The 72,089-nt window shown below is 39.8% G+C and overlaps 1 protein-coding gene across 1 annotated transcript; it reads right to left on the bottom strand.

Annotated features, from left to right (window-relative positions):
* Window positions 1-16,563: 16,563 nt before the first annotated feature.
* Window positions 16,564-60,502, bottom strand: LOC142532834 (putative aarF domain-containing protein kinase At1g71810, chloroplastic). The gene is made up of 21 exons (XM_075639340.1): window positions 60,101-60,502; window positions 59,298-59,342; window positions 45,474-45,512; window positions 38,950-39,120; window positions 38,662-38,814; window positions 36,847-36,882; window positions 36,367-36,410; window positions 31,844-31,934; window positions 31,700-31,741; window positions 31,508-31,616; window positions 30,420-30,534; window positions 30,289-30,338; window positions 30,082-30,160; window positions 28,706-28,756; window positions 28,434-28,575; window positions 28,257-28,301; window positions 27,645-27,749; window positions 27,510-27,551; window positions 26,485-26,646; window positions 17,150-17,269; window positions 16,564-16,730 (listed from the first exon to the last, which is right to left on the bottom strand). Exons 1-21 carry the CDS (start codon window positions 60,440-60,442, stop codon window positions 16,626-16,628), a joined length of 2,088 nt encoding a protein of 695 aa, XP_075495455.1. The 5' UTR covers window positions 60,443-60,502; the 3' UTR covers window positions 16,564-16,625.
* Window positions 60,503-72,089: the final 11,587 nt, after the last annotated feature.

The raw sequence follows: 72,089 nt of genomic DNA, 5'->3' as shown, positions 1-72,089 counted from the left end.
AAAACCCTAAACCCTAAACCCTAAACCCTAAACCGAACCCCATTTTGCCCCAAAATTTTTTCTCTCTTTTGTGAATAGTGTCAAAAAAGCCCCAATTTCGCCCTAAAAATCGCCCCCATGTCGGCGCCGGTTTCCGGCCGGCCACTGGTACGATCAGGTGCGCCTCGGCGAGACGAGGCTGCTGTCAGAATTTAAGGTCCAACGGAGGTCGTTTCTCCGGCCAAATCGACGGTCAAAGCTCCGAAAATTGCGCAGATTCCGTCGCCCGGAATCACACCTGTCTTCGATCATCGTCCGGCGACGATTGTTACACCATTCGAATCGTCTCCTCCAGTCGATCCTCTGGTCCAAAAATCAGCCCAAACGGAGTTCATTTGCATCCCGCAATCGTCCGGCAATGTTCCGTCAGTACTGTTCACCGCGACGCCGAATGTTTCGGCTCCGATTACGGCCAGCTCCGGTCTTGGTTCTCCGATCAAGACCCCGATCCGGAATGCCCAGGACCAGGCGCGTCCATTGGTATCTTCAATTGCTTCATCGGAGTCCGGTGGCGGCGGGAATTTCAAATCTACGAATTTCAGCCACCAAGTTATATATGCGTTGGCTTCAAAACTCAATTACTCCGGATCGGTTGCTGATTTTTGCAATTCCTCTCTACTACAAACTCATCAAGTCATGGGTAAGATATCTATGCCTTCAATTTCGGAAAATACATCGTCGATCGGAAACGCCCAAAATCAAGTGTTTGATTCGTTTCCGGCGAACGTTTCCGGTCAATTGCCTCCGTTTCAGCCCGGTTCTTCACCTTTGGTCACCGGTTCTGTGACCCCCTCGTCGTCGCCGGTGGTTGGTGGTGCTCCGGTGGTTGTCTCGCCGTCGCCGGTTTTTGCCGGTCAACCGATGGTCAACTCTTCGGTTTCTTTTGCAAATGCAATTCCGGCTTCTGTTTCCGCTTCCTCAGCAACTCCCTTGGCTTCTTTTAGGGATGTTACTGCTCCTTCTCCAGCCAGACAGAGTTTTGCCGGGTTTGGTGGTTTGGTGGGCGAGATTCCTGAACCGGCCATTGTTGATGGTATACCGGGTATTCTATTCCCGGATCAGGTTATTTCTTCTCTGTCAGTGCCTTTTAAATTTGCGTTGATTGGCCGTGTTACAGGGAACCGGGGTGTTACACCCAATAGTGATATCTTGGCTGCTTTTTCTCGTTTTGGCTTTTTGGCCTCATTTACATTGAAATTTCTTCCCCGAGGATTTCTGGTTCTTATTTTCTCTAGCGAGGAAGATTATTTGAAGTTCTGGCCTCAGGACTTAGTTTCTATTAGGTCAGTGTCGATACGCTTTTTCAAATGGACACCGGAGTTTAAATTTGAGGCTGAGTCTTCGATTGCTCCGGTTTGGGTTTGTATTCCTGATCTACCGTTGCATTTATATGACAAGAAGTGTCTTTATCAGATTGGTAAGCTCTTAGGGAACCCTGTTATGGTGGATGAGATCACCGCTAATGGTTCTCGGGGATCTTTTGCCCGTATTTGTGTTGAGATTGATGTGTTGCTTCCTCGTCTGGATGAGATCTGGGTCGGGTGGGGCAGCCACCGGCAGACTTTGGGGGTGGTTTATGAAAAAGTCCCCTATTTTTGCACGAATTGTAAGATGCTAGGTCATTCAGTGCAGCGTTGTTCTCGTTCTGGTTATAAAGCTCTTTGTGGCCGTTCTTTTGCTCAGGGGCAGCGGCCTCCTTCTTCGGGTCAGCCTCAAGGTTTTCCGCCTGGCTCGGTTCCTTCTAGTGGTCCTGGTTCTGGGAGTACTGAGCCAGGATGGGTTCAGCAGAGACGTAGGCGCCGCCAGGCTTCTAGTCAGGTTACTCCACAGTCTCCTATTTCGAGTAATCAGTTTGCGGTTCTTCACTCCATTTCAGGAGATTCCTTTCCAGGTGGTAATTCTGGTGTTGGTTCATCTTCATGCCCATCGTCTTCTTCTCACGTTTTAGAGGCTATTGTTGAGGATGTTCCATTGGTGCCTCAGGTTGTTGTGGCTCCGATGCATTCTCCTCCTGCTATACCTATGGTTGTTACATCAGTTATTGCAGGTGATGCTCAGAGGTCTGGTTCTGGGGCGAGCTCTTCTCTGGTGGATGTTGTTCCAGTGGTAACAGACCCGATGATTGTCTCCACTGTTCCGGCACAGATGGTTGTTCCTACAGCTTCTGGTCCCATTACTTCGTTACATCGACCTTGGGAATGGTTCTCGAGTGGCTGATTTGGATCTTCCTCCTACTACTTCCTGTCAGTCCTTGCCATTACCAGGTCGCACGCGCTCACAGCAGCGTCGGTTTTACAGATCTCAGAAGAGTCAGGCGGGGTTACCCTATGGGCGACCGCCTGATTCAGGTTGATATGATTTTCTGATGGGCGTTCACTGCAGAGTTCTCCTTGCCCATCAGTGTTATTAGTTTGTCTGATGTATTCCGGGGCGCCCGATGTTTTTATTTCTGTGTTTTGCTTTATTCTGGGTTGGCCTGTTGTAGTATGTCGTTACTTTTGTTATGATGTTATGCTTGTTTAGCCTTTTTCTGCGTAGGTCTTGGCCTAGTCCCCCTCCCATCATGCTTTCTTTGTACTGCTCTTTTGTTGTATATAAATAAAATTTTTTTTTAAAAAAAAAAAAAAATAACCCTAAACCCTAAACCCTAAACCGAAAAAAACACACACTAAAAGCGTGAGAAAAAACACACTACTTTGTCACTATTCACGTTCACCTGCCGCCATGTCACCGCCGCTGGATCCTGACCGGCGACATCTACCACCAGAACCGCCTCCTCATGGAGATCATCATACTCAAAAATCAACTTCATCGGAGTCCGGCAACCCTTCCATTTTTCATTTCGAAAAACAGGCATTTCCGTCCACTACTTCGCCGGCGCTGTTTACTGCTCCTCCCGGCGTCGGACTGCCATCAGTCGACTCGCCTCAGGCTGATGCTTCGATTGGTACAAGCCCCACACCATATAACCACGTATTTCAGTCGCAATCGATGTGCAAAGTTCCGACTGCACTGTGTATAAATTCGCCGGAGTTGCCGCCTTCGATTCCGGTGGATTCTTGCAATCTCGTTTCAATCCAAGCCCCGATCTGTGATACCCACTCTCAGACGATCCCAATCGTACCGGTTTCGTGCCCAACGCCGTTCACTGTCGCCGGCAATTTCAAATCTAATATTTCAGCGGCGGACGGTACTTTTCCGTCATCTTCTTCGTTAGATTCCGGCGCCGTTCCGGGGTATTTCTTCAATTCCTCTTCACACTATGATCGTCCAGTCATGGGTAGAGTTTTGCCTCCATCGATTTCTGGTTTCCGGCCACCGGTCGGAAACCCCCAATTTTTAGGGCAAACTCGATTTTTTTCTCAATCTTTGGTGCAATCGGCCCCTCTTTTTCCCGGTTCTAGTGGATTGAAGACCGGTTCTGTGATCTCCTCGCCGTCGCCGATCGTGGGTAACTCTCCGGTGGTCAACTCGGCGGTCAACTCGGCCGGGTCAACTCAGCGAGTTGACCGTGTTCACCCGGCAGTCAACAACTCTGGTTCGGCTTCTAAATCTGATCCTCGGGCGACTAAGACGTTTCCGGTGTCATTTAGGGATGCTCTGGCTCCTACTTCCCCTCGCTCGGGTAAGAATGGCTTTGGAGATGTAGTGAATGCTATGGATGAAATGCCCCTGCCGACTCTTAAGAATGGGAAACCGGGTATTTTATTCCCGGATGAGGTAATGTCCTCTCTGACCGAGCCTTTTAAGTTTTCTTTAGTTGGGAAGATTTCTGGTAATAGATCCTTAGTCCCAAACTCGGGAATTTCTACGGCTTTTGCTCGTTTGGGATTGAAGCGATCTTTTGATTTGAGGTTCTTGCCTCGGGGTTTTCTGATCCTTTCACTTCATTGTGAGGAGGATTATGCGTTCTTTTGGACGCGTGGGCAGATGATGGTGGGCCCTCTCGGGATCCGTTTCTCCAAATGGACCTCGGAATTCAATCTTCAGGAAGAATCTCCCATCGCCCCTGTTTGGGTGCGTTTCCCGAGTTTGCCCATTCACCTGTTTAACAAGAAAAGTCTTTTTGCCCTTGCCAAGATTTTGGGCAACCCGGTGAAGATGGATGACTTTACTGCTGACTCCTCTCGGAGCGCTTTTGCTCGGGTCTGTGTGGAGTTGAATGTGTTGGAACCACCCGTTAAGCAAATTTGGGTGGGCTGGGGTGATCATACCCAGGAGATTGATGTTGTTTATGAAAAAATCCCTGGGTATTGCTTGGATTGCAAGATGTTGGGTCATTCGACCAGTGTTTGCTATTCCCATGGGAAAAATCCAAAACCTGTTCGATCCAAGCCTGCTGATCGAGGGTCGCCTCAGCCGGAGGCACCTCCTGCTCAGGCACCATCTGAGGGTGCAGCCCCTGTCATTGTCCCGGGACCACAGCCCCAGCTTCATGTCAATGGCCATGGTCCCCGGCGTAGACAGAGACGGAGGCCTGTTCGTCAGACTCTCCCGAGGGATGATCCTCTTGCTTCGAACTCTTTTGGAGTTCTTTCTCATTTGCAGGAGACAGAGGTAGGCTCTGAGGAGCTTGGATTAGGTGTTCCTGATCCCTCTGTCGGTTTGAGTTCTCATCAGGAGGCCCCTATTTCTGGCCGCCCTGTGGTCACGGTGGCTGAGGACGATGAGAGTGTCCATTATGTGGATTGCGTGGATGACCTTGGATCTCCACGCCCGGATGTGGTGATTGTGTTTGCCACCCAGGAGGTTTGTATTGAAAATCATAGCAGTCATTCGGTCCCATCCTTTCCTGCATCCCCTGCTGATGCCTCCTCTATGCTGCACGAGTTGATTGCTCAACAGGGACCCCCCATTCTTGAGATGATTCCTAGTCACATGTCGACTGATGATCCTGATCAGGATTTTGATCGACATTCTGTGTCTGGGGTTAGCTGTGGGTCTGAGTGTAGTATTCTGGACACTGACATGTCCAATCCCAGGAAACGATCTCAGGATGATGGTCGGCGATCGCGTAAAAAGCGATCGGATCCTTCTTCCACCCGTTCCCCATGAATTGCTTAATCTGGAATATCCGGGGACTTCGAGGTTCGGAGTCCCAGCAGAGGCTTCATGCCTTTGTGAAGGAGAAACAGATTAAGGTTTTGGCTGTTTTGGAGCCCATGATTGATCTGGATCCGAGATTCATGACTCGCCGTTTGGGGTTTTCTGGAGTCATCTCTAATCTCTCCGGTCATATCTGGGTTTTTTTTGCTGCTGATGTGAGGGCGGAGTGTGTTTTTGATCATGCTCAGTTCCTTCACATCAAAGTCTCTGCCTCTTTCTTGCCGACAGAGATATTTTGTTCTTTTGTCTATGCTAGATGTGATTATGTTCAGCGTAGGGAGCTTTGGGCTTCTTTGCTTTTGGTTAAGCCTGTTTTGGGTCCCTGGCTGGTTGGGGGCGATTTTAATGTCGTCAGGGATGCGTCTGAGTGCTTGGGCTCCCGTGGTGGTAGGTTGCTGCCCATGGAGGAGTTCAACACTTTTATTCTTGATTCTGGCCTGATCGATGCTAGTTTTGAGGGGTCTTCGTTCACTTGGACGAATAGGACCATTTGGAAGCGGTTGGACAGGGTCTTGGTTTCTGTTGATTGGGGAGATCATTTCAGCTCGATTCGGGTTGAACATCTCGCTCGTACTGTCTCAGATCACTGTCCGCTTTTGGTTACCGCTCCTGTTTTTGCCCGTGGGCCGAGCTCGTTTCGCTTCCAGCGTATGTGGGTTAGGAACCATGGTTTTTTGCAGACTGTGAGGCTTAATTGGAATCTGCCTTGCAGTCTGAGCGGCATGCCTCGGCTTTTTGCCTAGATGAAGCGTCTCAAGCATCACCTCCGGTGGTGGAATCGGGATGTTTTTGGTAACATCTTTGATAGACTCACTGAGGCTGAGAGTGCTGTTCGTTTAGCTGAGGATGTCTGTGAGGCCGACCCTTCTGATGCGAATTGGACTTCACTGTCCGATCGCAATGAGGATCTGGCCCGTATCACCGCCATGGAGGCGGATTTTTGGAAACAGAAAGCGGCTTGCCATTGGCTTGAGGATGGTGAGCGGAACACCAGACTCTTCCATAATATGGTTAGGAAAAAGCGCGTGGCCAATAAAATTTTCCGCATTTGGGAGAATGGGGTCTGCCTGACGTCTCAGGATTTGATTCAGCAGTCGGGAGCCTTGTTTTTCCAGGATCTTCTTACCGGGGAGCCCTCTGCGCTTGATTGCCCTGATTTTTTGGGTTTTCCCTCGGTTATATCTGCTGTGGAGAATGATGGTATTGCTGCGATTCCCTCTTTTGAGGAGGTCCGCGCGACCGTCTTCTCCATTCATCCTGATAGCGTTGCTGGCCCTGATGGCTTCTCTTCGGCGTTCTTTCAGCATTGCTGGGAGATTGTCCATCAGGATGTTTTTTGTGCTGTTCTTGATTTTTTCCAGGGTTCTCCCTTGCCTCAGGGTTTTACCGCCACCACGATCACCCTGATTCCCAAAGTCGAGGGTGCTCGCGCCTGGTCGGACTTCCGTCCGATCAGTCTGTGCAATGTCACGAATAAAATCATCTCGAAGCTGTTGTACTCTCGGTTGAGGGATGTGGTGGAGAGACTTGTTTCCCCAAATCAGAGTGGCTTCGTTCCGGGGCGGATGATATCTGATAATATTCTCCTTGCCCAAGAGCTCACTCACAGCATTACTCTCCCCACTCGTGGTGGTAATGTCATCTTGAAGTTGGATATGGCCAAGGCCTATGATAGGGTCCAGTGGCCTTTCCTTTTTGATGTTTTGAGACATTTTGGTTTTTCCGAGCGTGTTGTGGCTTTGGTCTCGGCCTGTATTTCCCATTGTCATTTCTCCGTGAACATCAATGGTTCTCTATCGGGGTTTTTTGGTTCCACCAGAGGCCTCCGGCAGGGCGATCCATTGTCTCCCCTTCTATTCATTTTGGGGGCGGAGTATCTTTCTCGTGGCCTTGACCGCCTCTACCTGCAGCATCCTGCGCTGAGGTATCGTTCTGATTGTGATATTTTGATTTCCCACCTGGCTTACGCTGATGATGTCATTATTTTCGCCAGTGGTGGGTCTCGTGGTATGCAGCGCCTTGTCGATTTTCTGCATCACTACGAGAACTGTTCGGGGCAGCGTGTGAATGCTGCCAAGAGTTCTTTGATTTTGCCTCCGAGGTGCTCTGGGCGCCTCCGCTCCCAGCTTTTGCGCATCACTGGGTTCGCCGAGGGTCATCTGCCCCTCAAGTACCTCGGAGTTCCCCTTTATCGGGGTAACCGCACATGCTCCCTTTTTGAGCCCCTCCTACAGTCTGTTCGTAGGAAGTTAGAGGGTTGGGAGATTCGGACCCTCTCCCCGGGTAGCCGCATGACCCTGATACGTAGCGTGCTCCTCTCCATGCCGATTTATCTGTTTCAGGTGGTTCAGCCACCCCTTGCTGTCATGGAGAAGCTGGAGCGGGCCTTTAATGCCTTCCTCTGGGGGTCGAGACCCTTGGAAAGGAAGTGGCACTGGGCCCGGTGGTCCCGAGCTTGCCTCCCCGTGCTTGAGGGGGGCCTTGGATTCCGCAGATTGAAAGATCTCGTGGAATGTTTTTCTATAAAATTATGGTTCCGATTTCGACAGGGCTCCTCTCTTTGGGCGAGATTCCTTTTCCGGAAGTATTGTCGGCTGGATGCTCCTGCCTGTGTCCCCGCTCGTGGTTCTATATCCCCCATTTGGCGTCGTCTCCTTAGGATCCGCCCTCGTGCGAAGCCTGGCATTCGCTGGCGCGTTGGTCTTGGAGATGTATCCTTTTGGGATGACACTTGGCTCGGGGATGCTCCCTTGTCCTCCCGGTGTGTGGTCCGCGGGGGCCGTGATGTCCGGTTATCTCAGTTTTTGTCTGAGGGGTCCTGGGATTTTGATCGCCTGTGTGCGGTAGTTGCTCTTTCGGTAGCCGAGGAGATCGTTTTGATTCCTGTTCTTTCGGGAGAGCCCGATCTGGCACGCTGGATCCATAGCTCTGATGGTGCTTTTTCTGCGAGATCTGCTTGGGAGCTGATCCGTCAGCGTGCTCCGTCTTCTGATATCTTCCGCCCGTGTTGGGGGAGCTGGTTGAGGCCTACCATGTCGTTATTTCTCTGGAGATTCTGGCATCAGTGGCTCCCAGTTGATGAGGTAATCCAGCGCCGGGGTTTTGCGTTAGCTTCGAGATGTCAGTGTTGTGATATGTACGAGACATTCACACACATATTCCTTCGCAGCCCGGTAGCTCGGTCTGTTTGGCGTTTCTTTGGCGCTGTTTTTCGGGTCCGTATTCCCGACACTGAGGATTTCAGTTTGTTCCTCAGTGCGTGGAAAAGAGACTTGGTCTGGTCCCAGGGGGGCCATGTGCGGGAGTTTCTCCCCTGCATCGTTCTGTGGTTCCTCTGGACTGCGCGGAACGATGCTAAGCACCGTCATCTTCCCATCTCTGGGGAGACGGTGAAGTACCAGATTTTGTCTTACCTTCGCCTCGCCCACTCTGCGCGTATTGTCAAGCCCAGACATTGGCTGGGTGTGTTTCATGTGGCGAGATCGATGGGTATTTCGGTTGCTCTCCACAGATTACATAGGACGGCGATTGTTCGCTGGCTGCGACCGCCGTCCGGGTGCTTCAAGCTTAATGTGGATGGGAGCTCGCGTGGTTTATCAGGGGACTCTGCTGCTGGTGGCGTTGTTCGGGATGATTCCGGGAGGGCTGTGCTCTCATTCAGCGAGTTCATTGGAGCTGGGTCTTCTCTCCGGGCTGAGCTTTGGGCGGTTTGGAGGGGTCTTCTCCTTTGTTCCGATCATTCTTTTTTCCCTCTTTGGATTGAGCTTGATTCTCTGACTTCTATTCAGCTCATTCGTTCCCGTCGATGTTGCTGGGATCTTGATCACATTGTATCCAGGATTCTAGTCCTTTTGAGGGGGCGGTCTGTTCATATTTCGCATATATTCCGGGAGGGTAATTCGGTGGCAGATGCGTTGGCGGCGAGGGCCCATACCCTTAGGCACTTTACCTTAGAGTTAGGTCCTTCCCTCCCTAGGCACATTTCCACACTTGCTCGCTCGGATACATCCGGGCTTCCCTACCTGAGATATAGATCTTCTTAGCTGTTTGCAGCCCTTCCCTTCACTTGGATCCATTTCTTATGTCTTTCTATATGTATATGTATATTTTTTCTTTGCAGGTACTGTTATTTCGGGGGTTTCTTTATTTCCCCGTTTTGCTAGTCTTGTGTGAGTGGGCCCAGACACTTGCACCCTCCTTGTTTTGCTCCATTGGGTTGGGGTGGGTCCCAGCACTTGCCTCGTTGGTGCTTTTCTATGGACTACCCCTGTTATCTGGCGGGCGTTCTCTGCAGGCTTCTCCTTGTCCGCCGACTTCTATTCTTATGTTTTTGCCGAGTGATATGGAGTTTCTGGATATTTTCTCTCAGTGGTTTATCTGGCCTAGAGTTCCATTCATTCACGTGACTCATGATGTGACTTTCCAGCTGTTTATTTTTTTGATTGCGGGATCCTATGCAGCTGCCCGTTCTTGGATTAGGATGTACTTTTCAGATTGGCATTACATCGACAGACGGCTCAGAGATGGGTACCATAGATGGTCTTTTGCACCTACTTCTGAGCTGGATCACTACTGTTTAGATATGTTTCGATTTGTTTTCATGTATTTAGCGCTGATCACTTGTGTTTATTTGTATTATGCATTTTACTTAGGGATTAGTTTTTGGCTTGTGTATTTGCCACCCTAGGTTTCTGTTTTTTCTATTTGAATGACTAGCCTTTTGAGAGGTGTTGATTTTATCCTCCTCTCTTTAGGTTTTATCTTGTATTTTATGTTTGATGATATATACAGGTAGGGGTCTGCCTAACCCCCCCGCTTCCGGCGGTGTTTATTTCAAAAAAAAAAAAAAACCCTAAACCCTAAACCCTAAACCCTAAACCTAAACCATTCGCCCCTAAAAAATTTTCCCTAAAGTGAATAGTGTCCAAAAAAAAGTCAAAAATCGCCTAACATTCGCCCCTATGTCGGCGCCGGTTTCCGGCCGGCCAATAGTACCATCGGATGCGCCTCGGCAAGACGAGGTTACTATGAAAATTTCAAGTCAATCGGAGCACGTTTGCTCGGCCAATTGCACGATCAAATGTCCGAAATTTGCGCAATTTCCGGCGAAATCTGTCGCGCCGGTAACCGTGCATCGTCCGGTATCGAGTGATATACCGTTGGAACCGTCTTCACCATTCGGTCCTCGTGTCCAACTTTCAAGTCAATCGGAGTCTGTTTGCTTCCCCAAATCGACCGGCAAAGTCCCGACGGCACTGTTCACCGCGTCGCCGTCCACTTCTTCATCGATTACGGCCGTTTCTAATGATGGTTTTCCGATCAAGACCCAGATCCGGAATCCCCATGATAAGGCGCTTCCAATGAGTCAAGGCCCGTTACCAACAACGTCCGGTGGTGAACGGAATTTCAGATCTACGTTTGGCACCATTCAAACCCTAGGTGCGCCGGTTTCGTCTTCCAATTACTCCGGCGTCGGTGCTCCGATTATCAATTCCTCTTTACCGTATACTTTACAAGTCATGGGTAACTCCATGGTGCAATCAATTTCAGCAAATGTTGGTGCAATCAAAAACGCCCAAATTCATGGGTTTCAAGCGAGTTCGTCGCCGAGTTCTGCCCGGTTCCACACGTTTTCGGCCGTTTCAGTTGGTTTAGTGGCCGGTTCCTGTCCCTCCTCATCGTCACCGGCCTTCGGCTTTGCTCCGGTTGGAAACTCTCCGGTGAAAGCGGTCGAGTCACCGAGTCAACTCAACCGTGTTGACTCGGCAGTAGCGCCTTTGTGTACTGCTGCTCCGGTAAGTGCCGTGCGTTCTACAGTTCGTTTGCCTTCTCGGCTAAAACTGCCCGCTCATGCGGAACTGTTAGGTACTATCATGCATAATGGTGTCGAAATACCTTTTGGGTTCTCTAAGTCGAGTGGATCACCTCTGTCGCCGGTCGGTTCCTCTCTTTTGGGTACCAGTTCTGTGCTCCCATCGTCGTCTCTGGTCGGTAGTGGTGTTCAGGTGGTCACCTCGCCATATTTGGCCGGGGGTCAACCGGAGGTCAAACCTACATGTTCTTCTTCTCCTGATGTTTCGGCCACTGTTCCGCATTCACCAGTCCCTCCTTTGGCTTCATTTCGAGATATCACTGCTCTTCCTCAAGCCAAACAGAGCTTTGCAGGGTTTGGTGACATGCTGGGTGGGCCTGCGGAGCCGACTCTTGTGGATGGTATTCCGGGTATTCTCTTCCCGGATCAGGTTATTTCTTCCCTTTCAGTGCCTTTTAAATTTTCGTTGATTGGCCGTGTTACAGGGAACCGGGGTGTTACTCCCAATAGTGCTATCATGACTGCTTTTTCCCATTTTGGCTTCATGGGCTCGTTTACCGTGAAATTTCTTCCGCGAGGCTTTTTGGTTATTATTTTTTTTGTTGAGGAAGATTTTCTTAAATTATGGTCTCAAAAGTTTGTTTCTATCGGGACAGTTTCGATTCGTTTTTCTAAATGGACACCAGAGTTTAAATTTGAGGCCGAGTCTTCGATTACTCCGGTTTGGGTTCGGATTCTTGATTTACCTCTGCATTTATATGACAAGCAGTGTCTTTATCAGATTGGTAAGATTTTAGGGAACCCTCTTATGGTGGATGAGATTACAGCTGATGGTTCTCGAGGCTCTTTTGCCCGCATTTGCATTGAGATTGATGTGTTGCAACCTCGTCCGGATCAAATCTGGGTGGGGTGGGGCAGTCACAGACAGACTTTGGGGGTGGTCTATGAGAAAGTCCCCTATTTTTGTACGGAGTGCCATATGTTAGGCCATTCTGTGCAGCGCTGTTCTAGTTCTGGTTTTAGGTCTTTTGGCAGCCGTTCCAAAGATCAGGGAAAGCGTCCTCATACTTCTTCGGCTGATCCAGGGTCTTCGGGTCAGCCTCACAGTGTTCCGCATGACTCGGTTCCTTCTAGTGGTCCTGGTTCTGGGAGTACTGAGCCAGGATGGATTCAGCAGCGACGTAGGCATCGCCAGGCTTCTAGTCAGGTTACTCCTCTGGCTTCTCCTTCGAGTAACCAGTTCGAGGTTCTTCACTCTATTACAGGAGATTCCTTCCCAGGTGTTGATTCTGGTGTTGGTTCATCTTCATGCCCATCGTCCTCTTCTCATTCTTTAGAGGCTATTGTTGAGGATATTCCATTGGTGCCTCAGGTTGTGGTGGCTACCATGCCTACTCCTCAGGATATTTCAGTGGTTGTTACTTCCGTTATTGCAGGTGGTGCTCAGGGGTCTAGTTCTGGGTCGAGCTCTTCTCCGGTTGATGTTGTTCCAGTGGTGATAGACCCGATGATTGTTTCCACTGCTCCGTCACAGATGGTTGTTACTACAGCTTCTGGTCCCATTACTCCGTTACAGATTGACCTTGGGAGTGGTTCTCGAGAGGCTGATTTGGCTCTTCCTCCTACTACTGCATGTCAGTCCTTGCCACTACCCGGTCGCACGCGCTCACAGCAGTGCCGGTTTTACAGGACTCAGAAGAGTCAGGTGGGGTTACCTTATGGGCGACCGCCTGATTCAGGTTGATATGCTTTGAGGTGGGCGTTCACTGCAGAGTTCTCCTTGCCCACCCTTTGTTTTATTTTGATTGATGTATTCTGGGGCAACCTCTTGTTTGTTTGCTTTTTGTTCTGTTGTATTTCGGGTTGCCCTGTTGTAGTATGTCGTTATTTTTGTTTTGATGTTGTGCTTGTATAGCCTTTTGCGGAGGTCTTGACACAGTCTCCCTCCCATTAGGTTTTATTTGTACTGCTCTTTGTTGTATAAAAATAAACTTTGATTTAAAAAAAAAAAAAAAAACCCTAAACCCCAAACCCCAAACCCCAAACCCAAAACCCTCAACCCAAAACCCTGACCCCTAAACCCCTAAACCTTAAATCCCAAACCCCAAACCCTAAACCCTAAATTTTGATCTTCTTTGCTCTATGGTGGCCCCCTCAATTGCTGAGGCGATTACTCTGATCTCGATCGCCTTGGGCGAGCCTGACCTGGCTCTTTGGATTCATAGTTCTGACGGTGCTTTCTCCCTAAGGTCTGCTTGGGAGCTTGTCCGATTGAGAAACCCTGTTTCAGATATCTTGACTCCTTGCTGGGGCCGTTGGTTGAGGCCGACGATGTCTTTCTTCCTTTGAAGGTTTTGGCATCAATGGTTGTGACACCATGACCCGTTTTAAAATAATAAACTCTATAATGCGTAAGCTTTTAAAAAAATAGACTTGGAGGAAAGTATGTACTTTTAAAAATAAATTTGACAGAGTTTCCTCGTAAAAAGGAACTCACCACATGTCTCAAGCAATAAAACCAATACATCATAAAAATTCCCACAAATAATACATAAAGATATACAAAGTCAAAATTATTGCATTTGATTACCAAAATAATTTAGTCAAGTTTAAACTCTCAAAATATCAGGTGGGTTACAACAAAATATATTCACCACTTCAACCATTTCAAAACAAAATAAATTCTTAACCATCCATAGACAAAATAATCATTTCATCCTTCCTCCAAGCTTGGCACATTTCCTTCTTCCGTCTCAACACCACGCCGTATCAGTCTCGGTTACCTGCATCTGCATCTCATGAACATAACTGAAATGAGTTATAAAAACTCAGCATGTAGACCTTTAAATAACAAGTACATATACCATAGTGTAAAGAAGGAATCGATACTATTTCTTAACCGTAATATGCCATCAGTCAATAAAATATGTATATAAAAATTATAAGATGACATCTATAGAACAATTCATTTTTTTTCATTTGTATGGCATTGATAGGTCACCAGTCAATAGTACACATGTACGTCTCAGTCAAAATCAGTCACAGTACATGTCATTATGTTGATCAACTTCAGTCAAGTGGGTTTAGAATTACCATAAGTAACACCACAATATCATATAACCATCAAGCCATAAAAACATTCATTGAAACATTTTATCAGACATGTGGTGTGCGTGCTAAAGTATTAGCTCCTTTACTTTGCTCTTGTCAACAATCTCATTTATTTTCAATATATAATTACATACAATATACATAATCAATGATTTAAAGGAGCTAAAATCAATATAAACTTCATTTATCATATACATAGCTCATGAGATGCATTCAAAGGAAAAGTCTATTGACAACCCAATATACAAGTAGTTGTTTAGCTCTTGAGGGATTCCTACAACACAATGATAATAATAATATCATCAATCATTATATTAACAACCTTATCTCAACATTTAAACCTAGCGCACGGAGCTCTGCCCGGAGCGATTCTTATCACTTCGCGCTTGGGCGGTGATGATGTTGCGTCCTAGCGCGTCATGCTCCGTCCAAAATGTGCTTCAATGCTGAGCTGGGGCGGAAATGAAGTGGCGTCCTAGCACGTCGGGTTCTGTCCACAATCTTTTATAATACCGCGCTGGGGCGAACAAGAAGTAGCGCCCTAGCGCGCCATGTTCTGTCTGGAACGCTAGGTTTCAAATTAGCAAAAGTGATCAACATGAAAGTTGTACATCTATGTGTTGGCTTTTATTTGCCACTGATCTCACTCAATTTGCATATCGGACTCGCAAGTTTTGCTTGTTCTCCCAAAATATGTCAGTTCAGAACTTCAATGCACATGATACACTTCAGGAGGATTTTGCCCCTATTTCCAAATGGATTTAGACAAAACTCAAAACATGAAAATTGCATTACTATGTATTAGCTTTTTAATGAAATTGATTTTATTTCATTTGAACTAATACTCAAATCATTATACTATAAACTGTAACATGTGTCACTTATATACGTCATGCACTTAATAATATACAATGTCAGAAATTATCGATAATCAACATATGATTTACGATCATACGATACACAATCCTTACAATGTCCCTCTTGTTCTCATCTCACATAGTGTTTCGTTACAGGGTACTACCTTTGATCCGACCCCGTCCAGTGGTGTTGATTTTGAGCATCCAGAGCAAGCTCCAAAGCGTCCCCGACGTCGGCCTGTTTTGAGGAAAGATCCGGCTCGACCTATTTCTTCGAAGAATTATTTTGAGATACTGCAGAATTTACCTACTTATTCTGGTCCTAGTGAGTCTTCGGATGCTGTGAAACCCCGTCCCCACAGGTTTAAGACTCTTCTCAGTAAGCTTGTAGCGGAACAAAATGCTGGGGTGAGTTGTCTGTCTCCGGCAGCTTTAGCTCCAGTTCTTTCGTCTCAGGCCACGGATTTGGTTGTGGTAGAGGCTACTTCTGTTGCAGTTGTTCCTGCACATGTGGTTGTTCTAGTTTCGATTGTTGAAATTGCTCCTTTTGATCAAGATTTTGTGGAGGATCCTCTTGTTTCTCTTACATTGCCTTCATTTGAGTTTGGTTCGGAGAGTATGGGCAGTGAGGAGAGTGTGGTGTCTTCTTCTACCACTGCCTATTTATCATTAGCTCTCCCTGGCCGTACGCGCTCTCAGCAACGACGATATTACCGGCTTAAGGCGATACAGTCAAGTTCGCCCTATGGGCGACCTCTTGATCCTGTTGATCTTGTTTTTCCGCCTTTTTGGACGTTGGCTGCAGAGTTCTCCTTGCCCACCTTTTTGTCTTCTTTTGTTTGATGTATTCTGGGTTGCCCTGTTGTAGTATGTCGTTATTTACGTTATGATATTACGATTGTATAGCCTTTTCTGCGGAGGTCTTGGCCTGGTCCCTCTCCTACTAGGTTTTCTTTGTACTGCTCATTTGTTGTATATACTTGTAGGGATCCACCTAGCCTCCGTTTCTGACGGTGTCTTTTTTTAAAAAAAAAACCCAAAACCCCGATGGTGTTTTTCCATTGAAAAAAACCCTAAACCCTAACCCTTAAAAAACCCTAAACCCTAAAATCGAAAACCTTGAAACCCTAAACCACTCAAGCCTCATGTTTTGAGGTGATCAGATAGTATCTCTCATCGTAATTGTCTCTTCAGAGAACTTTTTTGGCTAATTTTTTGTTAAAATTGATTTTTGGCTCAAAACAATATGATGTGAGAAAAAAAAACATTTTGGTTATCGAGGGGGTGCAAAGATGTGCACGGGAATAAGTTATTCCAATTACATAACTATCTATGTTTATATAAGAATATTTCTCACGTCCAACACACGTCTTTTTTTTCTAGTTATGATTAAATATTACAACTGAAAGCATATCATAACCGTTAGGAACCATCCTTTAAAAAATTTAATATGCTTGCGTATGAAATTAAATATAATATAATTCAAACAATTGTAAACGTTATTTTTTTTCCAACAATCAGATATTTCACATTCTCAACCATCTCACCTGCTATAATGAAAAGGTAAAAAACTGAACATATCAAACAACAAATATTTTTGAAACTGTCAATGCATGCCAATTTTTTAATGGCACATGAAGGGCAAAGGCAAATCATGGCAATCAGTTGATCATGCTGAAAAGATACACATGTGGATGTACTCAAGAAAAAGCTTGTCTTATTGTCCTCGCAGCTGCCCTAGAAACTAACTTTCCGACAAGATCTGCTGGCAATTGTAACAACTGCTGTTGTGATTCTTGTGGGAGCTGAAAATTTTCGCATATTGAACTGCTTCATCAGTTGGGGAAAGTAATCAAAGAAACAGTTTTCAGGTATGTTTAAAGCAATTATATTCTCTGTTCCTTTATAAACAAAGCAAGCTCTGAAGGGTTAACTGATGGAGAATAGTCCAATTCATAACCCCGGCAATTAATTTAGTTATTCAATCTACATCAGCGAACAGTCTCACTAGTTAGGATTAACCTAGATTTAGTTGTAAAATTCTATATTTAAAATCCTACTAATCAAACAGTCTGTATAGGATGGTTCACATGCTACAACAATGAACTAAGTCAGCTGAGAACTGGTAAACAGATCGTAAACTAGTCAAATGGCACCATCATTCCTCTAAAGATACGCAAGTTCACTTCTCCATGAATTCAAACGCCTAACGTTTAGTCCTTACCTCTACTATTACTGATAGGAGGGGTAACAGTTCTTGACCAGATTCCAAAAGGTAAGGGAGCAATGAATCTTCATTTGAAGATCGTTTCTGAACCTCATATGAATTGACTTTTTTGATATCCTGCAATAAAGGATTGACACTTTGTTAAACCTTTGTTATGGATCACTACCTATTTCCTGTAGCTTGAGCACTGTTGTTATCCGTAAACTAAGCATGGAATAGAATGTCAATGCCATGTATAATGTTTTCCTTTCAAATGACTTGCGAGGCATGTTTACAAAAAACATTAATACAACATAAAGAGTATCCAATTTCAACTTTGCTATGAAAATCAAACCTGAAAATCTAATCGTGGACCGGTAGTGAATAACATGTCAATTTCCATTAATCCATAATTAATGTCGATATTGAGCATACAAGATAGTTGAAATTAGGCTCGGTACAGTTAGTTACTGCTCAATAACGAGAAAGGATAGTGATTAATTGTTCTTTAACTCAAATTTGATCTCTTTCCATGCCTCAGAAGTATTAGTTTATAACTCAGTTACCCGATTATTATAAATTCAGGAAAGGAAAGACCCTAAAATCTTTCCTCCTATTTCTCTCTCACATGCTTGTACATGCTGTCACAGCATGGTTCACCCATCATCGAGTTCATTTATCAAAACAGAAGTTTCACTGGACATAGATCCCCGTATACTGATGCCCGTTATTTTCAAATAGGCTGACCAATTAAACATCTAGAAACACAATTGTAAGAACAATGTATGTAGAGAGAGAAAAATTTGAAAATGCTCTCTCCCCCCTCAAACCACCCTCAAACCACCGACCAATTGGATTTCTTCACCGTTCATTCACTGACTTCAAAAATCTCTGAGCCTCATCGATCGTTTTCAACCTCTGTCTCCGGCGCCGGAAAACGGCCGGCGGGGACAAACATCCTCTTCTTATAAAAAAAAAATTCAAACCTATCGTTTGTCGTCCTTTTTTCCATTTCTTTCTGAACCTTCTTCATTATTATTCCCGATCTCCCTTGTTTTGTTTTTATCGACCCTTTAGCATTTCACTTATCCTTCGATCATTAACCTAGCCATTTGCTTTCAATCACCGAGTTTTATAACGTTCTAAACCCTCACCGATATAGATCTTTTCTTCTGGTATCCCGTAAACCTGAAAATAGTCGAGATGTATAAGGGTTTGCTCAGAAACCATTACAAATCAAGTTGTGAGATCAAAGTTGAACAAAAACTGTTCTTAATCAGCAGGGGCAGGAGGGGTAACACGGTCATGGTGACCGAAAGAACCAGAAATGCAAGCTATGTACTGGAAATGAATCTGGAAAGTTTAGACTGGATCATATCAAAATTGTGGGAATACATTAATAAACCACAATCCTGCCCTAGTTTCAATAGATTCAGAGGCAGAGAAGCAGTGGTTTCTATGCAGAAATTTGTGAACGGTCGAGGAAGTTACTTAGAAATATCTAAGCTAGTTTGGAGGGGCAAGATACAGCGCATCATCATACCAAGTGGACGATTCAATGGGGGATGGAAATGGATGGCAAACAATTTGTCCAAATTTAGGATAAACAGAAGGGATAATGTATTGAATTTCAGAGTTAATAAAAAGCCAACGGAACAACCACAGAAGCGGCAAAATGTTCGGTTGAATGTTGGCGAAAAGGGATTTTCAGAAGTGGCAGAGTCGGAACAATTACCAGATATGATGTCTAAGGATTGGAGTAAGGCTATTATCATTACAAGGGATTGTGTCAACACATCGTGGGAGTTGGTGAGTAAAACACTTGGAAAGGCAGTCCAAAGAAAGATTGAAGTGTTTCCATTCCAGGCCAACAAAGCAGTTTGGTGGCCACATAACGAAGAGGATGCATTATTCTATTTGCGATTGAAGAACTGCTTTCTGGAAAATAAAGTCACATTATCTTTTCAGAGATGGAGTCTTAATAGCAATAGCGAAGAGGAAGTGTTCGTGTTGTAACAGTTGGATCCGTTTATTAGGGATACCTTGGGATTTATGGTCCAAAGATCTTTTCAAAAATATTGGTGATCAATGCGGACGATTGTTAGGCATCAGCCAAGATACTGTTCTATTAAGAGACTTATCAGCAGCAAAAATAAAAGTAGTGGGATTCGAAGGAAGTTCCATCAACAGAAACCTTCAGATCAAAACTAAAAGAGGACCTTTGATCATTCGCATTATTGTGGATTCAGTCAAAATATCAGAGTACGACAAGTATGAAAAAAGATCTTACGCACAAGTGGTGATGAATGGAGCTAGAGGCGGGACAGGCTGGGGTAACAAGAAATGATTCAAAGAAACCGTTTCAAATGCAGAAAACATGAATGACATCCAAAGAAAGCAGGAGGACAACATCACAATTCATCCAGTTGAAAAACAAGAAGGACTGGTCACGTATAATCAGAATTGTGAGTCGGCGAACATGTACAAATTTAAAGAAACCAATGGTCTTAAGATCGTCGAGAAGGATGATAATTCTGGAGAACGGAGCTGTGTATCAGAACCATGGTACCGCTGGAAGCATATCAAGATTCTCAAAAAGTTAAAGCCGAAAGATGAGAATGAATTTCAGAAGGGGAAGATTGAATCTACAAACATTCTTGAAACACAAAAGAATGGACATCAAAACTTAGAAAAGGAATATTGCCCTGTTGAAAGAAAATTTGAGCATGTATATCGCAGGAAACAAGTAAAGTCACATCAAGAATCATTTCACTTGCGAAATAAAGAAACTTCAAAGATATCAATCATAGAGATCGACAAATATACAATTCACGGGGAAGATGGAATTTGGGAGGATCAACTATATCATGGAGCGAGGGATGATACTTCAGATGATGGCGGAGCTTTCAGCGATGCCGACAGTCATATCTCTGATCACTCGGATAAGTCAACAAGAAAATCACTGGAATTCGATGATTTGGGCGAATTTTTTGAAGAATCTCCGAGCAAGGTATGCAATTTACCCAACAATTCCAATTCTCATCACTCTCCTTTCCATTCTCTTTCTGTCTCAGATTCCTTTATCGGGTCGAGGGGAGGGGTAGAGGTTATGGGTGAGCGGGGAATTATTTCAGTGGTTGAAAAAGTGGGTTTATCCGGAAATAACTTCACAGGGCATCACGAGGGGATGGATGAAGATGCGAATATTGATGGTATGGGAAAGCAGGAATTCAACTATGCAGATAAGAATGAGTGCTTAAGATTGATGGGTGTAGAGAAGGCGGAATTTAACGACTTAGACGAGTGTGGAACGATGTTGGAGAGTGAAGAAGCCAGCTGTAGTAAGAATAAGAGGGATGCGGAAGTGAATCAATGAAAGACTTTTCATGGAATATCAGGGGGAGTGGATCAGCCACAAGAAGGGGATTGATACGAGCCATAATCGCCAAAGAAAAACCAGACTTAATAATTCTGCAGGAAACAAAAAAAGAAGTGGTCGACAGGAGATTAATTTCAAGTCTATGGAAGTCGAGATTTGTGGAATTGGTAACTTTACCTGCATTGGGTAGGTCGGGGGGATTATCATTATGTGGGATACAAGAGTTATAATGGTCAAGGATAATTTGATTGGGGATTTCTCTGTTTCAATTCACATTCAAAATGATGCACAACACGACTGGTGGTTCACAGCTGTTTACGGGCCATGCCGTCCAAGTTTACGAAATAATTTCTAGGACGAGCTTGCAGGGTTGAGGGTAATATGCGGAGATAGATGGTGCTTGGGGGGAGATTTCAATGTAGTAAGGTCAATTCGAGAGAAAATTTGTAATGCCCGAGAATCTTAGGTTGGTAAAACAAAATTATGAAGTGTGACATGGAAGAGAGGTCGCACCCGCGCCGGCATTTCTACCGCGCCCGCGGTTGTAGGGCAGTAGGGTATATTATAGAGAACAGACCCCACACCGCAACCGCGCCAGAAGTGCTACCGCACCCGCGGTGTTGGGACGTAAGGACAGCGCACCCGCGGCCCAAGACATAGTGCACCCGCGGTCGTTCCTTCTGAATTGTTGGATGTGATCCAGAACGCTCAGCGCACCCGCGGTCCGATGAATAGCGCACCTGCGGTGCAACGTGCAGAATGGAAAATGAACCATGTGTTACTCCCCATGCAAGAGATATATAGAGACTTGGCTTCATTCTCTTCACTCTTTCAGCAGATTCCACCGAGAGAACCTCCATGAAAAGTCCCTCAAGTTTCTTAATAGCTTAGATTGTTTGTTGTGAAGAATCTAACCACCCGATTTTCAATCTGAGACTAGATTCGTGTTCCTCTCATCACCAGCTTCGAAAGGAGGTAAGTATTATTACATTTCAGCATGTTATGAAGTTGAGATGTTGGGGAAATCAGATATTGGTTTCTATTACGTGTTCTTGTGATTATTATGAACGTATATTCGCAACCGGATCGAAGAACGAACATCGTATGCTATTATTATTATGTTCAGCATGTCTTGAGTTGGGTATATGCAGATTTCAGCATGGTAGATGTGTTTATGATGAGGAGTATGAGTTCTTGTATTGATTATTGATGTTTGAGTTGACCGGTATCGCGAGATTACGCCGTTATGTTGTCGAATCAGTAGATTGATATTAATCCGATGCAGGATTGATTAAGATTTGATATTAGATTTGTATTATCATTGATTATGAGATGTTGGGATTGATATCTGATAGATATGATATTTCAGGGTATATCGTTCTTGTGCAGTTATGCCGTTGAAATAGAATTTGATTTCGTTCTGATTATATCCAGTATTGATTCGAGAATGTTTATTGATATTATGGCTATTCGGTATTGTCATTGCCAGATTGGGTATGGACAGATTTGAATTTGAGACTGAGACTACGACTTCGTCAGATCGAGAAGAGAAATGTGTAAATCGATGTTAACTGGGAGATCGACTTGAGTTAGATTTAACTCGAGTTTCCCTAAACCACATACTTGTATTGTTCTGTTTTCATACCTTTGTGTTATGTGAATGAGTATGTTCCTGTTAGTGATTGATAGGAAAGCAGAGGATAGCAGATAGCTATTGAGTGAGAGTCACTGACAGAGGGGCTAGATTATGACAGAGTAGTCACTGGCCCATTGCACATTGTCAGAGTAGGATTAACTAGTCTTTGGCAGATATGCTAAGACACTGGACGTTTGGTGTATCGATATGCTTATGAGACAGAGCTGTCCTTGTTGCAGATAATTCGATATAGAGTAGACCAAAGTCCAGAAATAAGAACGTACCACCACCGCGAACGGTAGTAGTAGGTGGGAGACTTGTTACATTCTTATTCACTGGGATCCCTAGATTAGAATAGAGATAAGTCGAGTCTGAGATGCCGAGCCAAGAATTGAATTACAGATTGTATAGAATATGTTTCGTAGATTACGATCCATGTTTTAGTTACTGTTTGATATTGAATCAAATTTCAGATTATGATACATGCAGTGATATATGTTCCATGCTTTTATGTTAGTTCAGTTAATTGTATGTATACATTGTTTATACTGGGATTTATTCTCACAGGAGTTATCCGGCTGTTGTCTTGTTTGTATGTGTGCATGACAACAGGTGGGGCAGGATCAGGGTCGAGACAAAGATGAGAGATCGAGATAGCGTGGTGATCACGGGCGTAGCAGATAAACTAGTAGTGTTTACATTTGATATGTAATGTGTTTCAAATACTAGTTTATTTAAGTATGAAATGGAACAAGACACGTACTTATGTTTGTTGAAATCAAATAGAGGTATCATTTGTGTATGATTTTTATACAATTGTTTTTTATATTAAAAGCAAAAAATTTTGACCTACATTTTCTAGCAAAGATTCAATTAATCCCAAAGATAATTGAGCTAGAGCCCGGGTCCCCACAAAATTTATAGTTGCTCAATGACATCGAGTATACATTGTTTTGATAGCTTGATACAGGAACTTCAGTTATGTGATCCACCTCTATTGAATGGTAAATTCACTTGGTCGAATCTCAGGACTTCACCCATTTGTTGCCGATTAGATAGATTCATGTTCACGGTGGGATGGACTGAAATTTACCTATTCTACAGACAATCAATCTTACCGAGAATCACTTCAGATCATTTCCCTCTGGTTCTTGATTTGGAAAAAACTAAGTGGGGCCCAACACCTTTCAGATTCGAGAACGTGTGGTTAAGGGATTCAAGCTTTAAAAACTTGACACAATTGTGGTGGAACAACTCGAACTCACAAGGATGGGCGGGATATAGACTAATGATGAAACTAAAGACAATTAAGGGTGACATCAAAAAATGGAATGAAGAGGTATATGGAATGATGGAAATGAGAGCAACAGATTTATCAAACAAAATCAGCATAATTGACAAATTGGAGGGCGAGGGGAAGGCTTCGGAAGGATTAGTGAACGAGAGAAAAGAAGCGAAATTGATGTTAGAGGAGTTGATAAGACGAAAGAATCAAATAAACTTTCAAAAAAGCAAGGTCAAATGGATCAAAGAAGGGGATCAAAACACAAAATTCTTCCACTCCATACTTAACCATCGTAAGAGTAAGTCAACCATTGACAGACTCGAAAGAGATGATGGTTCCATTACAACTTGTGAGGATGAGATTGTTTCAATAATTTCAGAATTCTTCAAGGGACAGTACAGTAAGCCGGATGCAAGATGTTGGGGTATTGAAGACGTGGAATGGTGTCCAATTGAAGTGGAGATGAGTCGACAGCTAGAAAAAAAATTTACCGAGGACGAGGTGAAGGAAGCAGTCTTTAAATGCGATGGAGGAAAGAGCCCGGGAGCTGATGGATTTACTTTGGGTTTTTTCCAAGAATGTTGGGAAATAGTCAAAACAGATCTTATGTTGGTTTTTGATGAGTTTTTTCAAAGTGGCATCATAAACGGAATCACCAACGAGACTTATATATGCTTGATTAGAAAGAAAGTTGACTCGTACAAAGTGAAGGACTTCAGACCGATCAGTCTAATAACAAGCTTATATAAGATAATATCGAAAGTTCTAACAGAGAGGATGAAAAGTGTGATGGAATCGACAATTTCAGAATCACAAAATGCTTTTGTCGAAGGAAGACAAATTCTCGATTGTGGTCTTATAGCGAACGAGTTGATCGAAGAGGCTAGGATTAAGAAAAAACAAGGATGGGTTTTGAAAGTGGATTTTGAGAACGCTTACGATAACGTGAGTTGGGAATTTTTGGACTTTGTTTTAATGAAGAAGGGGTTTGGAATAAAATGGAGATCATGGATGAGAGGATGTGTATCGAATGTATCATTTTCAGTTATGATCAATGGGAGGCCAAGAGGAAAATTTAGGGCTTTCAAAGGTCTTCGTCAAGGAGATCCATTGTCTCCTTTTCTATTCAATTTGGTCGTCGATGTGTTGGGAAGATTGATAGACAAAGCTAAGGAATCGAACCTAATAAAGGGGATAGAGGTCGGCAGAGAAAAGATTGAGATATCTCATATCCAGTTTGCGGACGATACACTTTTTTTCGCACAGACTGATGATCACATAATATTCATGGTACAAGTGGTGAGTTCTTTTTGTGATATGTCGGGTTTAAAAATCAATTGGGAAAAGAGTGCGTTGTTGGAAATTAACCGTGAACATATAGAAGTTTAAAGGTTAGCAAGACGATTGGGATGTGGTAAAGAGTCATGGCCGATTACATATTTGGGTGTACCTCTGGGAGGTAATCCATTGCAAGCATCATTCTGGCAGCCGGTGGTTGCTAAAATGTCCAGAAAATTGGCTATATGGAAGAAAGCATTTTTGTCTAAAGGGGGTAGATTAACATTGATACTTTCGGTTTTGAATTCCATCCCGATATATTACATGTCATTATTCAAGGTCCCAAAAAGTGTTGAGGAATCGATGGATAAGATATCAAGGAATTTTTTATGGGATGGAGCGGATGGAGATAGCCACCTACATTTGGCCTCATGGGATCAAGTTTGTAAACCAAAGGAAAGAGGTGGATTGGGCATTGCTAAAATCAAATTAAAAAATACAGCCTTACTTGGGAAGTGGTGGTGGAGATTTTTCCAAGAAGAGGGGACATTATGGAAAAAGATTATTGTTAGTAAATATGAGTTACAAGAAAATGGGTGGGATGCGGGGTTGGCAAGAAATGTAACGTTTAGATGCCCTTGGAAGTTTATTTCCCGGATATACCCAACTTTTAAGCATAAGATTTTAGTTAAGGTGAGAGGAGGGAATAAGGTCAAATTCTGGTAGGATAATTGGTTGGGGGACTGTTCGTTCAAGGTTTGTTTCCCAGCTTTATTTCAGCTGTCATCTTTTCACAATTTGCCTATTTCTTATTTTGCTCTTTTTGATAATGCAACATGCGACCATTCTTGGGATTTTCACTTCAGAAGGGGGGTGAGAGATGAGGAGATTGATGAGTTGACAGGGTTATTAGAAGTCTTAGAGTCGGTTAGATTAGTTGAGGGGGTGGACGATTTTATTCAGTGGAGCGGGGATTCGTCGGGTATGTTTTCAGTTAGTTCATTCTACGAGTCTTTCTTCTCAAATAATCTTTATCCAAAATTTCAACTTTTCGATGCTATCTGGAAAGTCCATGTTCCTAGCAAGATTCAGCTTTTTTCTTGGACAGCCACTCTGGGTAAGCTACCAACCTCGGAGACGATTCAAAAAAGATGCCACGGGATTGCTTTGTGCCCCAATTGGTGTGTTCTATGCAGGAATGATTTAGAGACTCAGGACCATTTTCTCATACACTGTCCATTCACGTTTCCATTGTGGGTTAGAGCGTTGCAAGAGATGCGGTTGGTTTGGGTCATACCTAAATCAACAAAAGATTTATTCAGCATGGATTTGGGTCAATCCACGGGTAAGAGAGGAAGACTATTTTGGCAAGTCGTGGTTCACTGTATATGCTGGACGGTTTGGTTGGAAAGAAACCAAAGAATCTTCGAAGGAAAAGAGACAAATATTGACAAATGCTGGGAGAAGATCAAGATTAACGTTGCCATGTGGATTGGAAGTCACAAAGATTTCAAGAATGTTTCAGTTTTTGATTTGATAAGACAATGGGAATATGTGTATCACTAAATTATCATTGCTATTGTGTGCTAAATTAGGATAGTGTATTTCTATAAATTATGACAGTGCACTTCTAGTCCACTGATGTAATCCTTATTACTATATCATTAATAAAATATTGTTTCCTATCAAAAAAAAAAAATTAAACATCTAGAAACAATATGGTATTGACTTTTGCCGAAGGATAGGAACATTCATCCTTAAAAAATATTTCTCACCTGTTGAATCCCTGAGAATAGAGTAATGAGGTGTTGCAACGTTCTCACATTGTTGATATCTTCATCAGTCAGCAAGGAAACAGAATCAGGTCTGAAGGGTAGGTTTACAGTCAGTGCAGATGTAATTGAGTCAAAGGTGGCTATCCCAAGTGCATCCAAGCCCTATGACCAGTTGCAGAAATAAACAGTAAGTACCAATAGCAATCATCAAATATAGGTGCTCAAATGTGATTTCAGAAAATATGACACTTGTAACCCAGAAGTTAACAATAAATAATAAATTCAGAAATTTTTATCTCCGAAAAAATTTACTTTTCAAAACTATTCCAGGTATAGTCGTTTCTACATATTTCGATGCCTTGATCATTTATAAGGCCGAAACTTGGAAGTAAACAATAGAATGCTCAGTTATTTTGAAATAGATGTGTGTTTTTTACAAGTCAAAGTTTGAAGAAGAGCCAACACAACAAAGTTTTTCTCAGATGTATTCAGTAAGCTAGAGTTGGAGGAGGTGGAAGAGGCAAAAAGGTTTTGAGAAGAGAGGTTAGATGCTGTTGTGGGTTCACCAACAAATATACAACATTTCTCTCCCACAATATTTCACTATTTCTTCTATTCTTCTACTAGACTAAACATGCTATTTCAAATACATTATTTGATAAAGATAACTCATTTAAAATATTCAAACAACATATGAAGGAAGCTGATCCATTCATAGCAAAAATTTAAACAAAACAGAACACAACTCCCATTATTCGGATAGTGGTTAAATGGATTAGAACTGATTGAAGATTATGAGCCCTCGGTCAAATAGCAGTTAAATTGATTAGAACTGACTGAAAGTTATGCGCATTTATGAACATTCAGACAAGATTTAAGTCAAGTAACTATCAATCATGATACAGGTTTTCCCAAGCTCTTTCACTTGTTTCTTGTTTTGTTCTAGCAAAGAGAATAAAAGATGAAATAGAACAAAGATACTAAATCCAAAACAAGAAATGTGGAAAGGTGTCCCAAAATATTACCTTTGCAAATTCCTCGAGAAGTATTTCTCTCATGAATGCACTCTGCAGAAAATAGAATACATTTGAAAAATCTCTAAATAGTCTGATCCCTTGATTCTGTCCAGTAGTTAATGATGAGTTACAAGTGAGATTTACCTTCTCATTCAAAGCAAAGGACACAATTTGTCTGATAAACATCTTAGATTCATTATCTGTTTCCAGCTTTCTAGCCAATGTTCGTTGTGTTCTGGCACGCATTGACTGCCATGAGCGAAAGTTATAGAAGTATGCTGAGTGAACTTAACAAGTCATAAGAACAGTTTGTGAGTGTTTTCAAGTCACCAACCATCACACACACATTCAAATTTTTGCATTTTAGGACAGAGCAATAGCAGAAAGAAAATAGCTACTTTACCAAAACAATGCAACTGAGAGGGTCAACAAATGAACCAGATATGAAATATCCGATTAAATATAAAGCTGAGGGATTCAAGTGATATGGTGACAGAACTAATCATAGTTTTAGATACCCAGCGCAGCCATAAGTTTCAGCAGGAAGCCAGCCATGTCTAATCTAAGAAGGTTGCTTGCATGAAGCTGATATAGATTTATGCCTCAAAGTTATGAAGCTCAAACTCAGTGAAGTATCTCATAAGCTTATCAAGTGCTTAACGAGGTGATGGACAAGAAAAGTTCATCTCAATCCTTTTGAACTCTTGCTTAAACTAATTGACAGGCTGATGCACGAGAGATTTTTTATTATCTCACCTCTGTTAAGAGAGACTCTAATCGGTCAACCCTGAAGACTCCACCCTGTTTAAGAACATGGAATCAGTACAGCTGTCTTTATTAAACATTACTTCCAGACAGAAAGATATTATTTTTGAGGCAACGCATGCTAAGCTATGAAAAAATAGCTAATTTTCCTTCATGGAGATGATGTACCTTGTAAAGAAGAGCTTGCAAAGAAGATTTCAATTTTGGCGAGCTGTTAGTAAGCACCTTCTGGGCAATCCAAGGATATGTACTGCCCAGAACTTTGTATTCTGGGTTGAAGCCGATAGCAATTCCCTCCAAAACAGCTAGGCTGGATGTTACAGATGATTTATCTAACTTAAGTGAAAAAATTGACAGTAACTAGAAAGAAAAATGTGCCATATCTAATGTATGAAAGCATTATTTTTAACATGTGATGGAAAATAAGAAATTACAATCACCTTCTAATGACGAGAGAAAAATAAGAAGGAATTCTGAATTTGAAGTTGTACCTGCAATATGAATTCCCCAGAATAAATAATTAGGTAATAAGTAAATGCATAAATAAATACAGGGGTAGATCACTCTCTTCACACATTGAAAACCTACACAAATTTAACCAAATCAATTAGTGTAAAAAAAGGTGTAACTATTGCACTGTTTTAGTATGAGTTTGAGCGCAAGTGGTTAGTACGGCACCAATTTACCTTCCATCCACATCTATTTTTAAAAAAAAAAAACCTTTGACTAAAAATACATAATAAAATCCATTGCATAATGCTATTTTAACGAATTGAGATTATTTTTTAAATTAAAATTTGTATAGGGTCATTGACCCAATTCTCCCCAAGTAGTTTGGTATCTTGTATCTTCAAACTAATGTACAATTGTACAATAGACAGCCCAAATTTAACAAGTAATATCTAAACAGTTAACTGTTATAAAGGAAGAAATCTACAAGAAACCAATGAAGGGCTGAGAAAGAGGATATATACAGAGTAGACAAAAAAGAAAGGAGCATTAGTATTTCTGAAATACATAAAATACCATTGTACAAGGTCTGACACATAATTTATCCTATACAAATTCCAGAATTATAATAATATTTGTTCAAATACGATATCTTCTGTAAGAAAAATGCAGGTTTATTTATAATTCACAGAATGCTTCATATCTATTTTCAGGTTCCTAATAAAGGTAACAATCGATCCTCTTATTCCTACTCAAGCCATTTAATCGTGTTTAGTTTAATTTCTTCATGTGACGTAATAAATAATCTCCCTTTGACATTGTTACTCAATAGATTTCTAATTTCTTATGGTATAAATAACGAGTTTTAATTTGTCCAGAAAATTATTAAAAAAAACGCTTTCCTTACCCCCAAGGTCTCATGACTCTCGCTAATAGATTATTTTCATTGGATTCATCAGAAACTTATAGAATGGCTAAAGGAGTGTCATTAGTAGTGTCCAATTCCGTGAATTCAGAGCAAGGATTTTCAATCATGCTAAAACTTAACTTAAAGGATCATAAATAGCCCTTGTATCAACATCTTATCCATTTTGTTTGTGTCCATACAAGGTCAGCTGTACCAGTGTTATTATTCAGACGGATAGTATGGAACATACGTAAAAATTGATCCCAATTCTAAGAAATTTTCCAAGTAAGCTACATTTTAACATGAGCTTGAGTACATGTTTCAACTCTAGATTGGCATTTATTTACAGAAAGTTGATTAAAGCTAAGATGGCTTGAGCTCATTCGAATTATATACATGAATCCATCATAAATGATCCCATATAAATCCAACAAAGGGAAAAGATAAAAGGATTTTTACATGGTGGCTCCCAAATTTCCAAGAAGATCCTCAAAGTTTAGATAGCGAACTCCTTTGGAAACAGCATTCCGGAAGACACCTACATATTCTTTCATTTTAGGGCAACTGAAAGCAAATATGGAAATTCTGAATCTACAAACCAAGACCAATGGTCAAGCTGACAGTTCCAGGGTTTGACTAGATGAAGAAACTATTCTCAGATAAAACCTGTTAATGCTTGTGTCACAGCATCCTTATCAGCAGTTGGCGGAAGAAGCCTGTTGAAAATATTTTAGAAGCTGTCAGTAACATCACAAGAAGTTCACCATTAGCTGAATAAAGATAGATAATCTAGGTACCCAAGTGTTACAAAGTCTTTTGCAAGTGAATCATAATCACGGTTTACAAGGTGGAGACAAGCTTCAATGAAGCCGTCACGAAGTTCTTGTTTGAACTCACCCATCATGCCAAAGTCTGAGAGTTAAAGTAGATCTTTCAGAACTGGGTGAGATATAATTATATTTAAAGGTTAGAATCACAATATAATAATAAAATTAGGCTCATAAACTAAACAGAACATATTAAGCTGTTACTTTTCTATGAACAGTATCTTTGTGTGCTCATCTCAAAATTCACATACTATTTTTAATAATTTGCTATGGACGTAGCTACAGAATCAGAGTGCTATTATGCCTTGCTGTCTTTGATGCAACTAATCTGGCAAATAGTCCGTCTCAAAGTTAAGTGACAAAACAAGATATTTTCTGGTCAAACTTGATTCAAAATACAGTAATGACTAATATCTTATACTCACTCTTACCATTCCCAAATTCCCCCAACACTCCATCGGCACTCTCAAAACACTGAATCTCCTTTTCACTTTATAAAAATTTCCAAAGGAAAATCAAATTCTGAGTCACTCATAAATAACCACAGACAGCCATTGGTGAGTACCATAAAAATTCTAGAATATGCAGTCTGAGTGTGGAATACACCAATCATGTTACTGCTTCGCGACCAATAAAAAAAAGTGATTTAAAGAATAAATTTTTAAAATGCTATCAAAATCAGTACCAATTTAGTCCTCATCATAGATAAATGATCAGGAAGTTTCTCCGATAACTTTATCCACGTGTCATCAATACTACCTTAACTCCACAATTATCTCTAAGCACTCTCATTTAAGCGTAAACTTTTGCTAGTGAAAGAAATCAACTGAAGGGATTTATTGAAAACAATGGATAAATATTCACGTCGAAGACATGCCTACGTACATCCTGGTTTTGTAGAAATGCCATTAGGTCAATAAAGATAATCAATCCGATAAAGGAAACTATCTATTATGTTTATAATTACTTGATACATAGGGCACTGGCTTGAAAAAAATGATGAACGAAAGATAATTTTTATTTTCTAACAATCCATGTAAGTTTTCCGTCATATGTACCCAAGTAGGCCAGTTTTCCGTCATATGTACGAAGTAGGTTTCCTGGATGTGGATCAGCATGATAGAATCCAAACTCTAAAAGTTGATTGAATGAACAATAAACTCCTACCTGCAGAGAACTTAAAATAGCAACTTACGACATAGGCATTTGTCAGGTAAAATTGCATTTTTCAAGTAGTTTCGAGAACAGACCTCAATCATGTATAGATCCTTAACTTCTGTCAACTTTTGACCCTGCATTCATTCAAAATGACAAATTGTTTCATCAGAAAACAAAATCATTAGCGATAGCGAGTTATAATTAACTTACATTTAGAACAAAACAAACAAAATCACCTCCACCCATTGCATGATGAGAACCTTGCTAGTTGTTTGATCTATGTACATTTCTGGAACCACAACATCTTGTATACTGCCATATAACTGTCTGATTAAGCAAGTAGCACACAAAACTAGATATCATCAGTTGGAGGCGCGTTTCCTTGATTAAAACACAGTCAAATCACAGAAAAATGATTGTGTTAACCATGAAAAAGGATTCAAAAACACAAATTGAAAGATTATTCTGCATCAACTTCTGTTTGTGCGAATAACGAATTAGCTCCTCTGGGAGAGTTTGTCCGTTGGACCTCAAGAAACATCACCGCACCACTTTTCCAATCAAATCATAAAAAACCATCAAAACTCTTTGTACTCATTCATAGTGATGTTTGGAGACCTTTCAAAACATCAACAATCACAAGGAAGTCATGGAATTGAATTTTAAAGCACCCTTAACTATTTTTAAGGAAAAATTTCCCTTGTCACACTTGACTTCTGATTTGCCTCCTTAAATATTTGGATGTAATGTCTATGTTCATTTGCATCAAAATCACCTGCCCAAATATTGCCTATGCAGTTAATGTGGTAAGTAAGTTCATGCACTCACCATATGAAGGACATCTGAAACAGTTTCTAAAATCTTGAGGTAACTGAAGAATTTACTAGGGAAGTGTCTTAATGAATCATAGAAGCCTTTACTGAGGCAGATTAGGCCGCCTCGATATCAGATAGACTACAAGTTATTATACTATTCTTTGAGGAAATCTATTCAGCTAGAGGATTAAAACAAAGAACGCGGTGGCTCGAAGTAGTACTGAGGCTGAATTAAGAGTTGTGGGCAATGGAGTTTGTGAGATTTTGTGGCTAAATTTGGCATTTGGAGAATTGAAACTAGACTTGAACGGTCCAATGAAACTATTTTATGATCACTGTTGTTTTATGAGGGGAATAGATATGTGGATGGAAGGGATAATCTTTTTATTCCACTCGTCCAGTCGTCCTCAATGAATACAGTCTTAGATATACACAAAATGAAAACTAGCAACCTAATCTATCCGAAGATTTAAATTACAGACTAAAGGATAAAAGTTTAAATATGAAAAACATCTTATCCAAGTTGATCTTTTTGGATCTGCAACAAAGTTGGGTCGTATATGTTGATCATGCCCAACTTGGATACCAAGTTTTCAAATGTCGCTCTGACTAGGGCCTTAGTTAGGATGTCTACAACTTGTGTGTGGCCAGGGACGTAACAGAGTTTCAAATTCCCTTTTCTCGAGTTTTTCACTTATGAAATGACGATCATGATGGACTGGGTTCCTGGCAATACTTATTGTAGCTTGATTGTCACACTTTAGTCCAATATCTGATGCCCCTCTAATTTCAGTTTTGCCAACAACTTTTGTATTCATATACCTTCGCAAGTTCCATTGGCCAAGGACCGAAAATCGGCATATGCACTGCTTCTTGATACCACAGGTTGTTTTTTGCTTCGCTATGTTACAAGGTTACCCAATACAAATGAGCAATACCCAGATGTGGATTATCTGTCAGTGAAAGATCTTGCCCAATCAGCATCACTGTATAACTGTATATTTTTTAGAGCTGTCTTGTGTAAGCATATTCCCTTTTCCAGGGGATCCTTTGAGGTACTTCAATACATGAAAAACAGCATCCATATGTTCTTCAGTTGGATTGTTCATGAACTGATTTACAACACTTACAACAAATCCAATGTCAAGTCTTGTGTGAGATAGGTATATCAGCTTGCCCACTAACCTCTGATATCCTCATTTGTCGACTGTTGGACTTTTCTCATTCTTTCCAAGTTTTATATTTGGATCCACATGAGTATCTACAGACTTGCATCCCAACATCCCTCTTTCTATCAAAAGGTCCAGGACATATTTTCTCTGAGAAATAAAATTTCCATGTTTTGATTTGGCCACTTCTATTGCCGATAAATATTTCAACTGCCCTAGGTTCTTAATCTCGAATTCTTTTGACAGTACTTGTTTGATCTTAGTGATATCTTCTTCATGGTTCTAGTAATAATAATGTCGTCAACATATACAATGATAATAGAAATATTGTCTTGGTTGGAATGTTTGACAAACATTGTATGATCCGATTGGCACTGTGTATCCACTTTCTTTCAAGACTTTGGTGAACTTGTGGAACCAAGCTCTGGGGGATTGCTTCAAACCATAAAGTGATTTCTTTAAACTGCAGACTTTATTGGCAGTAGTTTTGGATTCGAATCCATGTGGAATACACATGTAGATCTCCTCTTCCAAATCCTCATTTAAGAAGGAATTCTTCATATCGAGTTGATATAGAGGCCAATCTAGATTTGCAGCAATAGATAGGAGGATAAGAACCGTGTTTAGCATGGCTACATGGGCAAAGGTCTCTGATAATTGAGTAAACCTCTTTGCTACTACTCGGGCTTCATATCGTTCAATGTTTCCATTAGCCTTATGTTTGATTGTGAAAATCCACTTGCATCCAACAGTTTGTTTTCCAAGTGGAAGTTCTGTTATCTGCCAAGTGTTGTTCTTTTCAAGAGCATGTATTCATCAAAGGCCGTTGCCCTCCATCGTGGATGTTGAAGAGCTTCGGTGATGCTTGATAGGACCTATTCCTAGTCTAAATTCACAACAAAGACTCGATATGCAGGAGATAATAGATCAAGAGAGAAAAAATTACTTATAGTGTGTTGGGTGCATGATCCGACCCCTTTTCTCAATGCAACTGGTCTATCATCGATATCAGGTGAGTCGGAGCTTGTCGTACCTTGATTGTTTTTAGAGGATCTGGTATTAAGGGAGTGTTCCTGGTTTGTTGATTGTGTGTTTGGTCTTGAGAAGGCTTCATGCGAGAATAAACATGGTCAAAAGGTAGAATTTGGGAATTATCTGGTGGGTTTGTGTGTATTGTATCAATATAAACGGTAGGATGTGTATGAGGTTGGTCACTTGGTATGTGGAAAGGATCCAGATTCTGAGGTTCATTGATCATCTGCTCCCTCTGAACTAAGGAAGGTGGAAAGAAAGGGTCAGACTCATTGAAGGTGACATGCATTGAATTGTAGAATTTCTTTGTGGTCAGTGAACAACATTTGTACCCTTTCTGATTTGGTGAATACCCAAGAAAAATACATTTGATTGAACGTGGATCAAGCTTTCATCTATGCTGAGAATGAATTTGCACAAACGATGAGCAACCAAAAATACGTAAGGGAATGTCGTGTAGTAAGTGTGAGTTAGGATAGATGCTGAGGAGAGATTTAATAGGTGTTTGGAACTTAAGGACTCTAGAAGAAATTCGATTGATGAGGTAAATGGTTGTGAGGACAGACTCACCCCAAAAATGATGAGGGGCTTTATGTGTGAACAATAAAGAACGAGCCACCTCGAGGAGATGGCGATTTTTGCGTTCTGCGATAGTTATTGTTGTGGTGAAAAATTTAGTCGGTGGAGCAATGTGATGATTATATCATGCAACACAAGTGATAATATGATCCACCACTGTATATGATAAAATAAGAGGAAACCAAAAATTTTACCATGCACTCTCAGAGGTATAAAGGTAACGAAAGATTTCAGTTATAGACATGATGATGAAAGTGGTGGTAACGAATTGCAGAGGAGGAGGAGCATGTTGAATATTGAAAAAAAAGTAAGGGAAGGTGTTTGGTTGGAATATTGTGGGTATGCCATGTGTCACTTTGACACCAAAATGAAGCAATTTCAAGTTGTCTGTTGGTTATGACATCTTTGCTTGATGCCAACTTACAGAATGTTGTGCTCGAAGTAGTGCCGAAACTGGATTAAGGGCTGTGATTAGTGGAGTTTGTGAGATACTGTGGCTGAAGTTGGAACATGAAAAATTGATTTTAAAGCCGATAGCTCCAGTGAAACTATTTTGTCATAATAAATCCACAATCAGAATTGCAAATCATCTCGTTCAACATAATCACAAGAAGCATATTGAGATTAACAGAAATTTTAGCAAAGAAAAGTTAGAAAATGGAGTATTTAGTATGCCATGTGTCACTTTTGAACAAAAAGTTGATGGTGTTCTCACAAAAGTTCATTTCAGAAACAGATCAAGGTTTGAAGACTTCACTAGAAAGTTGGACGTGATAGATATACATGCGCGAACTTGAGGAGTGTAGAAAATAGAAAATATTGCAGTAAAATATGAATATCTACTATACATAGAAATGTAGATCTTGTTTGAATACTCTTAATTTTATAAGAACATTTAACTTCCTTAGTTGAGGAAAGTCGGTCATTATGATTAGATGCTTTATATCCTAATCATTGTAAGACTGAAAATAATTATAAGCAATACTCTTTCATGTTCCTTGCTCTACATTTTCTCTCCTCCATCTTTATTGTTCAGTAATAAACACTACCATAAGGGTAAACGTTTATGGATCCAGACTCCATGAAGAGGCTTATAGTTGCAATAAAGAATTACTTGCTGCTATCTTAGATTAGGATCAAGGCAATGACAAAACGATTGCTTACCTAAATTTAATTCCATTGTTTGCTTCAATCTTGTAATCCATCTCCTGCATTCAATTGGATTACCTGTATTCAATATGAAGCACTAAGAATATTCCTCATGCAACACCTACAAAGAAAAGTTGCAAGGGCGGGTTCTCCATTTTCTCAATTGGAAATGTGAAATATATAATTTAAACAACATTAAATGTTCCAACAAGGTTTCCCGTTATTTATAGAAAAACGATCCCAACTAATAAATCAAGCCAATCTACCAAAAAATTGTTCATATCAAAAATCCATGTTTGTGTCCAGTCGAAAACTTCTATTTACTTGGTTAGTTTATCGTGAACGAAAAACATAACCTATATTTACCTAAGAGGAAGGAATTCTATCAAGCATATGCAGTTGTAAAAATAAAATAAATAGCTAGCAAAGCAAATATCAGTTTCCTCTTTAAAATTGTGTAATATACTATAATGAGATTGTCAAGAAGTTAAATACCCGGAAAAGACTTGATGCCCACTCGTCAATGATAGCCTGCAATTGATGCTCGGGATTTTGTTCATTAATTATTTAGAAAATTGTAAAAAAACTAGTAATCTGGCATATTGTCAGAAGCACAGGTTATGAAATGGCCGTAAATTGCTGATGTGCTCTTAATAAAGGAGAAATTGCATACATACCCATAAGAAATACCTATATTGCTGATAAACGCCATGACAAAAATGATCTATTAACTTTTCAACTATTGAGTACATGTACCCCTAAAAACACTTACGTATAAGTGTGTGTATGCTCAATATTTGAAAACTTGGGGATGTGTGCGCTCAGTATTTGAAAACACAAGAAGTTAATAGTTTTTTTTTCATAGTTGCTTTCACCAATATAGGGATTTCACAAGGGTAATATGCAATTTCCAAAATAATGAAATATAGGCTTTCATGATCTAACATATCCACTTTTATAAAGAAACAAATCAAATTAGAATCCTGATACAACCATGAGAATTCTAATAAATTAAACAAATCATAATAATAAAATTTTAAAGTTAAGAAATATATTTTCCAGAACTGTCATTCAAGCATATATCATTGAACACTTCATTGTCGGACAATATTATGTAAAAAATCAAATTCAGTGACTCCGATCATGGTGCAATTCATAATCCTCTAAGCACCAAGGTTTCTCCAGAAACCACTTCTTTGTTTCACTGTTATTTAACATCCACATGCTGAAGAAAATAGCAAATGTATTTATTTTCTTTTAGAGCTTGATATAATGTTTTCAATCATATTAAGGAAAGAGTTTTTAATTTTTAAAAGTTGGTCCATAATTTTATTATGTTTGCTTGCTTGTTGAATTCATGCAACCATTATTTCAATCATGCATATTCATGCAAATTTAATAGTATGAGAGCGCCTTAAATCACATCTACAAATAAGTAATACAATGAGCATGTTCTTTCCTCCAATGTGAACCATGTGAGCCTTTCGTAGATCAAATGTCAGTCTACAGTCTATGTAATTGCGTAATACAATCATGTCATATTTTATATGCATGCATACATGTGTGCGTCCTTTATGGGGCAAGTCACATTGGGCCACAATTTTTTTTTGTCTCCTAATATGCGCTGTAAAGTACAGAATTGACATGCATGTACTGTTGACAAGTTATTGAGATGTAAATTATAAAATCAAGATCTTATATGTTGAGATACCTAAATTAATAAAGAATTAGATCAAAGTACAATCATAATATGATTTTCAAGCGCATTTACATATGCTGGAATATTACAACTCACAAAAAGTGGTTGAATTCAAGATTATGTACTCCAAAAATTTTAATTACATTACAATCATAAAATGTTCAAAGAGAAGGTGACATAGTATGCGTAAAACCGTGGAGAGCATTGCACCCAGAAAAGTCAAAATAAAACAGACAAAAAATGCAGTTTTTTGGGCTTCAACTTCAATTTCTTTGAAAATAAATGAAAATTCTTTTCACTATTACATAGACATATACAAATACTCCGGCTTTCCTTAAAGAAAAAAACACATTTTAACCTGCAAGCTTTTGTTTAAAAAGTTTCCCGTGGTCACCATTGTTTTGGATTGATTAATCCTCTTAGATAGACACTTAGTATTGTAGACTATTACATAGACATATATAAATATTTCGGCTTTCCTTAAAGAAAAAAACACATTTTAACCTGCACGCTTTTGTTTAAAAAGTTTCCCCTGGTCACCATTGTTTTGGACTGATTAATCCTCTTAGATAGACACTTAGTATTGTAGATGAATTCCATTTAGATAATACCTGAAGGTTAGTGTTAAATTTTCCAGCTATCCTTATCAACCCTGAGAGATAACGCAAGATCAGTAAGTCCAAGGAAATTGCAGCTTTAACTCCCGGCCTCTGCACTTTTATGGCAACAACATTCCCACTGGACAGCAGCCTACCTTGGTATACCTTTTTCAATATGAAGAATATCAGATTGAAATAACAGTACCACGAAAACTAATTTGATCTTTGCAATTGTGATATGCAATAAGATAACGTCACGTAAAACCTACTCCCAACTAAATGACATAGAAATGAACTAACCTGTCCAAGTGATGCAGCTGCCACAGGCTCAGGTGAGATTTCCGAGAAAAGCGTATCTATTGGTAGCCCTAATTCTTGCTCTATAGTGTCAAAGGCAATTTTTGTGGAAAATGGTGCAATTTGATCTTGCAAGAGTGAAAGCTCATTCAAATATGAGGGTGGTATCAAATCCTACAAGAACTCAAGAAGCATAAATTTAACAGATAATTTACTGTTAATGACACGAGAAAATCCCCAATTCAATTCAATCTAATAACTCTTAATCTCTCCAGCAAGTGCAGCATTCCAGTGAGTTCCATTCAGCATTCCAGTGAGTTCCATTTAACAATATCAAAACTTACAGCAGCAAATTTCTAGAATTTTCTTTTTGCAATGCTAAAAAATAAGATGGCTAATAGAGGTTTGGCAAACACCCATGGTAAAGTATGTAACAAAATGTTAGGGATTTGGTATTATCTAATCAGTTTGTAAATACAAAATTATAGGATTAGATCACTATGATCGAGATAGAGTTTCCTAGATCTATGGAATTCTACAGCTCGAGAAACATGCATGTTTATGAACACAGCTCAAGAAATTTTGTAAACAATAGAACAGATGTATTCGAAGAAAAACGAAGTTGCACATATCTATCACATCAATCTCAAGTTCATGATGTGCAAACAAGATACTTTCTCTATCACGGAATAGATAATTTGTCTAAAAATCTGCAACAGGAAATAAATTACTATAAATGTATCTCGATATGAGATCATGAAGATGTCACCACTCTTCGAAATCTAATGAAGAAAGACAAAACGTTTGGTTTCTTGACGGGCCTTCCAGAGGAGTTTGATAGAGTACGAGAGCAGATTTTTGGTAGAGGAGTTTCCCTTGAGGCTATTGCTATTGTTCAAATCTAAGAAAATAGACGCGGAGTTGTACTTCAAGACATGACCTCCATTGAGCATTAGCAGCTACTGGACCTAAAAAGGCCAAAGTTCTAACATATACTGCACTTATTGCAAGAAGAAAGGACATATGAAGGATCGATGTTGGAAGCTCCATGGAAAACCTGGAACTGAACAAACAAGTGAGTTAGGCAGTGGACAGAGAAGGGTCAAACCTATTTGGCAAATGCACATGAGAATACTTCAGACCAGCAAGAAGAAAATAGAACACCCCTCCCGACAAACTTGATATTGAATGACTGAAATCATTCTTGGATATGCCAGATAACCACCAGGTAATCGTGCCTTCGTTAAATCAGGTATGCTTCCTTCTGCAAATGCTGTAAACGCCTTAGAGATAGGAAAACCTAGCCCCTTGGATCATATATTTAGGGGCCACCAATCTTGTACTAACTCATCACACCATTTTTGTACATAAAAAACTTGTCCAAGCTCAAAAAGATAATTAAAGCAGATGGAACTCATATCACAGTTGCTGAAATAGGAGACATTCGCGTCAGCCATACTGCAACATTAATAGATGTTCTTCATGTTCCAAAACTGGCCACAAAATTTATTTCTGCTAAAATATGTGTGCTTTTCAGGACAAAGTCACCGGGAAGACGATTGGACATTCTAGGGAAAGGAATTAAAATTCAATACATCAGTTTGTGGAAAACTCCTCCAAGAAATAAAGAATCTGTCTTCTCCATCATCGAACAGGTCATCCGTCCTTTCAAGTTTTAAGTGTCATGTTTGCTTCTATCTTTACAAATGTAGATGCCAGGGAGTTTCATTGTGATATTCAAGAGTTTGATAAACACAAACACGTCTCTTTTCCTCAAGCAATAAAAGATCATTTTCCCTTTCAAATTGATTCACACAGACATTTGGGGTCCGTTTCATGTGATACCACAACAGGTGCAACCTTGGTTTGTCACTTCTGTAGATGACTGTAGAAGGTTTACTTGGGTTTTCCTTTTGAAACAAAAATCGGATATCACCATGATATTTCTCAACTTTCATAACATCATCCAAACGCAATTTGGAGTGAAAATTAAGAAAATTCGAGAAATAGGAATGTTTTAACACATAGAAATAGAATATTTATAAAAAAAAATAAATATAATATTTTACTCCTACAATTAAGGATATATTATTGTGCAGCTACTTTATTAAAAACGTAGTATGTTGTGTAATGTAGGTGTCTTGCACTATAATTATTTATTCAGAAAAGAAGAAACAAGAGATATGACATAATTTATCTTGCTTTTTCCTTCCTGTTAATATGGCATAAGAGCCTTGGCTTTGATAACCTACCAAAATCACTACTTAGTTCATAGCAGTCGTCCTTGTATATTGGCAAAAGAAAAGTTCCACTATTCTTTATATTGCATCAGCGATTATATCCATCACCCGTCCTTATGCTTCTGATGACTCCTATAACTTGGTTCGTCGCACTTCCTTCCTTCTACAGCCGCGAAATACCTCTTGTAGAACCAATGGTTAATCGCAAGTCTCCGGATCTTTGAATTTGCGAGATGACTGGATCCAGCGACAAGAGTTTGATGGACCTCAGGAGAGCCTGGGTGTGAAATCATCTCACTCATACCCTGTAAACCCTAACAACTTCGAAAGCCCCTCTATTCAGCTAACAATTCATAAATGGAATGGTAAAAACTACCTGGAACGGGCTCAATTCATAAAGCTAATTATTGACCGAAAAAGGTTAAGCGGGATATCTCAGCAGGGGAATAACCGAGCCAGCAAAGAACGACACTTCATGGACCAGGAAATCGGATAACTCTGTGGTGACATGTTTAGTCAAATATACAGAACCTACCATGAAAGACATATTTCTGCTTGCTCGCTGCCAAAAATATAAAGGATTCTGATTTGGAAAACTTCTCACAAATTTATGAGTTAAAAACCAAATTGTGGCAGTCTAGACAAGGGGAAAGAAAAGTGTTCGAATGTCATAATGAAATGACTGCATTGTGGAAGGAACTGGATCTGTGTTATGAAGATAAATGGGAGTGCAAATAGACATTGTTGGCCATACAGACTCAAACTTTGCCTGCTCTCAATCGGATAGGAAGTCCATGTCAGGATATATATCATTTGTTGGGGGCAATTTGGTGACATAGACAAGTAAACATCATGTAGTTTCATTGTCTAGTGCGGAAGTTGAACACAGTGCTTGTCATCATGCAACTAAGAAGCTTACCAGGCTGAAAATTCTCACAAATACCCATGACACACTTCTAACGATAACATACCAATTACCAACTATTGAGATTGCAAATAATCTAGTGCAACACAACTGGACAAATCATGTTGAGATTGACAAGAACTATATCAATGATAACTTAGATTTTGGCAGGATAAAGTGTGAGAACCCAAATTTTTGGGCACGTAATTAATTAAATATAAACGTGTATAAGAATTTATTTTCGAGTTATGGTATTATGTAAAAATAATAAATTCAAAAATGTTAAATAACACATGATATTGGAAATTTCAAACCTATAAATACATGAAATTCAAAATACAGTGCAAATCATGTATTAATCTCGAATTAAGGTAGAGATATCCATCTATTTGAAAGAAAATATTGAATACAAGGCGGTTTTTCTCAACAAAGAATCATCTCGAAATTATGGAAGAAGCATCTCAATATTTATGAAAGGAGCATCTCCAAATTATGGAAGAAGCATCTCAATATTTATGAAAGGAGCATCTCCAAATTATGGAAGGATATCAAAATAATATGGTAAGATTATAAACCACCCTCTATAAATAGAAGAAGCTCTCATTCGAAATTTACACCACACTCAAATTTTCAAGTTTTGCTCTCCAAATTTTCGAAATTCCTCTCCAAAATTCTGCTGCAGTAATCAAAATTCTGTCCAATTTCGAAAAATATTTCTCTTGCTCCAGTGCTCGGAATCCGATCTTCACCGTTCAGAATATGCTTTCATATGTTTTGAATAACATATCCAAATTTCAGCCAAATCCAACGGTTAGTTTTTTGTTTATGGCCCTCGCAAGAAAACTGCTCAAATTCTATGCGGGAACAGCATACCTACGGTTGTTTGTCCATGAACAGGTTATAACGACTTTCAAACCCGATCTCCACCGTTTGTAATTTATTTGACATACTTGTGAACGTGTCCAAGTTTGAGCCCGATCCGACGGTGCAGTAAGTCGCAAATAATTCTGCAAGGCGATTAAATTTTATGGTCGAAATGCCACTGCGTTTTGGAAGTGTCATCGCATGATTCTTCTGCTATTTTAGAATTTTTCCAAGCAATCATAAGGTAAGTGGATTTGTTTTAAAATATGTCGTGTATTAATTATTTTGTGTTTGAAAGTTTCGGTGGAGCACCGTTTTTGTTTCTACCCCTTCTTGATATGATTATCATATGTTCTATGTTTTGGCATTGTGAGGATCCAACTGGATATGGGTGGGAATCTCAATATGAGTCATGTTTATGGTCCTTACACGGTGGGATTGTAACCGTATACGGCCTCGCCCTCTTAGAGGAGTAAAAGATCTTTGATTCATCATTTCATCTCACAGTTACAATTTTCAAGACATTGTCTTTTTACGAAGCGTATGCCAGAAAAAGTTAACGCATGTTATCATATTGAATTAAAATATAAGCATCGATAGAAAATAATTATCAAAGACGTTTGGTGTGCATCTGCAAAGCGTATCACTCCAAAAATTAGAGACATGGCATAATGCAAAGAAGGAATTAGGTTTAATAATCATAATGGATTGATTACATATACCTCTCATGAGGCTTGCAATAGTTACAAACTTTGAAATTTACATATACCTCTCCAGAGATTTGTACCAATGTTACATTTACACGCGTTGATTTTAAAAATTAGATATAGCTTCCTTGAGGTATATATCCATCTTACATTTATTCCTTAAATAAAAAGGACAGTTGTACCAGTTAAAACCTTGATGGATACGCACTTTAGCGGGAATGAACACAAGATCGATACAAACTTGGGGGAGGTATATGTAATTGTTGAAGATTTTGTAAATCTTAGATAAGATAATTAGGATATTTATTTAAGTTAAACTTTGAATTTAGAATAGATATATTAGATATGGTAGAGATAAGATCTAGGTTTTTTTATGTATATTGATTCATGTACATTCAATGATAATAAGAATTTTATTCCACCAAACTCACATTGTCTACGTCGATGACATCGTTCTCATAGGGGAGAGTGAACCATAAATGAGTCCCATAAAAATAATCCTTTCAAGGGAATTTGAAATGAAAAATCTAGGAAAACTCAAATATTTTTTGGGTATGGAAGTGGCAAGATCATCTCATGGAATTTCAATCTCGCAACGAAAGTATGTTCTAGATCTACTGAGAGAGACTGGAATGTTGGGTGCAAACCACCAGTTGACACTTCAATGGATCCAAATGTGAAAATAGGTACGAATCAAGATCGAGTACTTGTTGACAAAGGAAGATACCAGCGATTGGTTGGAAAATTGATTTACCTATCACACACTCGACCTAACATAGGATACATTTTAAGTGTTGTCAGTCAGTACATGACTAAACCTACTGAAGAACACATGGAGGCGGTATACCCAGTGTTGCGATACTTGAAGAGAACACTTGGAAAAAGGTTGTTCTTTAGGAAGACTGCAATCAGAAATGTTAGGAGTCTACACTGATGCTGATTTGGCAGGTTGTCCTGTTGATAGAATTTCTACTTCGGGTTACTGTTCATTTGTATGGGGTAACCTCGTAACTTAGAGAGGGGAGAAACAACCAGTTGTGGACAGAAGCAGTGCAGAAGCAGAATTCAGAGCTTGGTCCAATGGGATTTGTGAATGCATGTGGCTTAAAACGCTACTCAATGAATTAAAGATAGGAAATAGTCATCCGATAGAGATGATGTGTGACAACCAAGCGGCCTTAAATATTGACAAGAATCCAGTTCATCATGATCGAACCAAGCATATGGAAATCGACAGACACTTCATAAGTGAAAAGATTGAGAAGAAAATAGTTGATCTCCACTGTGTTCCCTCACACATGCAGCTGGCAGATATTTTGACAAAGGTACTCCATCGATCGCACTTTGAAGAATTAAAGACCAAGCATGGCATAACAAACATATACCGCCAGGCTTGAGGGGGAGTGTTTAAGATTTTTTATATCTTAGATAAGATAATTAGGATATTTATTTAAGTTAAACTTTAAATTTTGAATAGATATATTAGATATGGTAGAGATAAGGATCTAGGTTTTCTTTATATATATTGATTCATGTACATTCAATGATAATAAGAATTTTATTCCACCAAACTCCAGTAATTATTAAATTAAGCTGGGTTCTTTTGAAATTATAAACCTAGGTGGAGGTGTATGTAATCAACCCATCATAAAGCTTTTTTAAAAGTTAACACACAGAATCCATTTTCATTCATACTCATTTTTGTTTGTTCTTTAAAAAAACGAAGAATTCCCCTTCAATAAATTAAAAAAACATGTCAATATTTGAATATCATAATAATATTTAAATTGGATAAAATAACAAGTAACTTACTGGCCGAGATGAAATAGCCTGAGCAATTTTAACATATGCCTGCACACAAGGAAAAAAATAGAATGTTACTTCAATAAGATATAGCTTTCAGATGTAACATCTTGCTGTGAATTGGAAAAGTATGCATTATTAAAGTCACAACATGACAACTGACTATGTCTGATTATGATCCAACCATAAACATAATAAGGTACCAGTTGTGGAAGTGAACTGTTTGCGAAAATTCAAAATAAATAAGGGCTGCTATCATTTCATAGTTTCTGACAATAAGAAACTTAACGACACTTGTTAAATTTAAATAAGACGGAAGATCGAGAAAAGAAACACACATGTAATATAGGTGTATGGTGTTTACCATAACATCAAATGCCAAAACTCTTGCTTATTTTAAATTCAATTACCACACATTCATACAGGTGAAAAATATCTAACATATGAATATGGTAAAAAGTTTTCCAATTAAATTACAATAAAATCAGACATAGTATTAGTATTTTAAATCTAATTCCAACATGTGAGCTTCCATTTTATCGGACACCGATCAACATCAAATTTCGAAACAAAAAAGTAACCATTTGTCATATTTCCTCTTCTCTAGTTCTAAAAGAAGTCTTGTATGTGGTAATTTTGTGGAGTTATATGGAGCCAGCCAGTGTGAGCCCTAGAGAGAGAATTTTTTAAAAAATGCTCTCTCCTCTTTTCCGCTCCAGCGCTTCTTTCTTGTTTCCCTCTATGCTTCTCGGTTGCTGAGGAAACGCGTCGCTGCCTTCTACAGTTACCGGCGCCGGCCTTCATCGCCGGCGGCGAAATCGGGTTTCACTTTCTTTTGATTTCTTCTTCCGTTTTTCTATCCCTTTTCTTTCGGTTCTCTTCGGAATAATCTCTCGTGCGGGAATCTTTCTCTTTCGAAGGATTTCTGTGCTTCCAGTATTCAGTTTCCTTCTTACACAAAAAACGGGTGGTTATTTTCACTTTCCAGTAGGCACCTTTGGTTTTCGTCGGCAAAAATATGAACAACGGGTTAAACGCAAGAGCGCCAGCTGTTTTAAGGAAAAACACAACGGACGGAGTCTTCATTGAACATAAGATTTTCAACCTGAGATCGGGTAATGGGGGCTTGTCTATTTGGTGGTCTGAAAAAACGAGGAACGCAACATATTTTCTGGATTTGGACCGAGAAGCAGCTAGCTGGCTATGTCTAAGGTTCAAGGATTTCATCTTTAATCCTGTCTCGGGCAAGGATTTCCATCGGTTTAGGGGCAGGAATGCGGTGTTTACTATTCAAAGATTTTCAAACAAGCGTGGCAGATTCTTAGAGATTACTAAGTTCAGTTTCAGAGGTCGAAAACAGATCACGATCGTTCCTAGCGGCTATAAAGCAGGGGGCTGGAATAAAATCCTGAATACAGTGATAAGGTTGCTATCGGGGTTGTCTGACAGGAATGTGCTTCAACCTACCTTAAGATACGGTCCAGCTAACACAAGATGGAATACAGCAATCCCAGTTAACGGTAAAAAAGTGGAGGAGGGTAACCGAGGACTGCTGAAAGTGAAGGAAGACAATGACAGACCGTTGATGGTTAGGAAGTGGAATGAAGCACTAATTGTTACTAGGGGAAGAGTGAACAGCTCGTGGGATCAGATAAAAAATGGACTAGCCAAATACACAAACAAAGTGGTTGAACTATTTCCATTCCAAGCTAACAAAGCGGTTTGGTGGCCCTCCGACCATTGCGAGTATGCATATTATCTTAAGCTGAAGAAAGGATTCTTTGACAATGGGGTGTCTTTGAACTTCGAGGCTTGGAAACCGGATATCAATACCGCGGATACGGTGGAAAAATGTTGCAATAGTTGGGTTAGGATCTTTGGACTACCGTGGAATCTATGGTCGAAAGAAACCTTCAAAACAATAGGGGATCAATGTGGGGGGTTGATCGACATACATGCGGACACACTACTACTTTCAGACTTAGGGGCAGCAAAGATTAAGGTGAAAGGCACGGAAGGAGGGTTTGTTTGCAATAAGATGAAAATTCAGCTGGAAGGGCAGGCCCTTGACATTCGGATTCAGGTAGATACCTTTGATCTAACAGCCTACGAGAAGTACGGTAGGCAAACATACGCTCAGGTGGTGATTAATGGTAAAAGGACCGTGGCGGGGTGGGGTAACTCAAATTTGACCCGAAAACAATTCGAAAATGAAGATCAAGACAGCGGCCATAACGATGGGATGAATCATTCAGTGGTTAAGTTGCAGCCAGCTACAACCACAAATGAAGGGAGGTCAAGAGGTGGGTCTGGCAATAAAGGGTTAAGGTTGGAAGTTGGGCAGGGGAGTTGTCAGTTCGATACAAATCAGAAAGGGCCAGCTGATAAGAGTGCGTCGTCAACACCTATTCCGGGGGATAAGGCAATCAAAATTCTGAAGAAGATCAGGCCAAAGGAACTCTCGAGTTTTAGCAGCTCACCGGTCCAATCCATGAATAACGAAGGAGCCGAGGAGCAAATTAGGAGGGCCAATACCGTGAGTGTCAACGTACAGATGCCTTCATATGGGAAAGTTTACACTCGAAGATTGAATGTAGGCACTTCGGCAGTTAAGCATGCCATTGTCAAATGCGCACAGACAAGTTCAGATTTATTGAAGCTTGAGGAAAATAGCAGGCTGCGAGAGTTTGATATGAGAGATGAAGAAGATTGCTTGTTCAACGATTCACAAGATGACTTGTTCGAGGAAGAGTCCGAATTAGAAGACACGGGCAGCTTTGTTTCTGAGAAATCTAATGCATCGGTTAAAACAGTAGGAGTGCTGGGGGATATCCACGAGCTATTTTCATCAGAATATGAGCCGCCTCCAATCCCCGACCCACTTCCACAGGAAGATGCGACACCTTCAGCGGGACAGGTATTTTCCGGATTCCAATCTTCGTTTCTTAACCATTCCTTCAAACTTCACGCCTTGTTTCCATCTTCTTTCTCTGTCCTCGGGTTGTCTAGTGGTTATTTAGGTGGTGGGGGTCTGAGGGTAGATGAAAAGTCGAGTACCGAGGACGTTGTTCTTACAGGGGCTGCTAAAGCCGACAAAATGGATACTACATTCGAGGTTCAAGGAGGGCATCCAGAATCTAAGTGTTGGGGAGGATTTAAGAAATCTACTGGTCTTTTGAATAGAGAATTGCAAAGATTGAGTTTTGGGGTTAATTACGAGAGAGGTTCGACGTCGAAGGGTTCTTCAAAGTTAATATGAAGATTTGCTCTTGGAACATTAGGGGAGGGGGAGCAGCACGGAAGAGAGAATTGATTCGAAAAGTCATTCGGAAGGAAAAACCAGATATCGTTGTAATTCTAGAAACAAAGCAACAACTGATAGAAAGAAGATTTGTCGCAAGCATGTGGAAATCTAGATTCGTGGATTGGGCCTGTTTACCGTCAAATGGGAGATCTGGAGGTATTTTGGTGCTGTGGGATCCTAGAGTAGTTAGGGTCAGCGACAATTTGATAGGGGAGTTCTCGGTGTCAATTGAGATAGAGGGGAGTGATCAGATAAGATGGTGGTTCTCAGCCATTTATGGACCGGTTCATTCAAGACAGAGAGAATTATTTTGGGATGAGATAGCGGGGTTGCATTCTATTTGCAGAGATAAGTGGTGTTTGGGAGGTGATTTCAACGTCGTAAGGAACACGGGAGAAAAGCTGAACAGTCTTTCAAATACTACGAGTATGTCCTGTTTTGATAAGCTGATAGGGGAATTGCGTTTACACGATCCACCTTTGCTGAACGCGAGGTTCACATGGTCGAATTTCAGGGCTCAACCTATATGCTGCCGACTTGATAGATATCTACTTTCGAGGGGTTGGATGGAGATTTTTCCAAACTACAGACAAACGGTCTTACCAAGAATCACTTCGGATCACTGCCCCATCGTGCTTGATACAGTGAAATTAAGGTGGGGTCCTGCTCCATTCAGATTTGAAAACACTTGGCTGTCCCATCATAAGCTCAAAGAATTGGTCAAGTCTTGTTGGAATACTGGGGTTTCACGGGGTTGGGAAGGATACAAGTTCATGACGAAACTCAAGGGGTTGAAGGCCGAGGTTTCTAAATGGAATAAGGAGGTCTTCGGAGATGTGGGAGTTAGATACACGGAGGTGGTTAATCGAATTTATCAGTTGGATGGTTTGGAGGCCGAGGGGTCGTGGTCAGAAAGTCTTCACGAGGAAAGAAATGAAATGAGGACGGAACTTGAATTGTTGTCGTTTAGAAAATTTCAAATGGATAGTCAAAAAGCAAAAGTGAAATGGCTAAGGGAAGGTGACCAAAATTCAAGATTCTTCCATGCTCTACTCAACAATCGTAGAAACAGATCAATAATAGAAAAGGTGGAGTTGGAAGATGGGTCTGTGATTACGGATGAGAAACAGATCGAGGAAAACATTGTTAGCTTTTTCAAAAATCTTTACCGGGAATCTGACGGGGGTGGTGGGGGTTTCGATGGATTGGAATGGTGTCCTTTAGACGCGAATGAAGCAGAGGAGCTGGAGATTGCTTTTTCTGAAAATGAGATTAAGAGGGCTGTTTTTGATTGTGATGGGAACAAAGCACCAGGGCCGGATGGTTTTACAATGGCCTTCTTTCAGATGAATTGGGATACGGTAAAGGCAGATTTAGTTAAGGTGTTTGCTGAATTTTTTAATGGTGGCATTGTTAATGCGATTACTAATGAAACCTATATCTGCCTTATCCCAAAGAAACAAGATGCAACCAAAGTTAAAGATTTTCGCCCAATCAGTCTGACAACGAGTCTTTATAAGATTTTGGCAAAGGTTTTAGCATACAGATTGAAGAATGTTTTGGGAAAGACTATTTCAGAGAGTCAATGCGCTTTTATTAAGGGAAGACAAATTTTGGATTGTTGTCTGATAGCGAATGAGATGGTTGAGGAACATCGCAGGAAAAAAAAGAAGGGTTGGGTTTTAAAGTTGATTTGGAAAAAGCCTACGACAACGTAGATTGGAGATTTCTTGATTATGTGATGCAAATGAAAGGCTTTGGGACAAGATGGAGGTCGTGGATTAAAGGTTGTGTCTCGAATGTTTCTTTTTCGATTTTCATCAACAGTAGACCGCGGGGAAAATTCCAGGGGAAGAGAGGCATTCGACAAGGGGATCCGCTAACCCCTTTTCTCTTTAATCTTATGATTGATTGTTTGGGTCGGTTGGTTGATAGGGCAAAAACAGTGAACGAGGTCAGAGGATGGGTGGTGGGGAAGGAAAAATCGAAATATCTCATATACAATTCGCAGACGACACGTTTTTTGTCCAGTCGGATAGGCATCTTATGGCACTATTGGAGATTCTTAACAACTTCTCTCTTAAATCAGGACTGAAAATCAATTTGGAAAAAAGTGTTGTCTTGGGATTAAATGTTTTGGAAGGGGAAATCGTTGATATGGCTCGAGTAATTGGGTGCAAAAGAGATGATTGGCCGATCAAGTACCTTGGAGCACCTTTGGAAGGTGACCCCAAGTCTGCTGAATTTTGGGAGCCCGTATTATCGAAAATGGCTAAGAAACTAGCAAGTTGGAAGAAGTCCTTTCTTTCGAGAGGTGGTCGTCTCACTTTGATTAAGGCAGTCTTAGGCGCGATGCCAACTTACTATATGTCACTTTTCAAAGTGCCAAGTGGGGTGGCCAAAAAGATGGAAAAATTTATGAGGGATTTCCTTTGGGACGGAGCGGATGGGGAGACACATTGCCATGTAGTTGGGTAGAAACAAGTTTGTAAGCCAAAGGACAGGGGAGGACTGGGGTTGGGGAATATATGCTTGACGAACAAAGCACTTCTCGGAAAGTGGTGGTGGAGATGTTCGGTGGAAAAAGATTCTTTGTGGAAGACAGTTATCAGGAGTATCTATGGTCTACAGGATAACGGTTGGGATGTGGGTTTGGCGAGGAACTCGACCTTCAAAAGCCCCTGGAAGTTTATCTCTCGATCGTACTCGGCTTTTCAGTTTTTGATTAGGGCGGTTTTAAAGGGGGGGAACTTGATACGCTTCTGGGAAGATATCTGGGGGGGAGGTGTTTTGTCTTTCAAATATCGTTTTCCATCTCTGTTTCGAATCTCTTCAACCGTTAACAAACCAATCACTAGCTTTTTAGAGGTAAATGATATGGGAGTTAACAATAATATTTTTCAGTGGGATGTGCGTTTCAGGAGAGCCTTAAATGAGGTAGAAGTAGAGAAACTAGGGGACCTTCTAGGGTTTTTAGACACGGTTAGGTTGGAGAGGGGTACGACTGATTTTAGAGTGTGGTTGGGGGATCCTTCGGGGTTTTTTTCTGTTCGGTCTTTCTATGCATCTTTTTTTCCGGTTACAGCTATCCCTTCATTCCCATACCACGATACTATCTGGAAAATACGGATCCCGTACAAGGTCCAAGTCTTCTCGCGGATAGTGGCGTTGGGAAAACTACCAACTAGCGACATTTTGCAGAAAAGGTGGCCCAATTGTGCTTTGAGACCACAATGGTGTAACCTATGCCGTAGTAATGAAGAAAACCAAGACCATCTTCTATTGCACTGTTCTTTTTCACGAGCTATTTGGACAAGAGTTTCGCAAGAGCTTCGGTTCGATTGGGCTTTTCCAAGAAAGGCTCGGGAGTTATTCATCATGGACACGACTATGGCAGATGGCAGAAGGAATAACACATTCTGGGTCTTGACGGTGCACTGCATTTTTTGGTCTCTGTGGTTGGAAAGAAATGGTAGATTGTTTCAGGATTCGGCAGAGTCTCTCGACGAAGTATGGGCAAAGATCAGCTTCAGGGTCGCGACATGGACAATGATGTTACCGGAATTTAAGCATTTAATTATTGCGGATGTGATTAGGGATTGGAATTATGTTTGTTGTTGACTTAAGATCTCTATTTTTATTTATTTCTTTGTACTCGAGTTCTTAGGATTACTATCCTTTGTAATCCACTATATTATTCTAATGAAAAGTAGTTTCGTATCAAAAAAAAAAAAAAAGAAGTCTTGTATGTCCCCTCACTGTCTTACAATCTGTTGTCTGTTATTAAACTTACCGGAGGTTATAAGCATGATGGTGTCTATATCTCTTACATACCAAATCCGATTTTGATTGGCAACACCGGACGATTTGCTTCCGCAGTATTATTGTTTTTGATTCTCAGAATATTTTATTATGGCATTACAGCATAGGGCATCATAATTTAATTATTCGAAGAACAAGTTTCCACAACAAAATTCCTACTATATTTCAGTGCAAGTTTTGCGAATTTCCAAGTATCGTCGATCCATTTTTAATTTTAACCCCTATCAAAAGTCACAACTATTTACTCTAATTCATAGTGAGGTTTGAGGTCCCGTAAGCATAACAATTGTCACTGAAAATGGTTTATTGATGATCATGCTTGTCTTACCCAAGTTTTTTTTTAAAACGATAGATCTGATGTTGCCATAATTTTTTAAAAAAATTATCAAATGGTTAAAAATCAATTTCAATTGCAAATCAAGAATTTTCAGAGTGATAATAGAAAAGAATATTTAATACTATGGCAGGGAATTTTTTTCTAACAAAGGAATTATTCATCGAAGTTCATGCACAAATACTCATCAGCAAAATGGGGTGGGTGAACGAAAAACAAGTATCTCAATAAAATTGTCAGAGCTTTATTATTCGCAACTAAAGTTCTTAACTATCTTTGGGGGGATACACTTTTAACCACTGTTCTAAAGAGCATGAAAAAGTGTGGCTTAAGTGCGATTAAGCACGGAACGTCAGGAAAAAGCTTCACTTTAAACAAAACATGAAAAATAGTCAACCAAAAACCATATTAAGTTAAACGTATAAAAAACGTGCCAAAAAAAACAATTTTTTAGGTTAGATTATTATAATTTTTAATAAATTATATAGCTATAAAATTTTATTTTAAATAATGAATATTTAATTATATAACATTTTTAAACTAAAAAACCCTAAAGGATTTGATGATCATGATCCATCACGTTCTAATTGGGCAAATTGCATCATGAACCCCCGCCCACAATTTAAAAAAAAAACCAAAATCCTCATGTGAAAAATTCATTGCATTTTAATCTTTGTGTTTTTAAAAATCAGGTATAAAATCCCATACAAATGGGGTAAATGTGATTGAGTTTTAAAAAATGGAAGATATATTAGCCTTTTAATGTTATTTTTATTGGATTCTCGTGCACAAAAATGGATCTTTGTACGATAGCTTAACAGCCAAAAAGGTTTTAAATGCTTTGACCCCTCTGGAAAAAATATTTTGGGTCTATGGATGTCACCTTCTTGGAGGTTACATCCTATTACACCAACTCCCATCTTCGAGGGATCTTCCATATCTAACACAACAAAGTCCACTGGGAAAATAAACTTGTCAACCTTCACTAAAACATCCTCTACTACTCCCCTAAGGTGGCACTATCATAAAGATGAGAATACTTCTCATAGTTCTGAATTTACAATTGAAGTTGATATTCGTCAAAGCGATGATCTTCCCGCACAAACAGGAGAAAATCGTATCACGACAGGAAGTAGGAAACAAACAAAAATGAAAAAGGTTCAAAGATCTTATTTATTCAGAGTAGCATCTCACAAAAAATACGAGAAGCCACTTCCCAAAGCATGACCAAGCATCACTCAAAGTTTGGATGAAGAAGTTTGTAATGATTTATGCGCAACAGTTGGAATACTTCAGGTTAATTGAATTGAATACGACACTCAATGATGATGATGATCAACAACATGAGAAATTGAGATGCAAGTGCAGTAAAGTAATAGAGACTCAAAGATTTATGTGGTTCGGTTCCTAACGACCTACTTTCACGGGAGACAAATCTTTATTGATCAAGATCGGATTCTGATAAAAAAGCAATAAAAACATTCAACACACTCTTGTTTCTATCTTTCTCTAGAAACACTCTTGATTGAATCTCTCTCTATTGCTTTGTGTTTGTAACATGATCTCTGCAAAAAAACTTCCCTTGATTCTTTTGAAGCTCTCTCTCTGTGTTTCTTCATTGACTTTCACTTGCTTGTTTTCAAATCTCAGTGAGAGTCAATAAGTACCAGCTTACATCTGTCTGCGCTTCAGTAACTGTCAAGTTAGTTTCCTTGACACGAGTCAAAATCAAATCGATCATGTATGACATGCTTGAGACTGTGTTCACATTTCTCCACCTTGTCATGTATTCATACACTTAGACTTGTCTCAACTAGCTCCTCTACACGGGGTTATTCATCTTTTGTTAGATTGATATCATCCAGACAGCAACTAAACTTGCTACCTGGAATTACCTTAGTTCACGTATCTGTTGGGTTCTGACGAGTGCTTATCTTCATTACTTGAACAGCTCCACTTTCAATGACTTCTCGGACAAAGTGTAGGTTAACATCAATGTGCGGTATCTTTTCTTGTGAAGAACCATTTGGAACCAACAACCTCGTGACCATGTGGTTTGGGTACAAGTTCCCATGTTTGGTTCTTTTCCAGTGAGTTTAGTTCATCTTTCACGACCAAAAGCCATTGTTCCCTGTCCACAGAGTCCATAGCTTTTCTAACTGTAGTTGGCTAATCATAACTAATGGCAGATGCTACTGTTAAAGCATAGGATATCATATTAGCATAGCCATGTCTGTCTGGGGGTTTAAATGTTCTTCTTTGCCTATCCCTGACCAATTGATGATCCTGTTTCATCCATTCACCTTGTGGATCCTCTTCAATGTGGTCAGGAATTTGAGCATAAGCCTGATGGTCCAGTGTAGAGCTTATTGGAAGCTCCACCTCAATGGGTAGGTGTATTCCCTAGAGCAGTTTGGTTTTTCCTAGCGGCAGCAGCAGTGTGAACCAAGCTTTGAATTTGTCTAATGTTTCATTCTTGTGTTTCAGAGTGTAAACCCAAACTCTCCTTGAGAAGTCGTCTATAATAGACATAAAGCATCTGTTTCCACCATTTGAAGATACTTTAGCTGGTCCCCAAAGGTCAGAGAGCACATAATCTTGAGGGGCCTTGGTTTGGTGAATTGACCTTGGAAACTGTTGGAGATTATTGGAAATATGTTCCATCATATTTTTTCCTTAAATAGATATAGAATAGGAAAATATATACAGTATAATCAAAAAAATGGGGTAGGATTTGATTTGATCAATCCGGGATTTTCATGATTATCTTTCCTTAAATTGCATGTGGACAAATGTGCATATATTCTGTATAAGAATTAATGAAAGGGCAAAAAACCATTCTTTTAAAAAAACTTAAAAGGCAAAAAGCCCTAGAGAGAGAATTTTTCAAAAATGCTCTCTACCTCCTTTTACCTTCGCTTTTGCGGCCGACCTCTTCCCCTCACAGTGCCTCGTGAATCTCTTCCTTTGTCGATCACTATCTCCTCACCGCGACCGGCGCCTACCGGCGGTCACCGGAAATTCTTAACAACTTTACGGGTTCTTCTGAACTTTTATTCGCGCACACCTACGATTTCTTTCCTTGTGGGTGGGGCGGTCTTAGGTTAAGCAGAGATAAATTTCTGAATGGATATTGTGGGTGGGGCGGTCTTTCCTTGTGGGTGGATATTGTACTAGTTTGATGGAAAAAAAATTTCTGAATGGAGATTTAGAAGAAGTTTCTAATGGAACCTCCAACTCAGTTTGATGAAATGTTTGGGGCCAAAAGTGTGCACATAAAAAATCTTTGTATGTCTTAAATAGCCACCCAAAACATAGTTTGATGATTAACCACTTTCATTAAAGGTCAAGGATTTACCAAGGACAAGCTAATCATACCTTCTTAATAAATCTACTAACGAAAAGACATCTATGTTGATTTTCCTTGTGGATGACATCATTCTGGCAGGAGATAACATAGAAGAAACGAATATATTAAAACAAGAAATGGCGACAAAATTAGAAATCAAGGATTTTGGGCAACTAAGAAACTTCTTGGGAATGGAAGCAGCTAGATCAAAGAAATTGGATTATTGTCTCATGATGCAAGTACATCCTAGAACTCTTAAAAGCAATCAGTATGAGCAGATGTAGATCTGCAAACACTCCAATTGATACGAATTTCAAGCTTGGGGAAGTAAAAAAGGCACTCTGGTTGACACAGGATGATATCAAAGATCAGTTGGAAAACTAATTTATTTAGGAGGCCACTAACCAATAAAGCTGATTTCATGATAATAAATCATGAATTTGCATCGCTCATAATCCAGTCTTACACGACATAACAAAACACACAGATAGACAATCATTTTCTTTTACAAAAGAAAAAATATAAGGAACAATTTGTATTTATTTTGGCAAGATTGCAACAGGTTAAGACAACCTTTTAAGGTTCAAGTTAGCATGTTGGGCATGAAAAATATTTTTGCACCTACTTAAGGGGGGGCTGTTGATTAATTAAGGAGATTTTTTTCCAAAATAATTAGGTTAATTTGGGGATTGATCGAGCGCTCGTCCCAATATATGTGGGACTATAATACTTTTCATTTTTAGTTTCATTTTTGCCTTTAAAAGACTTAACATTATTATGAACAAGAAAGCAAGACAAATAAAATAAAGAGTTTTTCTCTTCCTCGCTTACAAAAACACCAATTTGTAGTAGTTTGGCTACTAATAGCCTACATCTATCATTCTAAGATAGTGCTTGAGATTTCTGATATCACCATTTGCTTGCAAGGATTCTAGGTCCTTACACACAAACACAGTGTGCTTGGGAACACCATTGGGAGGCAACCCGAGAAATCTAGAATTTTGGGAACCCATGGTTTCAAAAATGTCTAAAAAACTTGCAAGTTGGAAGAAGGCATTACTCTCACGAGGCGGTCGTCTTACACTGATAAAGTCGGTGTTAAGCGTCATGCCAACATACTTTATGTTTCTTTAAAGTTCCAAACCGGGTGGTCAAACAATGGAAAAATTGATGAGGGATTTTTTGTGGGATGAAGCCGATGGGGAGGCACATAGCCATGCTGTTGCTTGGGAACAAGTCTGCAAACCTAAAGACAGTGGAGGTCTAGGATTGAGAAATATTCGTCTGAGGAATAAGGCGTTTTTAGGGAAGTGGTGGCGGATATGCTCGGTCGAAAGGTAATCTTTGTGGAAAAAAGTTTTGGTAAGCATTTATGGACTTCAAGATAATGGGTGGGATGTAAGGATGGCTAGGAACTCGACCTTTAGAAGTCCTTGGAAGTTTATCTCTCGTTCTGACACGGCTTGTCATCAGTTGATTAGAGCGGTGCTCAAAGGGGGGAATATCATTCGTTTTTGGAGGATAGGTGGGCGGGGGCTTTGTCGTTCAAAGAGCGTTTTCCATTTCTTTTTCTTATCTCCTCCAAAATCAACAAACCGATTTGCCAATTCTTCAATGTCGTCGATATTCAGGGTAATTCCAGCATTCAATGGGATGTGCGTTTCAGAAGAGCGTTAAACGACGTCAAATTGGGAGAGTTCAGCACTCTTTTAGGGGTCTTAGATTCAGTTAGGATGAGTTTGGGCACGGAGGACATTCGGGTTTGGTTGGGGGAGCCTTCTGGTGTTTTTTCTGTTAATTCTTTTTACACTTCATTCTTTCCGGATCCCAATTTTCCTTCATTCATCTACTACTCTAACATTTGACAAGTACCTATCCCACATAAGGTTCAAGTTTTCTCGTGGATCGTGGCTTTGGGGAAATTGCAGACTTGTGATGCTTTTCAAAAACGCTGGCACATCTCTGTCTTATGCCCACAATGGTGTAGCTTATGCAAGGAACATGAGGAGAATCAAGACCATCTATTGTTGCATTGTTCCTTTACGACTCGTATTTGGATTAAAGTTATGCAAGAGTTGGGTTTTGAATGGACGTTTTCGAGCAGATCACAAGACATGTTTATCATGGACCCGGGATTTCTTACCGGGAAAGCCCTTAGGAACTTTTGGTACTTCGAAGTTCATTGTATCTTTTAGTCGATTTGGTTAGAGCGCAACAGTAGAATATTCACTGATATATCGGAGTCGTTGGATGAAGTATGAGAGAAGATTAAATTCAGAGTTGCGACTTGGGCAACTAAGATGCCACAGTTTAATGACCTGCTAATATCGGACCTAGCTAGGGATTGGAAATTTATTTTTTACTAATGATATTGTAGTTCCCTTAATTGTGTGGTGTCTCATGGATCGGTCCCATTAATTTTTCTATGTACATCTACCTTCTTTATCAGAGAAATTCTTGCACTGACATCACAAGTCTCATTAAACATTACCAAAGATATTCTATATGCAGAAAAGAAAGGTGAAAACTTTTAGCATATATATTAATAGATCTACGCCTAAATATGTATAGATTCTGCAAAATAAGTTCATCGACCCCATGTACTCGATATGACTCAAATCCAGGACAGAAGTCCTAGAAAATCAAATGCCTACCTTGGCCACATTTGTTCACACGTAAAAATTCGATCATCTACAATAGAGATGGAGTAATGGGAGAAAATGTTCAAGGAAGAATTCAATAAACCCCCTCAATAACCTTAGAATGTTGTTTTGTGCGTAGATGCATTTCATCCATTGCAGACGTAATGTATCCCAGAATCTTATTTTTTTCTGGCCTAAATGAAGTTACGACGATTTGAAATCATGCAACTTAAAAGTATATTTGAAACTAATTAATGATAATGAATGTAACACGAGCTGTTTCGTAAGTAACACAATAAAAATGATGCTGACAGCAAGAGTGGGAATGAAAGGAAAGGGATTCAAATTAACTATTATCTGATAAATATGGAACAAGATTTACCGGGCCAAGTTGTACTAGTATCTTCCTTAATTCCGCTGCCCTCACCTACAAAGATATAAGTCAAAACTATACTTAGTGAATTCCTAACAGTAAAGTGTGATTTTGCGGTATGACAATTTTAACTAAATAAGAATAACACATGTTTTCACTAATAAAAAAGTAACAAGACAGCTCATTAACTCATATATAAACGATGCATCAACAAGACAGTGGCATATAACAAATTATATCCAGCAGAATCAAGCTTCACTAATGTTGGCACCACAACTTAAAAAGGATATTTGGGCTCCAAGATGGATGTGTGAGCAACGTTGACAACCAAATAACAGTAGTTAGCAGTTATCGTTCAAGCAGTTAACTACGTGAAAATTGATACAAATGCAGCTGATTTGCTGAGACAGTGATTAAGCTAGCAAGAAAAGTGATCGCAGAATTGCACCAGTATGCAATCCAAAATAAATAATTAAGCTCTCATCATAAAAATTCTTCCGGAAATTTAAGGCAAATTCCGTCATCTTTGCGTGTCTCAGGTTGTACAATTTTGAAGTTTTGTGCACTACAGTATTTCTTCCGACCAGAGTTGTTTCTGCTTGTAAACCTTCGAGAATTTAGTTGTAACCTCACCAATCAACCTTTCATTGTACAGTTTTTCATTGGTCATAAACATCATATTTTGGTCAATCCCAATTACTGGAGGCTACATTCGTTTGACCAATTCAATGAGATTGAAAAACTTTTAACTCGGAAGCACATGTAGAAAATGACGTTCAAATTCGAAAACTATTTGCGCTTAAGATTCATACCTCGAACATCAAATCGGCACGCTCTGTAAGGTTGTCGTAGTACCGTAGAGCGAACCACTTGCCCAGGGTGGTGGTTATTTGGAAGAGTCGTCGCAAAAGAATAAAAGGTTTTTTCAGATATATAGCTCTGATTTTGGAAATGTTGTATTCAGTCAATGATTCGCCTTCGGATGCGGTCATCTGAAAGAGGTAGCCGGAGTACTGAGTGAAAGCATCCAGTTTACTAGAAGCCGCTGCCTCCATAGTGGAAAGGCGTCGAGGAGTGAATGTCGACGGAACCCGCCCGGGAGTGAAGGTAATTGTGGGTAACAGAAGTTGAGACGGTGAGAAGAAAAGTAGCATTGTACGTCTGGGGGTGAGACGAATGAGCGTAGAAACGGTTGGCCTGTCTTTTAAATGTTTTATCTTATTTATCCAAATCCACGAATGTTTCTCTTATTTGCGGAAATAGGATATAATAACTGATTTTGGGGCGATTCTTGCATGACCAACAGGTTGTGCATGATAACCAGGGGTTAAATGTTTATATTATTTATCCAAATCCACAGATGTTTCTCTTTTCTATCCAAATACACGAAATAGGATATAATAACTGATTTTGGGGCGACTCTTGCATGACCAATAGGTTGTGCATGATCTGCATTGAGTAGCCGACAGGACCCTTAGTTTTTGGACAAAAACTTGTGCGATATCGTCTCATGTACCTAAGACATCTCTTACCACCCGTCCAAACTATCTACCCGAACCGGTATTTTACCCAATTTGTGATGCAAAACCCTACTCTAGCAAATCTGATGGATCTAATATTGCCATTTCTCCTTATCAAGAAGAAAAATGCAAGCTTCTTTAATAGGATTAGAGAAAATAAAAGGATCGACTGAAGTGTTTACAAGGGGTTCAATATACACTTCCAAAAATTTCTTTTTTCAAAAATAATTCAGTCTGGTTAGAAACAAAATTTGATATTCTCAATTGTCAATGTTAGACTAACAAAATATGTCCGAAAAGAAGCCAAATTGATAGATTAGTACGGTTCAAATAATGGTTTGACAATGTAAACTTAATGGCAAACTGAAACTAAAATATACGCAAGTTTGTTTCTGGATGTTCGGAGAACTCAAGCTTCTACGTCCCTCCTGCTTCTTTTTGGGAAGGCTCACACTAGAAGGGTTTGAGCTTTAGAAGCAATTTACGAAAACCTAGTTCAGTTTGGACTTAATACTGCCAAAATTGAAACTCCTAGTTTACTGAACTGAATGAAGAAATAGTATACAAATTGTTCTCGAATACAATGAATTACAAAGATTTCTTCTAGCACTTAATAAACCTTAATGATTAGATAACTTTGAAAAGTGTGCTTTATGATCAGTTCTACTTGTATGTTTGAAAGCTTGAATCAAATGTTTGTCTGTGTAATCTTTTTGTTCTGTAGGTTACTAACATCCGCTCAACTAATCTGCATCATTATTTATAGATTTCAAACTATGTTAGGATCGATTTGGGGGGAAATCGTTGAGTTATAATAACTCGGTTCTTGAAATATTGAAAGCCGACTAATTAGATCGAGTTTGGTGTTCAAACCAAGAGGACGATACTCGAAATAATCCTTCGTAGAAATCGATTGTAATGCCCGAGATCTTAGTTTGATACTTTTGAGTTATCTCATATTATGAATAAAGGAATGGAAGAACAGACATGGAGAGTCGACGTTGCAATTCGAGTTTTGGTGGTACAGTAGAGTCAGTGCACCCGCACCATAAAAGTGACCGCACCTGCGGTGTTGGGACAGAGAGGGCAACGCACCCGCGGTCCAAAAGCTAGCGCACCCGCGGTCGTTTCTTCTGAAATTTTGGAAGTATTACAGTAGGCTCAGCGCACCCGCAGTGCAAAGCTAGCGCACCTGCGGTGCGACGTGTTGAACAAAGATTAAGCCATTTGCCTTCACCATGCAATATATATATATGAAGTGTCTTCATTCCTTCATTTCAGCAGGAAAGCACCGAGAGAAATTCAAAAATTCCTCCAAACTTCATTCCATCTTAGACATTTGATTGTGAAGAATCTAACCATCCGATTTTCGATTCAAGTTCATTTTCGTGATCTTCTTGACAAAGGCTACAAGAGGATGCAAGTTGTTTAAGTTTCAGTATGATTCAGATTTTATGTATGGAAAGAATTATGATTTGAACTCTAAAATATGTTCTTGAGATTTCGAGATATGTATCTTCGTAACCGGATTGAAGAACGGATATGATATGCGATCTTTTTCATGTTCCATCATGTCTTGACTTGGATATATACAGATTTCAGCATAGTAGATTTTGTTAGGATGAGAATTATGAGTTATGGTTATTGATTATTGATGTTTGAATTGATCGGTATTGAGAGATTACGCCGTTATGCCATTGAAATGTACCGAGATTGAATATTGATCCGTATGTGTATTGATTTAAGCTAGAGATTGATAGAATACATCTTGAATATGTCATTTCAGATTTATCTTGACTAGCTTCGACATCGAGATCTCGACAACGACAAAGACTGAACAACGAAAGGTATAATTCAATGTTTGATTGGGGAGATATAACTCGAATCAGATCCGGTTTGAGTTTCCCACAAATCACATACTAGATTTCTATACCTTGTTATGTTGTGCTTTATATTGATTTATATACAAGCATTGAGATAGGAGAGTCATTGGCAGATATGCCAAGTTTCTAGACGTTCGGTGGTATCGAGGCATAGGAGAAGATCGACTCCGATTGTAGATATTCGATACAGACAGGGCCGAAGTCTAGGAATAAGACGTACCGCCACCCCGACTGGGAGAGTAGGTGGGAGACTTGTTACGTCTTATTCACACCGGGATCCCTAGACTTAGATACGAGTCGAGTCAAAGATATGAGTGTGATTTAAGTTGCTTGCCTTATATTGATTATGTTTCATAGACTATGGGACGTATTGCTATTGGTTACATTCATGATAGTATGTTCATGATTTATATTGTGTATATGCATGTGTACATGTTTTATACTGGGATTTGTTCTCACCGGAGTTTCCGGCTGTTGTTGTGTCTGTATGTGTGCATGACAACAGATGTGACAGGATCGGAGTCGAGACAAAGATGAGAGATCGAGATAGCGTGGTGATTTCGGGCGTAGAAGACAACTAAATGTTCTACTTGTACTATGTAGTTTGTTAAGAACACTAGTTGGTATAAAGGAAATAGAACAAGACATGTACTTACGTTTGTTGAAATAAAATAGAGATAACATTGATGTATGATTTATATACACTTGGTTATATTGTTAAAAAGCAAAATTTTGACCCGCATTTTCTAGCAAAGATCCAATTAATCCCAAAGACAATTGAGTCAGAGCCCGGGTCCCCACATCGATTAAATACTTTGTAAAACATTAAAATATATGGAAGTTGAATGAGTAAAAATATTTTGTTGAAGTATTTTATCAAACACTTGGAATGTAATATTTTGGTATTTGAAGAACTCATAAAATGCTTCAGCAATGCATCTTTAAAACTATGAAAATGATAAGTAAATGCAATAAATAAATAGACACAAATTTTTTATAGATGTTCGGATACTTCAAATGCCCCTACATCACCCATTCTTCTTCTTGGGAATGATCCACTAGAAGACTTTGATTTATACAATAACTTGTACAAAACTCATTTCAAGTTATGACTTATCTCTTTTCTAATTGAAACTCCTAGCACATTCTCGATTGTAGGCTGCAACCTCACAATCTGCATAATATTTAACGTCTCTTATGCCAAGACTACATACACAAGTTTATTGTCTTTGTGCAAAACTCACTCAACTAATCTTTGAAATTCGACTCTCTTGTATATGTGTGAGTGATTGTGTATTAGGAATTTATCCTTTACAGTGTGCATCTCAAATGTGTCCTCACACAAGGAATTGTGCTCTCAACTAGCCGATTTCTTCATGCTAACTGCCCATCCTTTGAATCCCCTTCAAAAGCTCTTGTTTGATCTTCAAGATTTTGTATTCATAGGCTCCAACAATAATATATACGTTAGATACAAGAATATGATCGTTTGGAAAGTTTTTGTACTGTTTCTGAAATTGCAACGGTCAAGTTCGCCTTGCTGGACATTTTCCCGAGTGGTCAACTCTGGTCAACTGTTCAACTGGTTCAGTTCAATTGGTTTGGTTTAGTTCTACTGGTTCGGTTCAGTTTCAGCTGGTCTGGTTCAGTTCAACTGGTTTAGTTCAGTTCATTTGTTTCAGTTCACTTTCAGCTGGTCTGGTTCAATTCAGTTCAGTTGGTTAGCAGCTGGTTCAGATCAGTTCAGTTGGTCAGCTGAAAGTAGCTAGGCTGATTTCAGTTTTTGCAGAACCAGTAGTTTTATAGTCATTTATCAGCATATTAGGCTTCGATTCAGGCTTTGGCTTCAGAATATGATATGTAGATAATCATCTTATCTTTTCAACGCATACTGAATTGCTTCATTATAATAAATGAGCTGAGAGTTATGACCAAAATACCGCAACTGCTCATACCCAACTGATTGATGTTTTTGTGCAATCAGTTTGGTAATTCAGCAATCAGTTAGACCTCGGTAAAATCCAATTTTTCCCAACTGACGTGAAATAAGACTTGTTCCAAATTGAGTTTTTTGATTAGTCTAGTTTGCGGATTGTCATTTGAATTATCCAGTTGACATATATCATCAAAATACCGAAACTGGCCAGAAATTTAGTTTGTGTAGAATTCAGTTTCAGTTTGCTTCTTGTTTTAATAACTTCATACTTCAGTAAATATGTTACAAATACAATAAAAAAAGTTTGTTAACATCAAATCAAGATTGCGAACATGAAATGATCCAACAAACTGCATGGTCACAAACTTTAAAAATGATATGTTCCAAATAACGATAGTTGTTGCTTCGACTTTTGTCCAGGTCATCATTCTCTTGACATCCGTACAAAATGTAATGTGGTTGGATTTGGATACATCAGTAAAATACGAAAAAACTTATCCAATAATTAGTTTAGTCATATAGTATAAATTGATGTCCTTGATAGTGAATATAAACTGATTACTTGATAAAAGTGCTTCGATATAAGTTAATGATTTTTTTATGAAAATAACTGAAACAGGGCTGCAAAGAAGCCTTCATCAATCAGCAAAGATTGCCCATTGATATTCATAACAATCTTCCCCTCTTCACTGACTGACTCTTCTCATGGACACTCGAAAACTGTCACAAAGATATTATAGCCTTGTATTATCTATGATGAAATGATGTCTGACATCAATGTGTTTGGTCCTGAAGTGTAGAATTGGATTGTAGGTGATTGTATCTATAACTGATCGATGAGAACGTCTTGGAACTAAGTTCTGGACAAAATTTCTAGTAAAATGAGTTAGTTCTTCTTGCATATCACCAATCTAGTTATTATCAGTTAAAACTTAACCTATCTTTTTAGGTTCAATGTTAAAAATGAAAGCATAGTGTTAAAATAGATTGAGCATCTATCTTTTGGTCATCACCAGAGCAGATGTTTTACCTATTACTAAGCCTGGTGGATAATTCTTGTTCCATATATAATTGAGTTCATCAATGTTATGTGGAACTGAAACAGTTTGATAGTGCTTAGTTTGGTTCTCAAATTATCTTTGTGCATTAGCAAACAGGTCAACTGGACCATCATTTTTGTCAACTAATTGATCAAATAGCTTAGGCTTTGGAGATTGAAGTGTGTGAGTTGGATAGTTTTTTTATCAGTTGACATTGTTTCATGATATGCACATATTTTCAACATTTAAAGTTATTTTGTTAAATACTCGATAAGCTTTGCTAACTGAAAAATAACCCTGAAATATACCCTTATCTGACTTAGGATAAAAAACGGTCAGATAATTTTTACCATTATTGTAGATTAAACATTTGCAACCAAAGATTTTGAAATAGGACACCACTGGTTGCTTGTCATGCCAGATCTCATATGGTGTCTTGCCATGCTTCTTGCTAATCATTTATCTGCTCTGAGTATAACATGCAGTGTTCACTGCCTCAGCCCAAAACTTTTGAGAAATACCAGAATCAGCAAGCAATGTTCTAACAGTTTATTTAAGAGTTCTCTGTTCTTCCTCTTAGCAACTCCATTTTGTTGAGGTGTTCTGGCCGCAGAGAACTCATGCCCGATTCCATGGCTTTCTAAAAAAATTTAAAAAGTTTGTTGACAAATTCAGTCCTCTATCATATATGATTTGGTCAATCCTTTTTGATTTTTCATTTAAAATTCTTTTAAAAATCTTGATCAGTTGAGTATCAGTTTGGTCTTTTGATTTTAAAAATATTAACCAAGTAACCCTTGAGAAATCATCAACAATAACTAGAGTGTATTCCATTCCCCTTAGGCTCATGACCAAGTTATGACCAAACAAATCCATATACAACAGTTCTAAGCTTCGGGTTGATTAGTTACACCATTTGTTCTTAAAAGATGAAATAACTTGCTTCCCAAACTAACAAGCTAAACAAATTTTGTCCTTGGAAAATTCAATTTTGGGCATCATTGGCCATAAACACTTCACTTTTTCATCGTCACTCGAACTGCTTAAGCTTTTTGACTCAGATGATTCATCGTCAGAATCAACCCACTCTGACTTGCTTTCTTCAGCCAACACCACCTTATTCAAGGTCTTGAAGGACTTATTCTCATCTTTGAATCTACTTCTATCAAAGGACTTCTTGCCCTTCTCAACGATCCTTTGTCATACTTCTTCGGTTTTGTAATGCCCAAAAATTTAACCCTAGTAATCTGTAATTATTGATTTATAATTTGATATGATTACGAAAGAATTAATCGGGACACGATTTGAAGTAACGTGTGAAAAGGTATGTGCGAGGACAGTACCATCGGCGCACATGCGCGACATGAGACGCGCACATGCGCGAATTGAACAGAAGGTCTCGCGCATTTGCGCGACAGCAATGCGCATATGCGCGAGCTGTGTGAAGGTTCAATCACAACTCCAGAGAGTCTCGCGCATATGCGCGAGCTGCCGAGAAGAAATGTGCGAAGACCAGAAGGTCTCGCGCATATGCGCCGGATTTAGGTCGCGCATATGCGGGAGACGTGTTGCGCGTAGAGTTCGCCATTTGCCTGATGCATGCATGATTGTATATATATATATATATATATATATATACAAACGTTTAATCCTTCAAAAACGAAAAGTCGAAGGAAACTTTGGAGAAAATAGTCCGTGAATCTTAGGATCGCGATTGTGCAAAATCCGTCCGTCTGATTTTAAATCCGACTTCGGTACTGTAATCCTATCGACGTAGGCTACAACTGGACGTAAGTTTTGCTACGTTTTGACATGTTTTGAAATTATGCTATTGTCAGAATTGAATAGGATTCATATATGATGTTCTTGACATGTTAGACGTCATAGAATCGAAGTCAGATTGAGAAACGAACTGAGTATGAAATTGTTATGAATTTTTAGGGTATATTGATTTATACCGGACAAAATTGAATTACGATTGGATTACGGATTGTATTGGATATTGGTTATGGATTGTAACTATTATCTGGTGATGTTGTATTGACGGGGATATTGAAATTGTACCGTTATACCGTTGATTTGAATTAAATTCAGATTAATCAGATTCAGTGTTGAATTGAGAATTGAATATTGATATTATGATTCTCAATATATCGTTTCAGATCTACAAAGACAGTCTTGAGTTCAGAACTGAGATTGCTTCAGACCGTGACTACAAACGAAAGGTATAAGTCAATGTGGTATCGGGAGATCGACTTAAGTCGGTTTAGACTTGAGTTTCCCTAAATCACATACTTTACTTTATTGCATTGATATTTGCATTGATTTGATTGATATACTTGTTCTCTTGATTTATAGACAGCAGGTATTAGACGAGTAATCTTGGGACAGAAGTGCCTGATAGTGGTGGGATCGCCACGGGCACATTGCACGATGTCACAAGATAGTGTATTGGCGATAGTGCCAAAGTCTGTCACCGGATGATTGGCTATCGATGTGGATAGAATTTGGGTTTCTTCTATTACTGTTGATCGATGTCGTATCGGTGTGGATAGAATTGGAGCTTCTTCTATTACTGGTGATCGATATTATATCGGTGTGGATAGAATTAGAGTTCCTTCTATTACTGGTGATCGATACCATATCGGTGTGGATAGAATCAGACCTTTTTCTATTTCTGGTGATCGATACCTTATCGACGTGGATAGAACTGGAGTCTTTTCTATTACTGTTGGTCGATATAGGAATGCCAACTTCTGGAAACCGGGATCCCTAGACTAGGATTGAGTCTAGTCTAAATTGTGTAGCTACGAGTATTGTCGACAGTTTGATATTAGTTATGTTTCAGATTTTGATACATATTGCTGTACATGTTACATGCTTTATATTTGTTTATATGATTGCATGTTTCGTTGATTTATACTGGGATTATATTCTCACCGGAATTATCCGGCTGTTGTCTTGTTTGTATGTGTACATGACAAATGGTGGGACAGGATCAGAGTCCAGGAGATGAGGAAAGATCGTGATAGAGTGGAGACTTCGGACTTTGATGTATATAGGGTTTTGGCACTTGATAATTAGATGTTGAACCTTAGTTTTTACTGATTTGTAGACGGTATGGGACTTGTACTTTATTTTATACTGAGTTGTATATTAGTGTGATTTCACTACATTCCGCATTAAAAAGAAAAAAATTTTATGACCCTAATTACTTGATTAGTAAATTGATCCTGATGACGATTAAGAACTGATTAGCGTCCGGGTCCCCACAACAGGTGGTATCAGAGCGGTAGATCCTTTAGACTGAGGTAGGAGCTAGTGAGCGGGGTAAATTGAGGTTTTCTTTCCTGCTTTTGATTGCTAGCATGATTTACTGCTTTATAATGCATGTTTATCTGGTTATCTGACTTGATTTGAAAACATGTATTATTGAGAATGGATCAGCACCGATTCTGGATCAGCTGTAAGATGATCCGAGGAGGATTGAAACTGATATGTGGTAGTTGGAATTATTAACCTCCTTGATTATCAGATATGCCTCCGAGAAGAGTACCAGAACAGGGTAGTACTTCAAATCCTCCCATGGATGTGACAGCTACTCCTATGGAGAAATTGCTGAAAAGGTTTCAATCATTCCATCCACCGACGTTGAAGGGTACGGAGAATTTCGTGGAATGTGAGAGTTGGTTAGATGATATCGAGATGTTGTTTGAGTCCTTGGACTATACTGATGAGAAGAGGGTGAAACTGATAGGGCACCAGTTACACGATGTGGCAAAGAACTGGTGGATTACCACAAAGCGGGCCTTGGAACAACGAGGTACGACTATCACCTGGAATGTCTTTAGAAATGAATTTTATCAAAGGTTCTTTCCAGTGTCGTATAGAAAGGACAAGGGAGCCGAGTTTGCAAACTTGAGGCAGGGCCAGCTAAACATTGAGGAATATGTGGCCAAATTCTCTACACTGCTCCGATTTGCTCCCCACGTAGCTGAACATGACGAGGCCGTTGCGGACCAGTTCATATATGGCCTAAATCCTGAAATCCTTACCTTGGTGAATACCGGGAGGCCAAACAACTTTACTGATGCCTTGAACCGAGCCAAGGGAGCTGAAGCTGGTCTGATGAGACAGAAAGAGGCTTCGTTTCTGTCTGCAGCACCAAGATCACAGATGTTTCCACCATCTTTTCGATATGAAAGCGGCAGTGGTAGTGGGAAGAAAGATTTCCTGAAAGCTAAGAGGAAGCAATTCAAGAAATCTGGAAGTAGCTCATCCAGTTCGAGTGGCTCTAGACAGATTGGTCAGGGCCAGAGTTATATAGGACCTTACTGTAGCACTTGTGGAGGGAAGCATTCCACAGAACAGTGCCGAGGAGTGTTCGGCAACTGCCGCATTTGTAAACAGCATGGACACTTTGCCCGATTGTGTTCACAGCGAAGTGCCCAGGGATCCCAGGCCGCTGAGTCATCTAGATCAGTGGCTCAGACATGGAGACGATCTGCTGCCGTTCATTCCTTCCAGCCAGCACCACCTACTCAGTCACAGCCGAGGCCAGAAGGGAGCCAGACAGCGAGCAAGCCTCCTAGACAGCAGGCCCGAGTGTTCGCTTTGACTGAGGAACATGCACAGGATGCACCTGATGATGTTGTTGCAGGTAACTGTTTTATTTCTAGTTATCCTGCTTATGTATTGATTGATACTGGTGCATCCCATACATTTATATCTGAGCGATTTGCTTTGATGCATTCTTTGCCTATTGAGTCATTATCTGCAGTAGTGTCTGTCTCTTCTCCTTTGGGGACGGGTTTGATATCAGTGAAATCTGTTAGATCGTGTACACTGCAGTATGATGGGCATGAAATTGAGTTAGACTGTATTGTGCTTGGGATATCTGACTTTGATTGTATTATCGGTATCGATACGTTGACCAAGTACAGGGCTACAGTCGATTGTTTCCGCAAGATTGTTCGATTCCGACCTGAAATGGCTGAGGAGTGGAAATTTTACGGTAAGGGTTCTCGAGCTAGGATTCCTTTGATATCTGCAATAAATATGACTCGATTATTGCAGAAAGGAGCGGATGGATTCCTGGTATATTCAGTTGATTTACTGAAGTCGAGCCCATCATTGGCGGACTTGCGAGTGGTGTGTGAGTTTGCTGATGTCTTTCCAGATGAGATTCCTGGATTGCCTCCGATTCGAGAGATAGACTTCAGCATTGAGTTGATGCCAGGAACAGTTCCGATTTCGAGGACTCCGTACCGGATGGCACCTATCGAGTTGAAAGAATTGAAAGAACAGCTGGAAGATTTACTGGCCAAGGGATATATCAGACCGAGTGTTTCTCCTTGGGGCACTCCAGTACTGTTCGTGAGGAAGAAGGATGGGTCGATGAGACTTTGTATCGACTACCGGCAACTGAATAAGGCAACGATAAAGAATAAATATCCATTGCCTCGTATTGATGATTTATTTGATCAGTTGCAGGGTTCTTCGGCGTATTCCAAGATCGATCTGAGATCTGGATACCATCAACTGAGAGTCAGGGATTCTGATATCTCAAAGACAGCATTCAGAACCAGGTATGGACACTATGAATTTATTGTCATGCCATTTGGTTTGACGAATGCACCAGCGGTATTTATGAGATTGATGAACCGTGTCTTTCAAAAATATCTCGATGATTTTGTGATTATTTTCGTCGATAATATTTTGATCTATTCAAAGAATGTGATGGAGCATGCTGAACATTTAAGAACTGTGTTGCGAATTTTGAGGGCGGAGAAACTATATGCTAAACTGTCGAAATGCGAGTTCTGGTTGAAACAGGTGGTATTTCTGGGGCATATTATATCCGGAGACGGGATATCCGTTGATCTCAGTAAGGTTGAGGCAGTGATTTCTTGGCCGAGACCGACCTCTGTACCAGAGATACGCAGCTTTATGGGTTTGGCAGGATATTATCGCCGATTTATTAAAGATTTTTCGAGTATTGCCAAACCGATTACACAGTTGACTCAGAAGAATGCTCCATTCGTTTGGTCTGAGGAATGTGAGACCAGTTTTCTCGAATTGAAGAAAAGATTGACCAGTGCTCCAGTGCTGACTATCCCGTCAGGTACTGGTGATTTTGTTGTTTATTGTGATGCATCTCACCGAGGATTGGGCTGTGTGTTGATGCAGCGAGGACATGTTATCGCTTATGCCTCGAGACAATTGAAGCCCCATGAATCTCGTTACCCAATTCATGATCTTGAATTGGCAGCCATAGTTTTTGCTTTGAAGATATGGCGACATTACCTTTACGGTGAGAAATTCGAAATATATTCTGATCATAAAAGCTTGAAATATCTGTTTTCACAGTCAGAGTTGAATATGAGACAGAGGAGATGGCTTGATTTGCTAAAGGATTTCGA

The sequence above is a fragment of the Primulina tabacum genome, chromosome 18 (assembly GCF_025594145.1).
Source record: "Primulina tabacum isolate GXHZ01 chromosome 18, ASM2559414v2, whole genome shotgun sequence".
Classification (NCBI taxonomy): domain Eukaryota; kingdom Viridiplantae; phylum Streptophyta; class Magnoliopsida; order Lamiales; family Gesneriaceae; genus Primulina; species Primulina tabacum.
Note: the sequence above shows the minus strand (reverse complement) of the source record. Positions and strands in the feature narration are given on the sequence as shown.

Coding starts and splice junctions, on each gene's coding strand:
- LOC142532834 (XM_075639340.1), bottom strand. CDS start 60,442: ATGCTACTTTTCTTCTCACCGTCTCAACTTCTGTTACCCACAATTACC. Junction 30,339..30,419: donor AAAGACTTTGTAACACTTGG/GTACCTAGATTA, acceptor TATTTTCAACAG/GCTTCTTCCGCCAACTGCTG. Junction 27,552..27,644: donor CCTTTGCTTTGAATGAGAAG/GTAAATCTCACT, acceptor TATTTTCTGCAG/AGTGCATTCATGAGAGAAAT.